The sequence below is a fragment of the Ahaetulla prasina genome, chromosome 2 (assembly GCF_028640845.1).
Source record: "Ahaetulla prasina isolate Xishuangbanna chromosome 2, ASM2864084v1, whole genome shotgun sequence".
In the NCBI taxonomy this organism is placed as follows: domain Eukaryota; kingdom Metazoa; phylum Chordata; class Lepidosauria; order Squamata; family Colubridae; genus Ahaetulla; species Ahaetulla prasina.
The window spans coordinates 158,276,160-158,348,248 of record NC_080540.1 but is presented as its reverse complement, the minus strand read 5'-3'; the positions used below and the strand labels follow the sequence as shown (position 1 = coordinate 158,348,248).

General features: G+C 40.8%; 2 protein-coding genes across 2 annotated transcripts in view; both read right to left on the bottom strand.

The window, feature by feature from the left end:
* The window catches only part of LOC131192199 (keratin, type II cytoskeletal 5-like), a 15,995-nt gene extending 1,980 nt beyond the window's left edge, over positions 1 to 14,015 (bottom strand). The window contains exons 1-7 of the mRNA XM_058171126.1: positions 13,343 to 14,015; positions 12,078 to 12,295; positions 11,586 to 11,646; positions 10,217 to 10,312; positions 8,565 to 8,729; positions 7,145 to 7,270; positions 65 to 285 (exon numbers count right to left, since the gene is read on the bottom strand). Of these exons, the coding sequence (XP_058027109.1) occupies positions 65 to 285; positions 7,145 to 7,270; positions 8,565 to 8,729; positions 10,217 to 10,312; positions 11,586 to 11,646; positions 12,078 to 12,295; positions 13,343 to 13,879 (1,424 nt within the window). The 5' untranslated portion in view covers positions 13,880 to 14,015. The remainder of the gene's footprint in view (positions 1 to 64; positions 286 to 7,144; positions 7,271 to 8,564; positions 8,730 to 10,216; positions 10,313 to 11,585; positions 11,647 to 12,077; positions 12,296 to 13,342) is intronic.
* A 12,151-nt stretch (positions 14,016 to 26,166) lies between these two features.
* Positions 26,167 to 39,182, bottom strand: LOC131192194 (keratin, type II cytoskeletal 6A-like). Its single transcript, XM_058171122.1, has 9 exons — positions 38,538 to 39,182; positions 35,305 to 35,522; positions 33,730 to 33,790; positions 32,650 to 32,745; positions 32,093 to 32,257; positions 31,342 to 31,467; positions 29,984 to 30,204; positions 28,777 to 28,811; positions 26,167 to 27,239 (listed from the first exon to the last, which is right to left on the bottom strand). The coding sequence occupies exons 1-9, from the start codon at positions 39,057 to 39,059 to the stop codon at positions 26,971 to 26,973; spliced, it is 1,713 nt and encodes a 570-aa protein (XP_058027105.1). The 5' UTR covers positions 39,060 to 39,182; the 3' UTR covers positions 26,167 to 26,970.
* Between the last annotated feature and the right edge of the window lie 32,907 nt (positions 39,183 to 72,089).

Sequence of the window (72,089 nt, the reverse complement as noted above, 5' to 3'; positions counted from 1 at the left end):
TAGCTTGTGGACACTTGGCCCATTTAAAACCAGTCCCACTCCTTAAAGGGATCACCAGACAAACCTGCTCTCTTCTCCTTCCAGCAGTTTCCTGTACATGGCAATTTCGATGTCCAGAGCAAGCTTGATGTTCAGCAGTTCTTGGTACTCTTTCAGGAGGCGAGCCAGTTCTTCCTTGTCTTTCGCCAAGGCAACTTCCAAGTCGTGCAGTTTTTGCTTAGCATCTTGGAGAGCCAGTTCACCACGTTCCTCAGCTTCAGCAATGTCAGACTGCAATTTAGCATACTGCAAGGCAACAGAGGTAACAAACAGCTCTAGTTGCCACCGTGAACATCTTTTTAACTCCTTTTGATGAAGCATTTATCATGCTGTGGTTTTATTTCATTTGGGAAGTTTTCCAGGGGCTTCCACCAATAGTTCTGAGTTTTTCTCTCCCCACTAAATAAATGCATCAATATAAACCCACCGTAAATAATGGGATACTTCTGCACTATCACTTGCGTGGTAGCGCTTGGGAGCTAGAGATGTCCAGATCAGAAAAATAATTAATCCATGTTAGTGTTCTGAGTTCACTGTTTTGCTTTGTTTAAAAAAAGAACTGTTAAAACTCAGCCTTTTTTTAGCTATCTAAATACAAGTATATTTTAACATAATTACCTCTAATTCTGTTTTAACATAAATGATCTCAAGATAATATCAATCTCTAGTATTAATTTCCATGATGTCATTCTTTGTTAACTTACATTTCATCAGTGTAGGCTTTTAAAATATAAGTTCCCCAGTGTAAGCTATTTTTCTTTAGGCAGCTTATTTTAGAAATATACTTTCTATACAATATATCTTTCCCTTTTTTTTTTTCAAGTGGACTTTGGATCTAAGAAATGCTTCTGTTCATATTGTATGTTACAATGGAGTCTGCCTTGGTGGCAGAATGCCCAGTATGGAAACACTGTTAAGACCTCAAATCAAACTATTTCCTTGGTCCTGGGAATTTGATGGTTCATTGTAGGTGCTTGGCAACAGTAAAAGAGCCCAGCACTCTGTCTGAATATTACAGTCTTTTTTATTCTCATGTTCCAGCTGTCAGCCCAAATGATCAATCCAATTTTTAAAAATGTATTATTACTTTTTATTTATTTCAATGTATAAGCTGCCAACTCTAATGGATTCTGAATTTCTGTCCAGGCAAGCCCTAAATGTAAGATCCTCTGACACAATTTTTTTTGCTATTCTTTTCTGAAGCACCATCGACATATAATGGAGTTAGAGAGCTAAATCATTTTACACTCCACTTTTTTTTTTCAATTATCATTCCTTTAAAACATGGAACCCTGGTACTATGATTCCTTCTGCTTTTCAATTTGGAGATTGTGAACGAGGATGTTTTCTTTCCCTTATTTCTCCAAGTAGGATGTCGATTTCCTTATACCACCTCTGAGTTGGTGGGGGAGTTGTAAAACACTTTCTTATATCAGTGCCAGATCAAGCACCTCTTCAAAAGGGTTTTTCCAGCCATACTATGGTAGACCAATGTAGTAATTTTCTGCAAATGGACTTATATCTGGGCACAGCTGAAATGTGAACTCTTCTTACTTCTCTTAACAATCTCCTAATGCACTTCAGCAATCTATAGGCATCAGCATGGAAAAGGCATGTCTTAGAAGCTTCTTTAAGCGTCTTGTTGCAAGTCTTAACATGTCTGAATAATCTCAGTTGTCCAGGTCATGATTGTCCCAAATCATTGTCCCAAATCATGACCTGAGCCTCTGTGGCTCAGACTGCTAATGCAGTCTGTTATTAACAGCAGCTGCCTGCAATTATTGCAGGTTCTAGTCCCACTAGGCCCAAGGTTGACTCAGCCTTCCATCCTTTATAAGGTAGGTAAAATGAGGACCCAGATTGTTGGGGGCAATAAGTTGACTTTGTATATAAATATACAAATAGGATGAAGACTATTGCTAACATAGTGTAAGCCGCCCTGAGTCTTCGGAGAAGGGCGGGATATAAATGCAAATAAAAAAAATATATGCTTTTTTTCCCCAAAAGAACCTGGACTTTCTTTGTTTTTCCTTGAAGAGGAAGAGGAGACACGTCTTGTTGAGTCCATTTGGGATGAGTTTGACCCTGTGGCTCCCGAGGACGTGGACAGGTTGTTGGGGAGACTTCACGCCACTACATGTTTACTGGACCCGTGTCCTTCCTGGTTGGTACTGGCCACTCAGGAGGTGACACGAGGCTGGCTCCAGGAGATTATCAACGCTTCTTTGTGGGAAGGGGTTTTCCCTGCCGCCTTGAAAGAGGCGGTGGTGAGACCCCTCCTCAAGAAGCCCTCCCTGGACCCAGCTATTTTGGGTAATTATCGTCCAGTCTCCAACCTTCGCTTTGTTGCGAAGGTTGTAGAGAGTGCTGTGGCGCGACAGCTACCCCAATACCTGGATGAAGCCGTCTATCTAGACCTGTTCCAGTCCGGCTTCCGACCCGGGTACAGCACGGAGACAGCTTTGGTCGCATTGGTGGATGATCTCTGGAGGGCCAGGGACAGGGGTTATTCCTCTGCCCTGGTCCTATTAGATCTCTCAGCGGCTTTTGATACCATCGACCATGGTATCCTGCTGCGCCGGTTGGGGGGATTGGGAGTGGGAGGCACCGTGTATCGGTGGTTCTCCTCCTATCTCTCTGACCGGTCGCAGACGGTGTTGACAGGGGGGCAGAGGTCGACCGCGAGGGACCTCACTTGTGGGGTGCCGCAGGGGTCGATTCTCTTGCCCCTTCTGTTCAACATCTATATGAAGCCGTTGGGGGAGATCATCAGTGGCTTTGGGATGAGATACCAGCTGTACGCTGACGACACCCAGCTGTACTTCTCCACCCCAGGCCACCCCAATGAAGCTGTTGAAGTGCTGTCCCGGTGTGTGGAAGCCGTACGGGTCTGGATGGGGAGAAACAGCCCCAAGCTTAATCCCCCCAAGACGGAGTGGCTGTGGATGCCGGCACCCCGATTCAGTCAGCTGCAGCCGCGGCTGACTGTTGGAGGCGAGTTATTGGCCCCAAAGGATAGGGTGCGCAACTTAGGTGTCCTCCTGGATGAACGGCTGTCGTTTGAAGATCATTTGACGGCCGTCTCCAGGGGGCCTTCCACCAGGTTCGCCTGGTTCGCAGTTGCGCCTTCCTTGATCGGGATGCCTTGTGCACGGTCACTCATGCGCTGCTACCTCTCACTTGGATTATTGTAATGCTCTCTACATGGGGCTCCCCTTGAAGTGCACTCGGAGGCTTCAGTTAGTCCAGAATGCAGCTGCGCGGGTGATAGAGGGAGCTCCGCGTAGCTCCCATATAACACCGCTCCTGCGCAGACTGCACTGGCTACCTGTGGCCTTTCGAGTGCACTTTAAGGTTTTGGTTACTACCTTTAAAGCGCTCCATGGCTTAGGGCCTGGGTACTTACGGGACCGCCTGCTGTTACCACATGCCTCCCACCGAGCCGTACGCTCTCACAGAGAGGGACTTCTCAGGGTGCCGTCCGCCAAGCAATGTCGGCTGGCGGCCCCCAGGGGAAGGTCCTTCTCTGTGGGGGCTCCCACACTCTGGAACGAACTTCCCCCGGGTTTACGCCAAATACCTGACCTTCGGACATTCCGTCGCGAACTGAAGACATATCTTTTTATTCGCGCAGGGCTGGCTTAAATTGATTTTACCAAATTTTTAAATTCTTAGTAATTAATTTTAAATGGGGTTTTTAGCTTATTATATATTTTATTTCTCAGGCCAATTTTTAAAATAAGTTTTTTAACTGCATTTTAAATTTGTATATTGTACCGTCTGTTTTATTCTTGCCTGTACACCGCCCTGAGTCCTTCGGGAGAAGGGCGGTATAGAAATTAAATAAATAAATAAATAAAATAAATAAAGACATTTCACTTCTCATCCAAGAAGCTTCTTCAGTTCTTCAGAACTGAAGAAGCTTCTTGGATGACAAGCAAAACATCTTCAAGGAAAACAAAGTAAGTCCAAGTTCCTCTTGAAAAAAATTATCTTTGGGATAAGGCTTGACTTATTGCTCCCTTCCCAGTCCCAAAGAGTGTCTATGGACCTTGACTGAGGCTGGGGGACAAGCCTCATAAACAAAGACGATTCTGTGTTGACAATCTATGACGAGATTCTTTACCTACATGGTGCATAAAATATTTGTAGCAGAACAGATTATTTTCAGCTAGATGCATCAACACTTGAACTTCCCACTTGCAACATGTTCTCCCATGAACCACTGAAGAGCAGATTAAAATTATTTAGAGGCTAAGAACAAGGAACCATTGGCTCATCCAGTTCAGAATTGCTGACAATGACAATTAGCAGATCTTTAAGATTTGAAGATTTATGAAGATTCTCCAGCCCTGCCTGAAGACTCCTAAGATATTATTCCTGCCAAACCAGTCTTCTACCATGAACTATAGCCCTTTCTTGGTACACAGCCTTTCCTTTTCAACCACTGGTTCCGTGCAGAAAAGATTCTATCCCCAAACCAGTGTAATTCACATTGCAACACCCATTCCATTTTGCTACCCAAGCCAACAATGTCACACCTGGACTTACATAAAGATAATGCAATTCATCTTGTGAATATTGAAGAAAGCTCAGCTACGATGATGCAACAAGATATGTGGTGCTGTTGTTCAGCTCTTACCACGTTGAAAGATGGGAGAAGTGATTTAAAAGGAGTTTGGCAAGTTTCAAGGAAATGTGTTACCTTACTGAGTCAGAACGTTATCTGCCTGAGAAACAGAAATGCTTCAAGATCTTAAATCAAATGATAAAAAAAAACAGGCACTTAAAATGAATAATTTAAAAAATAAGCACCTCGTGTCCTAGAATAAGATTTTACACTAAGAGATTCTTTCCCTTTGTAGAGGTGAATTCAACACTCATATAGTGACCTGGATCTCCCAGGGAGATTGAATTGTAATCCTTCCCTAAACACTCCATACCTGTTTCTTGACATGCTCCATTTCTGAACGCAGTCTCTGGATGTTCCTAGTCAACTCTTGAATCTCCTGCCTGGTGTTGCGCAGACTGTCACCATGCCGTCCCGCTGTGTGCTGCAGAGCTTCAAACTGTTGGGCAGAAAAAGTGTAATTATACATTTTGCTGCATCAGCCCAGTGGATGACAATGGAAACAGAATAGCTCAGGGATGGCAAAGGATGGCCAAACAAACATTCCTAAATTACAATTTCCAGCAGGCCCAGCCAGCATAGTTAATGGTAAAGGATGCTTGAAGCTGTACTTCAGCCACCTCCAAAAATCCATGGCTTTCATACTTTATATTGATTTGACATCAGTTTGATTATCATGATTCCCAGAAAGGGCTTTGTAAAGCGTTGGGAGTACTGAGTCCATACTTAAGAACTTAGGGCCAAAATGCAGAAGTGCTAAATCATTTCACAGGGGCCTCTGTGGCTCAGACTGGTAAGACAGTCTGTTATTAACAGCAGCTGCTTGCGATTACTGCAGGTTCAAGCCCCACCAGGCCCAAGGTTGACTCAGCCTTCCATCCTTTATAAGGTAGGTAAAATGAGGACCCAGATTGTTGGGAGCAATAAAAAAGTTGACTTTGTATATAATATACAAATGGATGAAGACTATTGCTTGACACAGTGTAAGCCGCCCTGAGTCTTCGGAGAAGGGCGGGATATAAATGCAAATAAAAAAAAAATTTCAAGTGACATTGTAATTGGCCGAATCTGGGCTGGTTGAAGAGTCAATACAAATGATGGATAATGTAGGACCATTTTGCCTCAGATAACTGCTTTTTGGCACATTGTTCAGAAAATGAAAAGGCTTAAAAAACCTAAAAACACTCACCTAAACACAACTCATTATTCATGTTCATTTCTAGCCTGTGTCAGCACTGAGATTGGGCATCTTTAGGACTGACTGGTTGCTCCTTGGCCAGATTTTTAGGCCTCATCACTCCCGGCCTTCCTCAGTCTGGCCTTTTCCAGATAAGGAAGGACTGCATTTCCCTAGTTGCAAGGTAAGTATTCTACAACTTTGGAAAATGCCAGACAGGGGAAAGCTGATCTGTCCTGAGAATATCAATCATGGTGTTTGCTGCCAAAATGCTTTCTTCAGAGACTTATCGATAATGCACTTTGGTGAGGGGATTACAAATTCAGATTTAGAAGTCTGCAGAAAAACTAAAGTCCAATTTGCATGGACCGCATGGAGAAAGAGAACAACTGTTTAAATAGTAGTCTCAGCAAATGAGTAGAAGCAGAAAATCCCTACTGCAATGTTCTGTGATTCTGTGGTTTGAATCCTCAGGAGTTCTTGCTTCCTGGAAAAGCATAGGATAAATTAGGGGATTTTATTTCCTTGTCTCAGTGCGATTGCTTACCTGGGAATGATACCAAGCCTCAGCCTCAGCTCGGCTACTGCGAGCAATCTCTTCATACTGGCTCCTTACTTCATCAATAATACCTTCCAAATTCAAGTGGGTATTATTATCCATGCTCACTACTACTGAGGTATCTTGGCCTCCAATCTGGTACTGAGAGAATTCCTATAAAGAATCGAAAAAGCATGAGTTAGGCTGGCAATCTGACTCACTTTTCCCCTATTTCACTACGCGTGAATTATTATTTTTACTCCCCATACCGGGCATGATTTTTTTTTAATTCATAATTTTATTTAGAACCCCCTTCTGGTGTTTCTTCTACAAAAGCTTATTTCATTCTGTAACACAAAAAGCTTTGGCCAAATCTGGGCCTTTCCCTGTATAATTTAAAAAAACAACAACACTTTTTTGATTACAGATTTTTCAGATCTGAGTTGTTTAAATCGCAAATGAGAGTTTTTCAAAATAAAAGGAAGTAAGGTTTTTAAACAAACAGAATCCAGGACAGAATTAGGATTTTCAGTTTAAAATGAATGCCTAAACTTCAGGACGATAAAGACCAATGTGGTAAAGCAGTAAAAAAAAAACAGGCACTTAAAATGAATGATTTAAAAAATAAGCACCTCGTGTCCTAGAATAAGATTTTACACTAAGAGATTCTTTCCCTTTGTAGAGGTGAATTCAACACTCATATAGTGACCTGGATCTCCCAGGGAGATTGAATTGTAATCCTTCCCTAAATACTCCATACCTGTTTCTTGACATGCTCCATTTCTGAACGCAGTCTCTGGATGTTCCTAGTCAACTCTTGAATCTCCTGCCTGGTGTTGCGCAGACTGTCACCATGCCGTCCCGCTGTGTGCTGCAGAGCTTCAAACTGTTGGGCAGAAAAAGTGTAATTATACATTTTGCTGCATCAGCCCAGTGGATGACAATGGAAACAGAATAGCTCAGGGATGGCAAAGGATGGCCAAACAAACATTCCTAAATTACAATTTCCAGCAGGCCCAGCCAGCATAGTTAATGGTAAAGGATGCTTGAAGCTGTACTTCAGCCACCTCCAAAAATCCATGGCTTTCACACTTTATATTGATTTGACATCAGTTTGATTATCATGATTCCCAGAAAGGGCTTTGTAAAGCGTTGGGAGTACTGAGTCCAAACTTAAGAACTTAGGGCCAAGATGCAGAAGTGCTAAATCATTTCACAGGGGCCTCTGTGGCTCAGACTGGTAAGACAGTCTGTTATTAACAGCAGCTGCTTGCAGTTACTGCAGGTTCAAGCCCCACCAGGCCCAAGGTTGACTCAGCCTTCCATCCTTTATAAGGTAGGTAAAATGAGGACCCAGATTGTTGGGAGCAATAAAAAAGTTGACTTTGTATATAATATACAAATGGATGAAGACTATTGCTTGACACAGTGTAAGCCTCCCTGAGTCTTCAGAGAAGGGCGGGATATAAATGCAAATAAAAAAAAATAATTAAGTCACATTGTAATTGGCCGAATCTGGGCTGGTTGAAGAGTCAATACAAATGATGGATAATGTAGGACCATTTTGCCTCAGATAACTGCTTTTTGTCGCATTGTTCAGAAAATGAAAAGGCTTAAAAAACCTAAAAAGATTGATTAAAATAAGGTCCCCACAACTCACTATTCATGTTCATTTCTAGCCTGTGTCAGCACTGAGATTGGGCATCTTTAGGACTGACTGGTTGCTCCTTGGCCAGATTTTTAGGCCTCATCACTCCCGCCCTTCCTCAGTCTGGCCTTTTCCAGATAAGGAAGGACTGCATTTCCCTAGTTGCAAGATAAGTATTCTACAACTTTGGAAAATGCCAGACAGGGGAAAGCTGATCTGTCCTGAGAATATCAATCATGGTGTTTGCTGCCAAAATGCTTTCTTCAGAGACTTATCGATAATGCACTTTGGTGAGGGGATTACAAATTCAGATTTAGAAGTCTGCAGAAAAACTAAAGTCCAATTTGCATGGACCGCATGGAGAAAGAGAACAACTGTTTAAATAGTAGTCTCAGCAAATGAGTAGAAGCTGAAAATCCCTACTGCAATGTTCTGTGATTCTGTGGTTTGAATCCTCAGGAGTTCTTGCTTCCTGGAAAAGCATAGGATAAATTAGGGGATTTTATTTCCTTGTCTCAGTGCGATTGCTTACCTGGGAATGATACCAAGCCTCAGCCTCAGCTCGGCTACTGCGAGCAATCTCTTCATACTGGCTCCTTACTTCATCAATAATACCTTCCAAATTCAAGTGGGTATTATTATCCATGCTCACTACTACTGAGGTATCTTGGCCTCCAATCTGGTACTGAGAGAATTCCTATAAAGAATCGAAAAAGCATGAGTTAGGCTGGCAATCTGACTCACTTTTCCCCTATTTCACTACGCGTGAATTATTATTTTTACTCCCCATACCGGGCATGATTTTTTTTTAATTCATAATTTTATTTAGAACCCCCTTCTGGTGTTTCTTCTACAAAAGCTTATTTCATTCTGTAACACAAAAAGCTTTGGCCAAATCTGGGCCTTTCCCTGTATAATTTAAAAAAAAACAAACACTTTTTTGATTACAGATTTTTCAGATCTGAGTTGTTTAAATCGCAAATGACAGTTTTTCAAAATAAAAGGAAGTAAGGTTTTTAAACAAACGGAATCCAGGACAGAATTAGGATTTTCAGTTTAAAATAAATGCCTAAACTTCAGGACGATAAAGACTAATGTGGTAAAGCAGTAAAAAAAAACACCATGACTGGCAGACGTAATGAGGATTTCAGTAAGCAAAGGTGAAGATAATCACCTCATGACTATCTAGTTTTGATCTTCTGTCCATTTATCTAATGCTTCATCTCCTTCCTTTTAAGCTGTGGGCCTGTATGGTGCTTGTTTATATCACACACTGATCCCTAACAAGGTTAGAGATAGCATGACATTCAAACTCCCTACAGGCTCAGAATGAGAGTTAAGAGGAAGGCTATTGAACCCTGTTTACTGACCTCACTATGGCCCTGTGTGCATTCAAACTCAGGAAGGATAGCTAAAGAGGGGTTAACTGAACTTTGTGGCATCTGGATTTGTTTTTATGTAGCAATAATGATGTATAAAAGGATTATTTAAAGTACAGGTAGTCCACAACTTATGACCACAATTGAGTCCAAAGATTCTGTTGCTAAAGGAGACAGTTAAATGAGTTTTGCCCCACTTTGTGACCTTTCTTGCCACAGTTATTAAGTGAATCATTGCAGCTGTTAAGTTAGTAACACGGTTGTTAAGTGAATCTGCTTCCCCATTGATTTTGCTTGTCAGAAGGTTGCAAAAGGTGATCACATGATGTCAGCATACTGCATCCATCACAAATATGCGTCAGTTGCCAAGCGTCTGAATTTTGATCATGTGACCATGGAGAGGCTGCAACAGTTGTGTGGGAAATGATCATAAATCACTTTTTTCAGTGCTCTTGTTTAACTTTGATCATCACTAAAGGAACTGTTGTAAGTCGACTACCCATAAAAGAGAGCTGGAAGAAGAAATGGTTTTCCTCCATCCTGTGTCTAGGATCTCCAGTCACCTTTGTTTTTAGATGGGTGAAAAAGGAAGAGCAAGTCAGCCATCTCGCCATTCTAAGAACATTTGCTGTTATAATGTGAAGGTTTTTTGCATTTGTAACCAAAATCGCTGAAGGGTGTATCCTGTGAACATGCCCTTTATGAAATAAGATTCTTTCTTGGGAGAAGAGACTCATGGTATACAGAAAGACAAATCTGAATTTACCCTCTTCTTTCTAACCAGTGGAACTGAACCATTCCTTACCACTTCAAAGATTTTTCTCAGGAAGGTAATCTGCTCAGCTAAAGCACCAACTCTTGCTTCCAAGTTACTCTTGGTCAAATAGGAACAATCCACATCCTACCAAAGGATTGAGAAGAATGTCAGTGTAAATCTTCAACAAGTCTCATCGCCAGTTGGATCATACCTGAACTCTTTTTAGCAAGTCTACACAAAGAGCCTTGTATGTTCCTGTTAGGTTGTTTAATTTTAAGTCTTCAGCTCTTTTTGAAAGACCTCATCAGTAACATGTGAAGAAACAATACACTAGAAAATATATATAAGCAGGACAAAATTGCTGTTTCTGTTCTTCATTGAGCAATAGCAAACAGCAAACCTTTTCAGATCAAATCAGGTATTAGCAAGCTTCAACACATGAAACCTTTCATTTTATATAAAAGTAATAGGTTCCATGCAAAGCTTAGTTGAACCGGACAAACATATTTTTTCATCTTTTTGACTAGTGTAAACCTTAATCTAAAAGGATCCATTGTGAATTACAGGGAGAACATGTTTATTCTTCCAACGTATCAGGAGCTATTAAATTTATAAATAGGTGCATAATACTTTTTAATGGTTAAGGAGAAAGGATAATAAATTTTAATTTCAATGTCAAATTATTACTTTTAGCCAACTCTGAGGACCAAAATTAGTTATTCAACATGTCTAATTTTCTGTGCAGCTTGCTAATAACAAAAGCCATATAAAGATTAGGAAAATGTGAGATGATAGAGGATAGAGATTAGATAGATAGATAGATGAAAGAGAGAGAGGGAGAGCGAGAGAGAGAGAAAGAATTACTAAATATATACCATACGCTTTGTGAGAGGAAATCAATTGCAAAACCTACATATTTTTCAGGGCAATCTTGCTAGTGAATATGCATACTATTCTAAACAAGAGCATCAAAATATTATGCATTCACATTTTTGTATAAACGTGATAGAAAAAAATCAATTAATCTTGACAAATGCAACTTGACAAACAAAAAAATCTAGAGATTTGCTCCTTTCTATTCATGGTTTTGTGTCATTTCAAAATACTTTTAATACATTAGGCTCCCTGAAGATGGAAAACAATTGTATTAAGGAGATTCATAATTTGATACCATGCTACTTTTCCATATGCAACGAGATTCAAATATGGAATGTAATCCTATAACTGCATCATGTAGCATTTTTGGCAAAAGCATCAAGAGCAACAAAAAGATAGGCCTACATTGGAAGGACATGCAAATTGTTAGCCCTGATTACTTAGTTCTTAAAAGTTGGAGAAATCTTAAAGAACAATTCAATTCTGCCCTTAGATTACGCCTTCCATATTTGTAGCAAACTGCCAGATGTTTCTCTCTCACCTTTTTCAGCACAACAAAATCATTCTCAGCCGTAGTGCGCCTGTTGATCTCCTCTTCATACCTAGAAGAAAAAGCAAGGTGAGTTTATTGATTTCTTGACCAGGACTTTGATTGCAATCACACATAGACTACAGAAGCCAAGCTAAATACTAAATACAAGAAGTCAAGATAAATACAAAGCTATCATAATAAACACAATGAATAGAATGTGAACAAATTCATCAAAGAAGCATTAAGGAATTAATTTTCCCACCTTATTCATGGAATTTCCTACGCTGATTGTAATGTTATCCCCCAACCTTATATCTATAACATTGGACTGCAATATTTATGTTCTCCAGGGCTTGGAGCAGCACATCCGAAGAGCATTCTTTGTGGAAAAGTTTCTCAAGAATTGTGATCTGCTGCTCATCTAGGGGACAAACTATCACCCGACTGCAAGTGCCAATAGCTGAAAGGGACACAGTGGTCTGTTGTTTCTGAGGTTCTCACTTGTTCTTGTAGTCTTCCACATAATGCTGCATACTTAGGAGCTCTGTTGACAGCTGTGCCTTCTGGCTGCGGATATTTTCAATCTGATTCCTCAAGCTATTCAAGAACTGCTGGAACTGGCCATCCAGATTCATAACTGGGCCAATGCCTTGTGATTGCTGTTGGAGGATTTGCCATTTGGTTTGCAATACCTTGTTTTGTTGCTCCAGAAAGCGAACCTATAAAAGAAATTACTTGAGGGAGTTGCCATCACAATACATTGGGATAACTGTAGGAAAGATTAACAGCAACATTGGACCTTTCCAGCTAAATGAATCTTAACTTGAGAGACAGGAACAAATTCACTATGTTCCCTTTTCTATTTCACTTTTCTTTTCTTTGTAAAATTGAAACTCTGATCATCTGGGAATGAGATGAAGAGCTAAAGGACACAAGCATTTTGAGAACTTCACAAATCTCATTGGACTTCCTTCAGCTGCCAGTAGAAATCAATGAAGGGCTTGTTCTAAATCCTTCAAACTCCATTCTGGCCCAGGCACTCTACAAGAGCCTATGTGGTTACTTGTGCTGAGCAAGAATATTCCAAACAGACTCATCCAAGGAATGCAAATGCTGCCTCTTTTTTAATAGACTACAAATGATGGACACAAATGTTTTGAGTAACAAGGCATCATTGTTTGAAAAGCTTACGATAGTTTTCAGGCTTGCCATTTGCACTGAGCCATTTTTAATCTTTGGCGTCTCCAGTTACAGCTTAGGTTTGGAGGGTTTGGAGGCCAACAACTGATTGAGCCATTACAAAATATCTTTTTAAAAAAGTTGTATGAAAACATTCAAGCATATATAAGACAATCAATTACATTTTGTCTTAAAAATTCCACACATACTAGTTTTTAGAAGTCGCAACCCTTTCTATTATCCTGAAATCATTTTGAAAATCCACCTAATAATGAACACCCTAATCACTTTTTCTAGTTTTCTACTACTTCCCGGACATTTCCTTCTATTCAATGCATCCATTTCCAAGAGTCCAACAAACAGAAGCATTTTAAATAGTCACTAGGAGTCTTTGGAGGTCTCATGATATCAAAGTTTCTTTGAATATTCGATATAATTTCCAAATAAAGGGGGTCAGTATGTGAATTCACATCAGGAACTTTAGATGTTACTAGATTGTTAAACACAAATTGCATCAGGTTTTACCAGCTGACATGCATTCCATGACACCAATCAAAAATGTAGCACTTTCTGTTCTGTTAACCTACCTTGTCAATGAAGGAAGCAAACTGGTTGTTGAGGACTTTGATCTGCTCTTTCTCTTGATTTTTTATGTGCTGTATTTGGGGGTCAATTTCTACCCGGACTGGTTGCAGAAGACTTGGATCCACTTGGACGCTGCCAATACCTCCAGCTCCAGGGCCGCCAAGTCTACCACCTAACCCACCCCCTATTCCTCCGTAACTACCCCCTATTCCTCCATAGCCACCCCCTATTCCTCCATAGCCACCCCCTATTCCATAGCCTCCTCCTATTCCACCATAGCCACCACCTATTCCTCCATAGCCACCACCATATCCCCCGCAGATGCCCCCTCCATAGCCAGATCCATAGGAAATCCTTGTAACTCCACCATAGTTATGGAGACTCCTGCTACCATATTGGCCTCTCATACCGCCACTATATCCTCTGCATGAAGAATAGCTACGCCTGATTCCACCTCCAGTGCCGCCACCAAAAGCAGAGCATGAACTGTAGCCCCTTCTGCTCCCCTTGGAGCCTTGGCAGATGGTCTGGAAAGACATTGCTGTGTTCAGGTCAAAGGAGCAACAGAGAGAATGAAGATGCCTAGTAGCAGCTGGGGCAAAGTTTAAAGTAAAGGAGTAGCTGGAGAGTGCTGTTCCCAAAGAAAGCCAAATTCCTCTGGATACAGAGCTGGGATCAGCCTCTCTTTTATATATTCCAGGGAGGTGTTAGATTTGATTTTGCATGGGCGGGAAAGAGGATATCATTATATTGTGTTCGTGGTTTGGTGTGGTTGACAGATCTTCATCTCCAGTTTACCAAACATTGACTCTACCCATCAGCACAGCCCTTCTTACTAAAAGAAAAAAAGGGAAAACGAAGATGAGGAGGAGGACCAGCAATCGTGCAATATATTTAGTGACTAAGATATCTTAAGCTTGATTATTGTAGCTGATGAGTAGACCTGACACAGAGCAATCGTTTTTATTCTCAATGGTGATGGTATCAGCCTCTCCATCTGCTTTTCAAATTGCAGCGTCCCAGGGCAGGCAGCTGCTGTGCAGACTGTCAAGCAATAGCCCGGCTTTCACAATTCTCAAAGCACGCCTACAATTACAGCCTGAGTATGCTTCGATGTGGAAAATTGCCCATGGCACCCTAAGAGCGGTTTTTCAACTTGCAATTCATGGAGCATCAACATCGCCTCAGCAAATCGTTATTTGAAAACAGCTTTGCCGGATAGGATAGGGAGAGAGTGCAGTGCATTTTTTTAGAGGCAATCCTTACAGTTTTGTACCGGGAGCATCAAAGATCTAGCTTCAATACAATCTGAATCCTAGGTGGGGGAAACTGGCTTGCGAAAGATGAAGATCAGCTGCTGATAAAAAAGGAATTGTGCACATCTGGGTGAGATGGAATGGTAGGTGGAAGGAAACCTAAAAGCAATGGAGACCTGCAAATGCCTACTTTCTTCCAGAGATAGGCAAAGGGGAATGGCAAAGAACTGTCAAGTTAAGCAAAATCAATAACAGGATAACATAGCAAGTGATTACTTGTGATACCAGTTTTCATGCCCAGCTTACAGTGAAATAGCTAAATCTGTTTTTCCCACCACTTCTTTCTTGAAGCAAGCCTTGTATATGAGTGGGCAAGCAGACCTGAGTCAGAAAGTATAAAAGAAAAACCCAAGATAGGAAAGTAGTTTGGAGAGAGTTGGCCAGAAACGGGAAAGGAGTCTGAAAATGGTATAGGCCATGGTGTGCTGAAGCCATCTTGTACCAGCTTGCAAGAGCCAATTGTTAAATTTTCGGGAATTTTGCAAGCCAGTTGAGAACAGAGCTGAGTCATGATGGCTACTGTGTAGTGATACCATGGTGGCAATGGAGTCAGCCATATCAGTGGGGCTTGGAGACGCTGAAGGAGCTCAACAGTGTATTTCCCATTACCCATCTTCCTAGAGGAAGGAAATGCTTTGAACAGCTCTTCCTCTTTACAATCAGTTTGGAAAAGCCAATTGTTACACATCACTGGGTAGAGATGGGGCTGCAAACTTTCAATCAAGATTGCTATTGACCCACAGGGATTATGTACTTATGCTCACAATAATGACATCAACCTGAAGAAACCTATGATGAAATGTATGTACTATTATTATGAAATTAATTCATCAAGAAGATGCTGTCTAAGCTGTACCAGGCTGTTATTGTTTACTTGATATTTATATATTCCCTATATATTAGATGGAGCCATATGATTTTTCCTCTTTTTTTTCCTTCTTCCTTTTTCATTTAAAAAAAAACTTGTAATTAAAACAGGTAGCCAAATAATATATAAATACCCTCATCATCATTTCACCAATCCTGTTTCAAAATCCACCTCAATTTAAACCTGCTTTGGTTTAACCACTATGCACCTGAACATTATTATTGAGGTTTGAGCACTTGTTTTAGCACAGTAATCAACACAACACCAATCATTTTAATATTAAGGGAATTGCCTCTGGAAGTATCTCCTTTACCTGCACAGAAGTACCACTGGCACATCAGAACAGAGTATCTAAAAATATGAGGTAAAGTCTTCTCTGAGTCAAATATGACTCCTGATATTTTATAAGACACACCCTACTGGTTTTCCTGGCTACCAAATAGAAGTGGTTTGCCTTTGCTTTCTTCTGTGATGCTTTTCAACTTCCTAGTCTAGCTAAGTTTTGTTATTTCTTGGTATCTCAACTAAATACGAAGCAATGAGGGACTGCTTAGCTTTTCGAAGTCAGCTAAGATTGCCTAGGTGTTTCTTGACAAAAATAGAATAGTATACCAATGGACATACGTTTTAAAAAAGCAATGGGAAATGTAAGTTTTCTTCTCAGGGAAGAAAAGTGGCATTTAAAAAACATCTGCTGATAACAACCATCTACTTACAATCCCAATCTTATAACATCCCATGTAATAGACAAGAGAGACTACAGGTAGTCCCCTGGTTACGACCACAACTGAGCCCAAAACTTATGTTGCTAAGTGAAACATTTGTTAAGTGAGTTTTGCCCCATTTTATGACTTTTCTTGCCACAGTTGTTAAGTCAGTCATTGCATTTGTTAAGTTAGTAATATGCTTGTTAAGTGAATCCGGATTCCCCATTGACTTTGCTTCTCAGAAGGTCTTAAAAGCTGATCACAAGACCCCAGGACACTGCAACCATCATAAATATGAACCAGTTGCCAAGCATTTGAATTTTGATTATGTGACCATGAGGGTGTATTGCGGCCTGCCAGCGGCCAACGGAGCTGGTGGCAGACTCAGACAGTGAGGAGATTGGGGAGGAACATGGGCCAGTCCTGGAATCTGGGGAAGGCTCTGATGAGTGCTCTGTGTCAGAGGCAGAGATAGGGCCAGGGCCGTCTGAAGTTGTCAGCTGCCTTCGGAGTCGGACATCCGTGGGGCAGAAGAACAGCTGGAGCCCATTTCCAGCCACAGGTGGATGGTGAATGGCCCCTCCCATAGGGAATAAAAAGGAACGAAAGGGGAGGGGAGTTTGCAGGAAACAATTAGTTCACTTAATTGGTTCAGGACTCTCAGAGACTTCTTGCCAAGTTTTGAAGATATTGGCCTCACAGCTCTCCAAGCCAGATAAGGTCTATGACTATAAATTCTCCCTTGAAAGACTTTGCTGGATGTGAATGAAAAGAATTCACAGTAACTTAATAAAAAGGGGTTTTTGTGGGGATAAAGAGTCTGCTTCCTGCCCTTGGGAAGCCTAAGTCAGAATAGGGTGCTGCAATGATTGTAAGTGTGAAAAACGGTCATAAATCACTTTTTTCAGTGCCGTTGCAACTTTGAACGGCCACTAAGTGAACTGTTGTAAGTGGAGGTCTACCTGTATGATAGTCATTGCCTCAATAGTCAATGAACGGCTGGGTTTAGCCTGTAACAAAATAAGGCACACAGGTCCAAAATAACAGGAGTGCTTTGGCTGACATGAGGTAGTAAAGAATACTTTAAATACAAAGAATAGAATAGAATTTTTTATTGGCCAAGTGAGATTAGACACACAAGGAATTTGTCTTGGTGCATATATGCTCTCAGTGTACATAAAGGAAAAGATAAATACAAAGCAAGGTGGGGAAAAACAGGGTCCTGAGTTTGCACTTGAGATGAGAGTGAGGTGAGTCCAGAGAGACGTTATTCGTTCCTATCCTTCAAAAATATCTGCTGGCTCATTTCAACAACTGCAGATAAGTCTTGAGTCTCAGTTTATTGATCCTCGTCCAGCCTATGATCCAGTGGTGGGATTCAATTTTTTTATACTACCTGTTCTGTGGGCGTGGCTTGGTAGGCATGGCTTGGTGGCGTGGCAGGGGAAGGATACTGTAAAATCTCCATTCCCTCCCCACTCCAGGGGAAGATTACTGCAAAATCTCCATTCCCTCCCCACTCCAGGGGAAGATTACTGCAAAATCTCCATTCCCTCCCTACTCCAGGGGAAGATTACTGCAAAATCTCCATTCCCTCCCCACTCCAGGGGAAGATTACTGCAAAATCTCCATTCCCTCCCCACTCCAGGGGAAGATTACTGCAAAATCTCCATTCCCTCCCCACTCCAGGGGAAGATTACTGCAAAATCTCCATTCCCTCCTCACTCCAGGGGAAGATTACTGCAAAATCTCCATTCCCTCCCTACTCCAGGGAAAGATTACTGCAAAATCCCCATTTCCTCCTGATCAGCTGGGACTCAGAAGGCAGAGACTAGATGGGGGCGGGGCCAGTCCAAATTTTTACTACTGGTTCTCCAAACTACTCAAAATTTCCGCTACCAGTTCTCCGGAACTGGTCAGAACCTGCTGAAATGCTCCTCTGCTCTGATCCTGCCTGAGTTCAAATCTAACTCAACTGAGTTAAATAAAAAGAAAGCCCACATTCCTGAGTAAACTCTCCCAACAGTGAAATGATGTCCACAACTTCAGCAGAATAATAAACCATTAAATCGGCCGTCCAAGTTGGACACCTGCCGGATGGGGCCTCCGCATCCCATTTCTTCCAAGAAGACCACAACCAAAAGTTACTGAAAGCTACTTAAAAGTAAAAAGAAAAAAAAAGATGGCATTTACCCAGCCTTTTCCCAATACAATTCATTTCATGAGACAACTAGCAACCACTGGTCTTGTTATAGAGCCAGCCCTTGTATTGGATTGTGTCAGGGAATTGCACAGCAACTGTCCAAATAAAGTCAGAGACGCTGATACGAACTTGCAGTTTTATGTAAATAAATATATTTAACATTTATATTTTATAGCAGAGAAGATAGTTGGGAACACAGAAACATCATGAGGTAAATTGAATAGCATACAAAGAACACAGATGAAAATGGCGGGGGGGGAGGGAAACTCCTGCTTTACACCCACAACAACCAATCATAGCATAGATTGCCTCATGCAGCACTCTCCAACCAATCAACTACAACTGTGTGTTCTGGCCCATCATACATGTTACTGTTCCTGCTTCTAAATTTAATATCCTAACACAGGGGTCTGCAAACTTGGCTCTTTTAAGACTTGGAACTCTGGGAGTTGAAGTCCACAAGTCTTAAAAGAGCCAAGTTTGCAAACCCCTGTCCTAACAGACTGAAAATGAATTTAACCATTTTAGAAGCTTTTTTTTTTCAAGTGAGGAAGGAGGAAGACCGCTTGTAATTATTATTATTTTTTTTAGTCTTGCGGTTTACAGTTTTGTGTTCCTAAATCTAGCTGGCTCTGCAGGACCAATCATCTTGTTGCTTTTGTATCTGTATTAACATGCATGCACAGTTAAAAGGGGCGTGGTTTGAGCCACACGGTTGTGCCTTCCATCTTGTGAATTTTGCAAAAAGAAACCTGCAGATGCTGGTCCACGTTGATTTTGGTGGCTACAGGGCTGTTGGGGAGCAGGTGCACATTGGTGCATATAAGTCCTTATGAAAATCAGAAGTCCAGACAATGTTTTTCCCCTGTCTTGCAGGAAAGCTGGTTACTCTTTTGCCTTTGCTGCCCTAATGATTTATTTTACATGGATGAAAATGAACTTATTTATTTTTTTAAGTTAAGGAATGGATTCAAGATATGTGTTCATTCAATTTTTGAACAATCCATATGGTTTTAAAATGAGATGATGGAGAAATTTATTTCTATGTGGTCTAGATTTAATAATAAAACAATATTGTAGATGCAATCTACATAGACTTCTGCAAAGCTTTTGACTCAGTAGTACACGATAAACTTCTCCTAAAACTAAAATCCTATGGCATTTCAGGACCCCTTCACAAATGGATATCTGCTTTTCTGTCTAACAGACAACAAGTGGTCAAAATTGGCAATGCTCTATCAAATCCTGTTCCTGTCAAGAGTGGCATTCCTCAAGGCAGCGTTCTTGGACCAACACTCTTCATACTATGCATAAATGATCTTTGTGACCATATCTCAAGTAATTGTGTTCTCTTTGCTGACGATGTCAAACTATTTAACACCACAAACAATACATCTACCATTCAAAAAGACCTTGATCATCTAATCGCTTGGTCTAAAACTTGGCAACTCCAAATCTCAACCAGCAAATGCTCAGTCTTACATATTGGAAAAAAGAACCCAAACACTAAGTACATACTAGATGGACATTACCTTACAGATGACCAAAGACCTTGGAGTTTTCATGTCAAATGATCTAAGTGCCAAAGCCCACTGCAACTACATAGCAAAAAAGGCTCTAAGAGTTGTAAACCTAATCTTGCGTAGCTTCTTTTCCAAAAACACTACACTACTAACCAGAGCATATAAAACATTTGCTAGACCAATTCTAGAATACAGCTCGCCTGTTTGGAACCCTCACCACATCTCTGACATCAATACAATTGAACGTGTCCAGAAATATTTTACAAGAAGAGTTCTCCATTCCTCTGAAAACAACAAAATACCTTATCCCACCAGACTTGAAATCCTAGGCTTAGAAAACTTGGAACTCCGTCGCCTTCGACAAGACCTAAGTTTAACTCATAGAATCATCTATTGTAATGTCCTTCCTGTTAAAGACTACTTCAGCTTTAATTGCAATAATACAAGAGCAACCAATAGATTTAAACTTAATGTCAACCGCTTTAATCTAGATTGCAGAAAATATGACTTCTGTAACAGAATCATCAGTGCTTGGAATACTTTACCTGACTCTGTGGTCTCTTCCCATAATCCCAAAAGCTTTAACCAAAAACTTTCTAATATTAACCTCACCCCATTCCTAAGAGGACCATAAGGAGCGTGCGTAAGAGCACAAACATGCCTACCGTTCCTGCCCTATTGTTTTTCTTTTCTTCTTCCTATATATATATGCTTATTCCTCCTAATATTTACTCATATATATGTTTATACACTATATAACCTTTTTTGTATGATAGTTATATATATTGTTGTGACAAAATAAATAAATAAATAAATAAATAAAAATAAATAAATAAATAAATAAGGAAATCTTACATTGATGTTATATGGATTTTTTTCCTTATTCCTAGATTCCTTTTTTTCTCTTCCTTTATGTTCAGCTTATTTTATCACTGCAACATATTTTTTACTATGCTGTCAAATGCACTAATATATTATTTTTGTTTATTAAACCTCACTAATGTTTTTAAGTGATTTGATTGATTAAATTGCTGTTTTTTAAAATAATAGACAAATCAATTCTGTGGTTTTTATTAAAAAGAGGTATGGTTATTATTATTATTATTGTTCAGCCAAATATTTAGACTGGATCTGGTATTTTTATTTGCCTATCGAGTCCTTCCCAACCATCTGGGATAGGCAGATGTCCTTTGATGGTGTTAAAGATATTGTCGCAGTGTGTCACAGCTGTTCCAAATAAAGCTGTCTTTTGCAATTGACTGATGGTGAGAATTAATTATTATAATTAATCATTCTTATGAATGATTACTTGTAGGAGATGACCAGGCTGATCCCGAGGGAGGGGTCAAACACGTCATCATCTCGAATCCTTTCACACCCAGAAGATTTAAGTCCAGCATACCTTGAATTCCATTGCCTCTTATCTACTGCCAAATCTCTTTGACCGTTAGTAGTTCAGTTTCTTGTGGAGAGCTTTAGCGTACAATCAACCTATATATACATTCATCTAAAAAGCCTGGATTTCTAATTTCCTGCTTTTGATCTTATTATTATTATTTTTATTTATTTATTTATTTATTTATTTATTTATTTATTTATTTATTTATTTATTTATTTATTTATTTATTTATTTATTGTTTTGATTTGTATACCGCCCTTCTCTCGAAGGACTCAGGGCGGTTTACAGCCAAATTACATTTACCATTGGTTTTAAATCCTCTAGAATGAGGTTCTCCCTGGGTAGACCTACCAGATATGTCAATTTCACTTAGCAGCAGGATGGACGATAGTACAGGTAGTCCTCGACTTACAACCACAATTGAGCCCAAAATTCCTGTTAAGTGAGCTTTGCACGATTTTACGACTTTCTTGACACAATTGTAAAGTGAATCACTGCAGTTGTTAAGTTAGTAGCATGGTTGTTAAATGAATCTGGCTTCCCCGTTGACTTTGCTTGGCAGAAAGTTACAAAAAGGGATCACATGACCCCGGAACACTGCAGCCACCACAAATATGAGTAAGTTGCCAAGCGTCCACATGACCATGGGGATGTTACAATAGTGGTAAGTGCGAAAAATGGTCATACTGTAAGTCATTTTTTTTCAGTGATGTTGTAACTTCAAATGATCACTAAATGAACTGTTGTAAGCCCAGGACTACTTGTACTAATCGACTAATTCAGGTCAGAGAGCAGGGCTGGTTAACTTGCAGTTAGCACTTGTTAGGGAATCTCTATGCTAGGAGAAAAGCTGCTCAGGTTGCTATAAAGAAGAGGGGGTCAAACTATTCTCCAAACCACCTGAAGGCAGGACAAGAAGCAATGGATGGAAACTAATCGAGGAGAGAAGCAACCTAGAACTAAGAAGAAATTTCCTGACAGTTAGAACAAGTAATCAGTGGAACAACTTGCCTCCAGAAGTTGTGAATGCTCCAACAACTGGAAGTTTTTAGGAAGAGATTGGACAACCATTTGTCTGAAATGGTATAGAGTTTTCTGTCTGAGGAAGGGGTTGGACTAGAAGACCTTCAAGGGCCCTTCCAACTCTGTTATTCTATTATTCATGGAATCCAATTCTACCATTCTGGATTCTCTGCATCCCACAAACTGTTCCAATCAGGCAGCTAGCACATGCATGTGTCTGCATGCACAGATTATGCACCCATTTAATGTCATTGGGAAAAGATAATTCAGGATGAACAGAAGTGAATGTTTGACATGCAAATTCAGCACCTCTCCAAAGCGGCTCTATCTGTCTTTAGACTTCCATATGAGCCTGGGGAAAAATGTGGTTGCTCTATTGAACCAACACAAAGCAAACCTGTGTGCATGTGCTCCATAGGCGTAAATTATTCTTGTCATCCACAAATGTTAATATTGCGTCTGACCCATGAAAAACAAAACTGCAATAGCAATAGTGACACACCCAAATGCAAAGCAAGAACTCCACATAAAAGTATTCTAGGGTTCACGCATAATTTTCCCACGCTTATGCATTAAAACACTAAAGCTTTTAGGATCAGTTCTGATTTGGGGTAATATTTTTTCCTAGCTTTTGAAATGGCATCTCTAAACTCATAAAAGTTCTCAGATAAAAGGCTATTTCATCACCATTTTTGTCCACACACCTCTGTACACAGAATTTACTTTCTAATATTTTTCCAGTTCTATTTTTGCATTCCTTTCATTTTCTAACGGAGGCATATTTCAGGCAGAATGAATTAATTTATGATATTCATCTCAGGTACAATTCAATTTTTCCTCCTTTCTCTTCCCCACTGAATCTAAGGAAGCTATTAGATCTGAAGCAAGACATTCTTACTGGCTAAACATAATAATAATTTTTTAAAAGGACCTGGCCCATTTCACACAAAAATGATTGGGCAGAACAAAAATTGTGTCAGCTTATTGAGCTCAAGCCCTTTGATTCTACAAGCGGTTCTTTTTAAAGAGAAGTTGGAGATCTGGGTTTGTTTATGGTCAGCAATGGCTGACGTGGCCATATGGCCATCTTAATCATTACCTCTTCTATTTCTGCCCATGTGTATGATGGATTGCTGGAAAACAGATGTGTATTCTCTAGCTTTAGCTTTGTGCTAAAGAAACCTACTTGGAGGAGGGGAGCAGGTCTTGTCCCATTTGATGCATTGGACTATTGTATCCAGATGCTGCAGAGATACTTTTAATTTAAAATAAAATAGTTTCTTCACAGTGAATTAAAACCAAGCTATTGATTCGTTGTCAGAAGAGTCTAGATAATTCTATAAAGCAATCAGACAAGCGTTAGGGAAGGAGGCAAGTGCCAAGAGCGTTGTTCTCCTCTTTATTGCCTTAAAGGCATTGTCTGTTTCATCTCAGACCTTCTCTAGCTAAAATTTGCCTGGGTTTTGCAGCCGGTATGTACAGAATTTTGCAAGCAAAAGTGTGTTCCGCAAATTAAAACAGTACTTGATTGCAAATCCTGTTCCTAGGCATATAATTTATCTTTGGTGAGCTTCTGATTTTATCATAGAGCTAGTTAGCATTTGGAAACTAAAAATGGGACAGTGTATATGAGGCCAGTAATGCAATTAAAATAGAGCAAGAAGAAGAAGAAAAGTAATAGCAAGGACGATTAGATCATAGGCTCAACAAACACAATAGTACAGACGTTGGATTTTTTGCTGGTGCCTTCTCACCTATTGTTTTCTGGGGAAGCTTGGTGGTTGAGCCCTTCTATGTAATCTTAAACCATGACCCCATGATCCAGCCCTAGTTATACTATAATATGAGACCTTATTCCTTCTCTACACAATTCAGCCTACACCATTGCTCATCAACTTGAAAAGATGTATTAAAAGTATGCCTGTGCCACTCCCTTAGTATTGGTCTCAGCTTCAGTGTGGATGATCAAGCCCTGATAAGCATGATGCATCTTAGGCTAAGGATGTGCCCCTTCTTCTCTTGTGTGGGTTTTGAGAGGGAGCAGAATGGCTCCATTGCCCCATTTCCCATTTCAGAGTTTTGCTATGGTATTGCTGCTATTTGTTGGTCTGGTTGATTATCAGATCATCTATGCTGTGGGTACCTGCTGTGATAGGAACATAACTCCAGGTTTGCCAAGCTAGTGGACTGGGAGGAATTCCTTGAGGGAAGCAGTACGTCTTTCATTTCTATTTGCGGGTGGTTAAACACTTACTAATATCAAATTGCAAAATGAAAGTGATTATCCTTCATTTAGCCCTCTCAGCAGATGTTGAATCAGATGCAGTATTATCTTCTCACTTCAAGGGGTGGGGGAAACTAGCTACTCACACATTCTCATGCACTTAAATCCACTTGGATCATCCAATGGCAACCTAAGGCATTCTTGAGACACCCCAATATTTCAGCTTTTGGAGAAGAGATGCTCTGTTTTCTGGCAATGTTGTTCAGAGGGAAATCCTTCCCAACCATGACATAAACACAGCTGATTTACCCCACTCCCCTGCCATGGATGAAAAAATAGATCAGGGAGAAGGTGTCACAACATCTGTATCACAAGACATTTGGGATAAAGTGAGAGGAATCCTTACTAATCAAACTCAGCAACCTTACCTTTTGGGATAGTGAGAGATTATCAGCTGATAATGTGATTGTGTAAGAGACATGAAGCATAAAGATCTTTGTTTGTGGCTCAGGGTTGAAATGAGGGATCCTTGGAGTTCTCTGAGCTGATTTATATTCTTGAAAATGTTTCATTACCCAAACTAGGTAACATCATTGGTATATTGATGGTACCACCTAGTTTGGGTAATGAAACATCTACAAAAAAACAACCAAGCTCAGAGAGCACCAAGGACCCTTCATTATGTTCTTGCAGCACACTGTTCTTTATGCACAAAGATGATTTGCATTAATCCCTGGTTTAATTTGGAACAGAATGTGGGGGAATTCATATGTAGTCTTTCTATGGGAAGACTTAATCCTTGTACAAGAAACCCCTTGGTTTCACATGGGAAGCTGCTTCTCTGAAATTGTTTTCCATCAAAATCTAATCACTTTTTTGTCAATTCTGTCAACTTCATATACGTGTAACTTCAGAACATCTGCAGAACAAAGGAAGTACAATCCCTGGGGGAGGATTGTCACCTTCTGAAATAAATACATGCAGCAACTTTAAATGAAACATCATGAATACTGAATTTTGGCCTCATACCACAAGTGTTACTACTGTGGCTTCAGTACTATATGGCAGTCTGTCTTCTCAGTACTCTATAAAGATGGAGGGTGGGGTTGTTTCAATTTTCATAGATTATGGAGACTATTAGGTTTAGAGTGTAAGGAAGACAAATATAATAAGAGTGGATTGTCCATACCTAACATGATTGCCCAAGATTATAAATTAGTATCCTACTTTTAAAGTAGTCCTTAAAATCAAGTTAAAAATTTGGAGTTAGTTTAAGATTCTGAACATTTTCAATGCTTAAAATATTATTAAAATTTGAATTATTATAACCATGTCAATTACTTTTAGGGACATCTATACTATGAAGGTGCAGTGATTTTCAGCAAGTTCATTTGCTGTGGACACACCTGAGAGACTCATAGAAAATGCCAGAAGCTCTGAGGAGTTTGCCTCCATTTCGGCTACATTTTCCAAGGTTCCCACTATATGGGGCTGAGGTCTCTATTTCTGCAGTAGAGTTTTCATGACACAAGGCCAGGGTATAAAAAACAGAACACACCGACACACTCTTTACTGAGGCTTTATTGAGATGCAGATAGTTATACACCCATGAAAGAGAATAAACTCAAAAACTAAACTGAGCAAAGTAGTTTTCAGTGCCACAAAGAAAGAAAGAAAAGGAAAGAAGGAAGGAAGGAAGGAAGGAAAATGGGGCATAATTCAGACAAAGTTAAATCTGTGAAGATCCCACTTTTTTTTTTCTTAAATGGACATGCTCACAATAAGTGCTTAATTTTGTTTTCACTGAAATGATAAGGCCCTAAAATAGCACTTAACCCTGGCTACGTGGAACCTACACTTTGTGCACGATAATCAAAAACTTTTCCATCCTATCTAAACCTGTTCCAGGCCTTCCTCAGTTGACCATGGAGAAAAAGACCAAGAAAAAAATCCCAGAGTTTTGGAAATAGGGAAATGATTCTCCCTGCTGAGGCAACACAGAATCTGTACTCCTATCACTCAACAATGTGTGTATTGATCAACATAAGCACGCATACTTGACATAAACTTCTATGAAGTGAAACTACGTTTGTACTTTTAGCTTATGCAAACATAGCCTGAACGTGTTTTACATTTGTTATTATGACTGAGTCATTCTGATTGATATATGGGCTTGAAATATAATAATGAGTCAAGGACAAAGAATGCAAGATCTAGATATATTCTGAGAAAACAGACACAGTGGTTGTAAGAGACAAAGTTCTTTTCTCTGAAAGATGCCAAGGTTGGGTTGGGTATGCTTGGTGAAGATCATCAGAAGAATGTTTCTTTGATCCAGCAGTGGGCTGTCATTGCATGTGTGACTTGTTACTTCCTGCCTGTACTCATGAAGGAGGAAGAGGAGGAGGAGGTGGTAGTTTTTTTCACAATGGCACTTCCGCAGTTAGAGGAATATCCTCCTCCATACCCTCCTCCTCCTACAGAGCAGACTCCTCCACCACCTATGCTGCATACACCTCTCCCACTTCCAGAACTGAAGCCACCGAAACCACCAGAGGCTCCTCCAAAGCATGATCCTCCTCCGTAGTTACCACCCATTCCTCCGCCAGACGAAGTCATGGAAGAGCCTATCACAGCTGGAAGAAAAAAGAACCAAGATTATTACAAGTTTCATTAAAGCAAACACTTCCCAGTGGTGGTTACAATGAAAACAACCATGATGTTGACTATGACTGGAAACAGCAAGGAAATCTGATTTGTCCTAGACATTCTTTCCCAGGAACTTGATATAAAACTTGACGTCTATGCATGAAGCTCAACTGACACTTTTTGTTATGTTAAAAAAAGGGGGGGAGGGAAAACCTCAATCCTGTATCTTGATGTCAGTTTTAATGTTTTTAAAATTCACACATAGACATAAAGTTATCAATTGGTGCATTCAGTTTTTATTTGATTGCATATATTTCTGTAGCGGTTTTTGAAATTTGCTACATAGCCCTTTTTGTTTCTTCTCCAGAGGGATTTTTGGGGGGGGATTGAAGCTTTTTTATTGATATGGGAAATTTGTTTTTTCTGGTTTTGGTGGCGGTTTGTGGTATGTAAAGATCAATGACTCTATTGACTTCAAGTAGGAAAACTCTATAGTGGTCTTCTGCAGTGATGCAGGTTGAGAACAGATTTTGCCAGTCAAGAGATGAGAGGTCGTAGTTTATAAGGTCATAGTTGGCTTTTTTCAAACAGAAAATATGACTTCAGTAACAGAGTTGTTAATGCTTGGAATACGCTACCTGACTCTGTGGTCTCTTCCCCAAATCCCCAAAGCTTCAACCAAAAACTGTCTACTATTGACCTCACCCAGTGGTGGGATTCAAATAATTTAACAACCGGTTCTCTGCCCTAATGATTTCTTCCAACAACCAGTTCACCAAACTGCTCAGAAAGTTAACAACAGGTTCTCCCGAAGTGGTGCGAACTGGCTGAATCCCACCACTGACCTCACCCCATTCCTAAGAGGTCTGTAAGGGGCGTGCATAAGAGCACAAGCGTGCCTACCGTTCCTGTCCTATTGTTTCCTTTCGTTATATCCAATTAATATAGTTATTACATATTCATACTTATATATATGCTTATATATTGTATAGTTATTTCATGCTTATGCTTATATATACTGTGTGACAAAATAAATAAAAATAAATAAAAATAAATAAACAGCCGTGTTGTAAACATTGTGTGTGTGTGTGAGGGAGAGAGAGAGATTCAGCACCATGACCATAAACATGTATGTTGTAGATGGCTATATAAACAAATAAATAAAACGTTGCATTTGCAGCAAAGGTCATTGTTAGAATTAGAATCTGCCCACGAGATGTTGATCACTTCACTATTGCTCCTCTTCATTATTGGCCATGTAGTATGCTAGTGGTTGTATTTCATAAATACATGAAGGGCAATTAATTTACCACTCCTGCACTATTGCAAAGTTCTGTAGTTGAATTATTACATTAACTTTGCATTAGATTCCCCTGAAGACTAGACTTATGATGGGTTTTAGATGAATATGACAATCGTATGATGCTCAACAAAAATCAGCTTTGCCGCCATACATATTCTGGATTTTTCTTTTAGTTATGAAAAGTAAATTATGAGTAGAAACATAAAACTAGTTTTACTTACAGACGCTCACAGCACTTTGGCACTCTCCAGACATTCTGTGAAGGAAAAGTGGTATTTATAATGTGTTAGTAATAGTTATGTTCAATTGGGTAATCATATAAAATGCTAAAAAAAATCAATATGTAATCAGTATAAAGAAATCCCTTTAAACTTTGCTAGTACAGTCTGCTATAGAACTACAATGAATGTACTGCAATCTCCTTGCTTGGTCAGTAAGTTTATAAATTTTAGGAAATAATTCAAGACTATTATTTCAGTCCTTCCAGTTCAGATAAGCATGATATTTATCTCGTGTTACTCTGTCATGACTCTGAGTGATTGATAAAAACATTTAGGCCAGGGGTCTGCAAACTTGGCTCTTTTAAAACTTGTGGACTTCAACTCCCAGAGTTTTGCTGGCTTTTCTGACTGTGGAACTCTGGGAGTTGAAATCCACAAGTCTTAAAAGAGCCAAGTTTGCAGACCCCTGATCTAGTGGATCATCTCTCCATGCCACTATGCTTAAATAAATCCTTTTCTGAGTTGGGACATCTACATTTGTAGTATGTATTCCCTGTAGGTCAATGTTTCTCAGCCTCAGAAGCTTTCTGATATGTGGACTTCGATTCTCAGAATTCTGGGAGTTGAAATCTAGACATCTTAAGGTTGCTGAGGTTGAAAAACATAGCTTTAGGTTTAGTCTGTTTTTTCGACACATTCATCTTGAAGTGTTCAAAGGGCTGAACTCAGCCAGATTTTTCACAAGAAGAGGACTCAATAAATCTTTCTCTGGGTCTAGCATTGCCACTCTGGCATTGATTTCTGAGTGGCATACTGGATCCACCCTCCAGAAGTTAACAAATGGAGCCAGGATAAAAAAGGAACATGTACTAGATTTTGTCATAATTTTTTGTCATTAGCAATAGCAACATCACTTAGACTTATATACCGTTCCATGGTGCTTCACAGCACTCTCTGAGTGATTTAAAAATGTCAACATATTGACCCTAACAATTTGGGTCTTCACGGTACCAGCCTCGGAAGGATGGAAGGCTGAATCAACCCTGAGCCAGTCAGCATCGAACTCTTGGCTATGGGCAGAGTTAGCCAGCAATAGTGCATTCTAACCACTATTCCTATATTGTCTCCTACATTGTGCCACTACTATTCCTATGTTGTCCCTTCATGGAGATTTGGGATACTTGTCCATCTATTACATTTCACCCACCTGCTCTCTTCTCCTTCCAGCAATTTCCTGTAGGTAGCAATTTCAATATCAAGCGCCAACTTAACATTCATCAGCTCCTGGTACTCCTTCAAGAGACGGGCCATCTCTTCCTTAGACTTCTGCAAAGCTTCCTCTAGGTCAGAGAGCTTTTCTCTGGCATCCTTGAGTGCCAGTTCACCACGCTCCTCAGCTTCTGCAATAGAAGCCTGCAGCTTCTCACACTGAAAGATAAAGGAAACTTCTGTAGAATAGAGAAGATAGCAAAAGTATTTCTTCCTGGGTCCATTTATTTATTTGTACCCTGCCTTTATTATTTGTACAAATAACTCAAGGTGGCAAACATATCTAATACACCTTCCTCCTCCTGTTCTCCCCACAATGTCCTGTGAAGTGAGTTGGGCTGAGAAAGAGTGACTGGCCCAAGGTCACCCAGCTGGCTTTAATGGTTAAGGTGGGACTTGAACTTATGGTCCCCAACTTTCCAGCCTGGTGCCTTAGTTGTCCATCAACTACCAACATAAATACAATTATAATTGTGTCCCTACTCCTCTCTGCCATTTTCTTACAGGCCTGCAGGACACTGGCACCATCAGAAAATATATCATAGTAGAACTCCATATGAGAGTACCTCTATAGGAGAGTATATCTCCAGGCTTATAGGAGAAAACAAATGCTAAAATAGGAGACAATGCTTCTAAGGGTCTCTTTTACTATTACCCAAAGGACATCAGTGCCTCCCACTGATAACTCAATTATCAAAGTTATCATGCACTAGGAAACTTATACTGTAGTTTATGGAAAATAAGAACACTGAGGTTGTATCTTCTTGCTTGACACATTTTTTTATTTTATATTCTGCTTACACTGTTGCAATTAAAGCATCATCAATACTAGCTCAGTCTAACCAAATGATGTTTTTACACATTAAGGTAAAGGTAAAGGTTCCCCTCGCACATATGTGCTAGCCGTTCCTAACTCTAGGGGGCACGGCTCATCTCCGTTTCAAAGCCAAAGAGCCAGCGCTGTCCAAAGACATCTCCGTGGTCATGTGGCTGGCATGACTAAACGCCAAAGGTACACTGTTACCTTCCCACCAAAGGTGGTCCCTATTTTTCTACTTGCATTTTTTATGTGCTTTCGAACTGCTAGGGTGGCATAAGCTGGGACAAGCAACGGGAGCTCACCCCATTATGTGGCACTAGGAATTCGAACCGCTGAACTGCCAACCTTTCGACAAGCTCGATCGACAAGCTTAGCATCTTACCCACTGAGCCACCACATACCCTTTTACACATTAGGAAATTCTAAAGAAACTTCCCCTTCCTCTAGTTAGTCCTACAAAAATCTTCTGGACTTACCTGTTTCTTCACATTTTCTATTTCAGCCCTCATCCTCTGAATTGTCCGGTTCAGCTCAGCGATCTCAGTCTTGGTATCACGTACACTGTCACCATGTCTCCCAGCTGACACCTGCAGTTCTTCATACTAGCATTCCACACAAAAAAAGAGAAGGCCAAAGATTACACCTGAAAATCTTTGGTAGCAAGGCCCAACAAATTAAGGTTTTCCAAAATGCTGTGATCTTTACAAAGCTGTCTCCAGAACAGATGTGTTTATAGCAATTGCACTTTTTCAAACAAGGTCTTGTCTACAATACAACTTTCTGAAGTACTGCAGATGGATCATTGGCCAATTTGACCAAAAGACCTCTTGGCATTTTAGTCCTTGGCAGCAGAGAGGCATAGGTTCAATGCAGAGCTCCTACAAATAGGAGCTTGTCTCTGAAACTCTGGAAGATGCCTTCAGCCCGATGAACCCATTGACTGATTGAGTAATTATATGTCATCCAGTTGGTGACAGCTCTTAGCAACCCCTTAGGCTTTCCCCAGGAGGATGTTTCAGGTCTTTGATAAACCCATGGGCTAATTCAGTATAAGGCAGCTTTTAATGTCCACCCGCTGTTTATTGTGTTTCCTAAGAGTGCACAATTCAGTGGTCAAAGCACTCCAAGAGAACTTATTCAGATTTATTGCACATCACATACCTGTGTCCCAGTTGAGGATTATTCTATATTAGAAAAGCCTGAAAAGAACAACCCTTGAAAGCTCACCTTGCCCTGATACCAAGATTCTGCTTCTGCCCGGCTCTTCTGGGCAATGTCCTCATATTGAGCTTTAACCTCAGCAATGATGCTATTCAAGTCCAAGTTTCGGTTGTTGTCCATTTGAAGGACAACGGAGGTATCAGAAACAGTTTGCTGCATTTGGTTCAGTTCCTGCAAAGGGAATCCAGTCATCTTAATTAATCCAACCTGAACATATTAATTTTCTCCCAATGTATTTGTTGTTGTTGTTTTTGTTATAACTTGCGTTTATTGTGTCACTTCTAGGTGGTATACACAATGCTTTCTTTTCCCCACAGTAGCAATTCTGTCATGTGTGTCAAATGTCAACTAGCTGGCGTCCATGCATAAGGTCAAGACAGAGCTCATCTCCTCCCAGGTTCTATTCCAGCATCTTAACCACTACATCAAACCCATGTTCATATTTGAACTCTGGAAAGTGTGTGTGAGAGTGTGTGTGTGTGTGTCAAAACAAGGGTTCTATGCTGTGCTAATACAAGTAACGTGCCATGTTACTTGTATTAGCGGTCAGCATATTTACTTACAGCTTCATGCAGACACCTCAGGAAATTGATTTCATCTGTAAGGGCATCCAGTTTTGCCTGCAGTTCCACTTTGTTCATGTAAGCAGCATCTACATCCTGGGGGCGGGGGATGGGGGGCGGGAAACAGACAGAAGATGGTTCAGTCTTCTGCACAGCTGATATTGAAGAGGATGAAAATCATCTTGGTTTAAAGAAGGAATGTTATTTCTTCTAAAAATGGCAGTTTCAGAATTAAACCACAACACAAGGAGCCAGGAATGTCGTTCTGTTTCATAGAAATTATATCTGTAATGGATAAATGGGAATGGTAGCAAAAGACTCCCATTCTCTGTTTTTTTATTATTATTATTATTATTTTCGTGTCTTCCTTCAAAGTGCAATTTTCAGTCTGGCATGAAAGCATCTAAGCCTCTTAACCAAACATCAAAAGCAGATATACGTCTTATCAATATCAACTAATAGCGTCTTACTTCTCTTCCGTACTTATTAACCTGCTGTGGACATTTTCAGCTTCCTAGATAGTATAGTTACTCTTGGTCAGTGCTATTTTATATTAATCTCTAAAATAGTGAACCCGGTGCTCAAGCAAATCTTTTACAAGCAGCAGCATAGAAGTCGATATTATAGGAAACAGATATCATCAGGCACAAGAAATCAGGAACCAGGGTTGTCCAAATTAGTACAAGTTTATTCCACGCTATCCCTAAACAAAAATCTGAGCTACTAACGGTCAAGGCAAATTGGCGGCAGATAAGAGTCAAAGGAATTCATGGAAGGCTGGACTTAGGTCTCTTCTGGGTGTGAAAGGACTCCAAACTGATGACAAGCTTGATCCCCTCCCTTGGGCTCAGCCTGGTTATCTCCTTCAGGTACCATTTTAGAACTTTTTTCCCTCAACGCATAAAGAAGGAGTAGGATTTACTGCAAACAGTGTTGAAGTCAAGCATAATTTAATGGGAAGGGCACTGAGGGAATATCCTAAAACTTTCAACAAGCTGAGCCTATGGCTACAATCAACGGCTCCTCAACTCAAACCAATTTTCCTTTTCATCCCTTCACCATTACAGTTGAAGCCCTTACCTTTTTCAAGATCACAAAATCATTCTCTGCTGCAGTTCGCTTGTTAATCTCTTCTTCATATCTGACAAAGAGAAAGAAAGGTTACATTTCTCCTTTTGGGTGTCTAATGTATCATCCATTCATCCATACTTTCCAAACTATTCCAAATTCTTTAAGAATCTTTAAAAGGTAAAAGTTTCCCAGTCCAGTCATATCCGACTCTAGGACATAGTGCTATCTCTGTTTCTTGGCCGAAGGAGCCAGTGTTGTCCGGAGACATTTTCCATAGTCATGTGATCACACAGCTATATGCCAAAGGCACATGAACATTGTTGCCTTCCCACTAAAACGGTATCTATTAATCTACTCTCATTTGCATGTTTTCGAACTGCTAAGTGGGCAGGAGTTGAGCCAAGAACAGGAGTTCATCCCATTGCGCGGAGCTCAAGCCTTGAAGCTGGGTTGTCAGCTTTCCAGTCGACAAACTCAGCATCTTTAACCACTGAGCCATTGCACCCCCTTGCAATAATCTTTACTTTGGAGTTAATCCAAATCCAGTGTAAACATTGGCGGACTGTGTGATGAACCATAATAATAATCTGATTGACCAACCATAATAATGTAATATTTAACCAAGAAATCAAAAACGCTTATTTTTCCATATTTGTGATCCCCTATTTTACTTCTCTTTTTTTAGATATGGAAAGTGGAATAGGATTAGCCATGACGTCTAAAATGTCCTAACAATCAAAATGCTTTTAAAAAAAATTCATCTAGATTAGCGTTTCTCCAGTTTATGCTGCCTGAAGAATTTGGAAATCTGAAGTCTACACATTTCAAAGTTGCCAAGGTTGAGAAACACTGTTCTAGATGTGGAGGAACATAGGTTTTTCAAGCTTAGGCTCTTTGTACAGCATTACTTTGTAATTCAAGATGACACCTATGTTTTGAGCAATATGAAGCAAAAGATGCTATACTAAAAAATTTCTGGAATTCGACCATATTATATTCATCTAAATTATAAGCGTTTTAAAGGAGCAAGCCTTCCCCAACCCTATATACATTCCCTAAAAATTGGACAGTGCGCAGCAGCCAAGATGAAAAATGTCTCATGAAACAGATTATTGGTAAAATTCGGTGAATGTAGCCCACACTGAGGGAAGAAAGGAAAGAGAGAGATGACCTAAGGCAGGGGTCTCCAACCTTGGTCCCTTTAAGACTTGTGGACTTCAACTTCCAGCTTTGCTGGCTGAGGGACTCTGGGAGTTGAAGTCCACAAGTCGTAAAGGGACCAAGATTGGAGATCCCTGACCTCAGGTATGTCTTTCTATTCACAGGCATAAATTTCCAATACATGTGGTAGATAATTAAGCATGTGCTTTGAAAAGAAGGAGAAAACATGATTGTCATTTTTAGGGAAATGGGTCTTCTTGTAAAGAAAAACACACACCCCGTCTTGAAATGTCATTAGATTGTTCCAGATTCTTCATGAGACACAAGAAGAAGTACTGGACATTTATCTAATGAAACCCAATTTTCATGAATTTATATGAAAGAATATCAAGAACTATTAATTTGGATTAATTGTTCCCTTACTTGTTTTTGAAATCCTCCACAAGATCTTGGAAGTTTTTCAGTTCTGAGTCAAGTCCTCGCCTCTCGTTCAGAAGACCATCCAGCTGCCTCCTTAGATTGTTGATATAAGCTTCAAAGAATTGGTCCAGATTTTTTTGACCGCCAGTGCCATGGCCCTGTTCTTGCAAGAGTTTCCACTTGGTCTCCAGTACTTTATTTTGTTGCTCTAGAAAACGAACCTAAAAAGAGAATGGAGCAGAGAGCAGAAAAGCAGAGCAAAAGGTTTATTTAGCCATATTCTAATAGGTTGCATGTAGCAGGGATATCTCTGTATTTTTAAGCACTTGATTCCAAGATATAATAATAATAACAACAGAGTTGGAAGGGACCTTGGAGGACTTCTAGTCCAACCCCCTGCCCAGGCAGGAAACCCTACACCATCTCAGACAGATGGTTATCCAATATTTTCTTAAAAATTTCCAGTGTTGGAGCATTCACAACTTCTGCAGGAAAGTCGTTCCACTTATTAATTGTTCTGTCATATTATCTTATTTCTTTGCCTTCTAGAATTACTCAGAGTGGATTGTTTAGAAATGTTCTTTCTACAAATTCTTACTATTACTGAGTGTCAGAATTATTATTTTTTATTTGAATTTATATCCCGCCCTTCTCCGAAGACTCAGGGCGGCTTACATTGTGTTAAGCAATAGTCTTCATCCATTTGTATATTATATACAAAGTCAACTTATTGCCCCCAACAATCTGGGTCCTCATTTTACCTACCTTATAAAGGATGGAAGGCTGAGTCAACCTTAGGCCTGGTGGGACTTGAACTTGCAGTAATTGCAAGCAGCTGTGTTAATAACAGACAGACGTAGTCTGCTGAGCCACCAGAGGCCCTAGTGGCCCTGAGCCACCAGAATTCAGTCTTCTTCACTGTCTCTCCAGAACACAGACCTTTATTTACTGATAGACTCCAAGTCTCATCAGTCAGTGATTGACACCGAGGCAGCAGTGAACAGAATTTTAAACCAGATGGATAAATATTCCTCAACCCAAAGGAAAATGTTAGAATTCCGGATGGATTTCTCATTATAGTGAAGACACGTCATACAGGGCAATGTGCTATTTTATTCACTGCCACTGCAAATGTGTATTTTGAACTATTAGCTATATTAAAACAAAGAATATTGAGGAGACTACATCAGTAACAGTTCTTAAGTATGGAATGTGATAGACTTGTCTCATTTTACATCAATGAAACCTTAGAAGAAATATACTAACTTACTGTACTCCACTACAAGAAGTCTACCAATATCTGCCTCCAACACCAGCAAATCCTCAACTAAAAAATTTGCATATATCTTCACATCTGAGCCTGATTCACCTCAGTGTAATCCTTGGGGCAGTCTTCTTGACTAAACTATAGAAGATGCCCAAATGAAGAAGATTCCTTTCCAACTTGGTAAGATTAAACATTTTATTGCAGGTAAGCAATGCAGTAACTAATGAAAAAGTACTTTGCATACTTAGAGTTTATAATCTAAGGTTTTTTTTTCTTTTTGCCTTTTGAATTAAAGAACATGTGGTAAGTCAACTAACGGTCTGGGGGACTGTGTGTTACATGTACATATCAGTACTATCTAGCCTGGAAATCACATCACCAAGTTCTGTTAATGATAAAAATTAATATTAAGACTTATGGACAAAGTATTTATTTATTTATTTATTTATTTTGTCACACAGTATATATAAGCATAAGCATGAAATAACTATACAATATATAAGCATATATATAAGTATGTATGTAATAACTATATTAACTATATTAATAAATTATATTATATAATAAACATATTAATTTATTTATTTATTTATTTATTATATTATTTATAAAATAAATATATTAATTGGATATAACGAAAGGAAAGTAGCTAAAGTATTGGGCACAACACAGCAATTATCATACCAAAAGTAATTTAAAATCATGCTACATGTTGTCAGCAACCATGGCCTTAAAATACTTTCTGCAGCAGAAAGAAATGTGTCTTTCTTTTTTATACTAGTGAGATTATTCTCTTTTCCTGAAATTGCCTGTCTGATGATAACAACCGCATCTCTAAAATAAGTTTTCAGACCACTAAGCCTCCAAATAAGTCAAACCACAGGAACCACGAAGCCTTACATCTTCCATAGAACACTCACAATGACTGCTAATCCAGATCTACCACAAAGGCACAATCATTGCATCTACTAGCACTAATTTCAGTGCTCTCACCAAACCATTTTGGATGTTTTATTTTTTTCTGTATTTTCCCGTACATGGCTCACAATCGGGGTCACCCCTCATATTTAGAATTACGGGCCTTACTTCCTATTCTTCCATAGGATCCTCGCAGTTGGCTGAGAGATAAGAGTACTGAAATTGCAAATAAAAGTCATCGGAAAGAACAATCAGGTGTACTGTCACTACTGTGAATGAACCGTTAATGAGTATGCTTAGTGATTTGCAGCCTAGCTAAGGGTTACGTATATATCTAGTACACATCCTGTAACTGAAGTCCAATACTATCTACTTTTCTGCCCTTTGACATAATGATTACTGGACAACTAAAATTCCTGATTCTTATTGGCCTGTCTTTTCTTTATTGATGTCTTATTGACTATATGTTAATTCTGACAGCATAAGAAAATAGCATGAAATGCAAAGTAATAGCATATCAATAGCATACATTTCAGCTAGACTGATAGTCAACTTTCTCCCCAGCATCCTGGTATGTAGTAGTATTATTTTACCTTTAGGCTTAGAGCAATCTTTGGGAATTAGAGCAATATTTGGGAATTTCTAGCACTTCACCAAATTACAGTTCCCAGAATACTTTGAGAGAATGAACCATGACAGTTACAGATTTAATCACAGTAGACATGCCCAGCAAATATGGGTTTTTCTCTCCTTCATTTCTGTTCTTATTCTCTTACATTTCTAAAAAAAAAAGCTATCTATTATCCCCTCAAGAACCACATTTTATCATTTCTCCCCAAAGTATATATACTATAGAAAACTAGGAGTTGAGATTTAGCGACAATATAATTCATTGTAAAGCTTTTAAAACCACTCCATATATCTTGAAGTTTACTGTTTTTAAAGCAATTCATAAATCCCATCTACTGTAAGTTTTTAAGTACTATGCTAAAGAAAGTAAGGAAAGGTTTAGAAAAATAAGAAAAAAAATTTTTTTTTGCAACTGTCTCACCTTGTCAATGAAGGAGGCAAACTTGTTGTTAAGGGTCTTGATCTGCTCTCTCTCTTCTACCCTCACTTTCTGGATCTCTGGATCTATCTCCAAGTTGAGGGGCTGCAGGAGATGCTGGTTGATAGTCACCTCCTTGATGCCTCCCGGTGGGCAACCTTGAAAGCCACCAAAGCCACCACCAGCTCCAAAACCGGCTCCAAAGCCACCACCAGCTCCAAAACCGGCTCCAAAGCCACCACCAGCTCCAAAGCTTCCACCCCCTTGGCCACAACCCCCACCAAAACCTGCACCGAAGCCACTGCCAACTCCGCCATAGGAGATTCTCTTGTTGCCCCCTTGATTAAGATTATAGAGGCTCCTGCTCCCAAAAGCAGGCCCTCCGCCTCCACTACGGACAGAACACCCACGGTTTGTGGAAACGCTGTTGAAACTCATTCTCTGTCCACCTGAGAAGCAAGCTGAGCTGGAGCTGAATCCCTTGTTCCCTCCTGACACGCTTATCCCAAAAGACTGACGAGACATGATGATTAGGGGATAGTTGGCTGGTGGCAGTGACTTTTTCAAGAAAGGTGTTCCCAGTTCGGAGTACAACTGAGCCCCTATCCCAGCAAGGCGAGAATCTTCCTTTTTATCTGTTCAGAGAGTTGGCTTGGGTGAGAGGGGAGTGGAAAATCTTTTTTTTTTTTTATTGTATTCCTGGGCTTAGGTGTGCTTCGAACCCTCCCTCTTGCACAGTGCCAGAAACTGACCTTCCCTGAAACACACCCCAAAGGAGCTAAAGTGTCTGACTGTGAACTCTAGGCAACCCCAGATTATCTGCATCACTCTTCTGTCAATGGAGGTTAGATGCTGCTATGACTACTGTCTGTATTGGTAGGGCTTGGCAAGTTTCTTTGACATTCTTTAGCCCTGCAGGAAAAAATAATGCCTTAAGACATATTCTAATCCCTCTCTTTTTCTTAAACCTGATGGCAGATTATTCTTTTCAGCAAGTTCCAGAAAATTTTTTTAAAAAAATCCACACCCAAGGAGTGTACCACTCATTCCTGGATTTTTTTTCTTCTTGAAATAAAAGGAAGAAATCCTTCAAGAATCTGTCTGATTTCTCAGTAGGAGAAAAAAAAAATTTCTCAGCACCATTTTTCTAAAAAAAAAAAAAATGTAGTTAAAGATAGCCTGTATATCTGCTGTCCTTCCAGCAAGGAGCTCAAGGTAGCATACCTGATTCTTGATTATTCCAAATTCATCATAATACACTTTCTCAACTACAGAATCATAATATCGAGCAGTTTCTATTCCAACTCCTTACCAAAATGGAAACTTTGTTCTATCAGCATCTCTGCTAAGTGCTATTGCCGTAACTTGAAAATCTCGGGGGTGGGGGGAACTGTCTTTCCATTCATATTACTTTTTCAGTATAAATTATACAAACTAAAATATATAAAAATGAACACATCGGCCTTATTATTACTATTATTTCTTCAATAACAAAATACATGGCATTCTGCATAAGTCATGTCCTTATCCCAAGTTGGTTACAATCCCAAATTTAATGCACAGTTTGAGTTTTATGAAAAATAAATAAGAATAAGAAACCACGTGATCTGACAACTACTGAAAAATAATGCAAAGGTTTTGTGTGAAGAACTTTAGGCTCCATGTGTGAGAAAGAAGGAAATTATCTATAATGAGGGAAAAGGCCCTTCAACTCCGAGGTGACCCACACCATGGGAGGAACAGTGATTAGAAAAGTCCCCTTGATGCCACATTAACTCCCTTTGTTACAAGCCATTTTTTTTCTTCCTCATCAGCCCTCAAGGGAGCCAGAAAACTAAAATCCTCACCTACCCTGTTCCCCACCTATCCCCTCATCTAAATCATTGATGAAGTTATTAAAGAGTCCTGGGCTTAAGACAGAGCCTTGGGTATCCCATTGCATACTTCCTTCCATGTACATTAGATGCAGTTCCATAGAGGACTACACATTGAGTGTGATTGGTCAGCCAGTTACGACTCCATCTGATGGTGATGCTGTCTAACCCACTTTTTTTATTTTATTTTAGAAAGTAGTAGGTTTTGGTCTACTTTATCAAATGCCTTACTGAAGTCCAGGTAAATTACATCCACAGCATTTCTCTGGTCCACTAATTTTGTCACTTGGTCAAAGAATGCAATAAGATTTGTACGGCATGATCTGTTTTTGACAAATACACGTTGGCTTTTGTGGTTATGATTTTATTTGCTTCTAGGTGTTCACATATTCATTGCTTGATGATCTTTTCCAGAATCTTTCCAGGTATTGATGGCAGGCTGATAGGTCTGTAGTTTCCTGAGTCCATTTTCTCTTTTTCGTTTTTTGAAGATAGGAACTACATCCACCCTTTTCCATCCCTCTGGTAGTTCCCTGGTGCTCCAGGATCTGGAGTTGGAACACGATTCCAACTATTTATGATTTATTTTTAAATCAAATTTATATAGCCTATGTGTAACTGTAACTAAACAATTCAACTTCCAGCCTTGTCCATCCAGGACTCCAGCCAGCTCCCCCAACCCAAATCTCTCCCCACCCACCCAACTGACCCACCCTTCTTTTCCTTTATTGGTTCTCAGGAGTCAGGTGACTCCCCGTGGGCATCTAAGACTGATTCATTCTTCAAAGAGCCGGCTATTCTCCACTATACTTGCCTGGTAGGCTTGTGTCAAGTCAAGTGAAGAACTGCACCCAGACCTTTATGGTTCAATCCCAGCAGAGTTGACATTCCAGTTGCGGCACAGGATTCACAAAGACACCATGTGCATTTTTGCCATATTTTTATCTAGATATTCACAGATCCATGGAGAAGTGAGCACCCGTCTTCACCTGGCAATAATCCTGCGGGGAATAATTCTTTTTTCTTCTTCTCATAATAACTGAGAATCACATCTCAGCATATCTTTTTGTATCTCTCCCCCTCCCCCCCCCCCAAGTTTTAGTACTTGATCATAGAAAAGTGTGAAGAAACCCCAGGATCTGATTTCAAGATGGTTAGATTCTGTTTCCTATAATAGAAATGTAAGAAATGTTGAAATATGCTTTTTGCAATCGGAACTGCACTCCTCTTAGGAGAGATGAGAGCTTTTAACCTTCTGAATTTTTAACTTTGACTTTTTATTTTTACTTGTAAGTTGTAACTTGTTCTTAAATCTGTTTTTAATCTATGTTTTTATTCCTGCATTTATATGGTTTTATTATGATGTTGTAAACTGTCCAACTTAGGTGACCTGGGCAGTATAGAATTTTAATAAATAAATACAGTTAGTAAGTATAATGTATTTGAATTTTAGGAGGAAAATTTGGGCGGGAAAATGCACGTTGCTGATTGGCTGATGCCTCAGCCAAAATACTATTTAAAGAGAGTTTTTTGCCTGTTGGCTTTTGCTGGGATCACAATAAACCAAAGAGCTGTTGTCACTTGTATCATCTCCTGCCTCTTCATTGCCCGAACTTAACATTGGCGACGAGGATGGGATATTGAAGGCAGTGAGACTAGGAAAAGAGCTGAAGGAGCAACGTAATTTCAAACCCAGCCAGTATCAAGAGCGGATACATAGCGATGTCTAGCTATACGCCACCAGTGCCATTCGACCCAGCCAAGGAAAAATGGGGGTCGTACATGGCTCGTTTCAAGTGTTTCCTTGAAGCTAACAAACTGCAAGGAGTATCGGATAATGGGAAGCGCGCTTACTTCCTGAGCCACTGTGGGCCAGAAGTCTTCGATACCGCTGAATCGCTGTCGGAACCAACACCGGTACAGTCGGTGCCATGGCAAATGCTACAGATGACGCTACGAGCACACTACGCGCCGGTGCCATCGAAGTTTGTACAACGATACGAGTTGAGGCAAAGAGTTCAGCGAGAGGGCAAATCGATAAGCGTGTACATGGCCGCATTAAGGAAAGCCGCAAACCACTGTGAGTATAGAGACTTGGAGGACTCTTTATTAGGACAACTCATTTGTGGGGTCAGGAACATCCGACTACAGAGGCGGCTGCTATCGAAAAGCAACCTAACCCTGGCGATAGCCCTGGATGAGGCCAGGGCACACGAGATGTCCACCAAAGCGGCGGAAACCTTACAAAAGCCAAACACGCCGAATGCCGCGGCAAAAGCAACGCCAGTCCACAGCGAAGAAATCCAGGCCGAATCGGACGGTGAGGAAGAGGAAGAGGTTTTCCACACCGGGAGGCCGGAGAGAGGCGACCGGGACGAGTGCATGAGTTGCGGAGTCCAACAACAACGACAGAAATGCAGGTTCAAAGACGCGATTTGTCGGCGGTGTGAAAAGAAAGGACACATAGCTCAGGCCTGTCGAGCCTCCCAACCTTCCCGCCAAAGATTCAAACCGGCCAATCAACAGGGCGCTGGTTCAGCGAAGCGGCCAGGGATTGGCCAGTTCAAAAAAGGCGCGAAGTCGAATCACACCACTGTGCGAGCGGGCCACGCATCGACATGACTAGAAAAGAAAATATTCACTAAGACCTACATCGAAGGAGTGCAGTGTAAAATGGAGGTGGATACCGGCTCATCAATCACAATTATGTCCTGGGACACGGTTGCACGGGACTTGCCAGAAGTCGTGAAACGACAGCTGCAACCCCAAAAGCTGAGAGTGCAAGACTACCAGGGAAACCGGATCCCCGTTAAAGGAGCCACAACGGTCAGAGTAAGATATGGACAATTCAAGAAAACCCTGCCGATCACCATCGTTGTCGGAAACCTGCCCAGTTTACTGGGACTGGACTGGTTTCGAGCCCTAGGAATGGGCATAACCGGGAGCCACAACAATGGAGTCAACATGAAGGACAAATTGTTGAAGGAATTCGAGGACTTTTTCAAGACAGCCTGGGCAAATACGTGGGGACCCCCATTTCATTCAATTTGGACCCCCAGGTGGCTCCCATTAGATTAAAAGCTAGGAGGGTCCCATTCGCCCTCAAACCCAAGATTGACAGGGAACTAGATAAATTAGTAATCCAGGGAATACTAGTTCCCGTCGACCATGCAAAATGGGAGACACCAATAGTGACCCCAGTCAAACCAGACGGATCAGTCCGGATTTGCGCTGACTATAAGGCAACGCATAACAAAGCATTGCAAAAGAGTGCTTACCCCATTCCCGTAGTGCAACATTTGTTGCACTCGTTAGGGCAGGGACAGGTCTTTGCCAAACTCGATCTGGCTCAAGCCTACCAACAATTACTGGTTGACAACGGAACGGCCGAAGCGCAGACGATTGTCACACATCGGGGCGCTTTTAAATGCACTCGACTTCAGTTCGGAGTTAGTGTAGCCCCCGGGTTATTCCAAAACCTAATGGAACGACTCCTACAGGGTCTACCGGGAGTAGTTCCATATTTCGACGATGTACTGGTATCAGCAGAAAACTTGGAAGAATTAGGGGTCAAATTGCGGAAGGTTTTGGGCATTTTCAGGTCTGCGGGGCTTAAGGTTAAACTCAACAAATGCCAGATAGGAGTTGAATCTGTAGAATTCTTGGGTTACCGGATAGATAAGGAAGGCATCCACCCAACTGAGAGCAAAGTGCGAGCCATTAGAAAGGCTCCAACCCCAAAAAACAAAACAGAATTACAAGCATTTTTGGGGCTTGTAAACTTCTATGCGGTATTTTTAAAAAATAAGGCAACGGTAGCCGAACCGCTACATAAACTGCTAGCGAAAAAATCTGTTTGGACTTGGGGCAGGGTTGAGGCTAAGGCATTTGAAGGCGTTAAGAATCTCTTGTCCAGCGATAGCCTTCTAATTCAGTACAATGGGACGTTGCCACTAGTACTAGTTTGTGATGCATCACCCTACGGGGTAGGGGCTGTCCTCAGCCACAGGTTACACGGTTCAGAAGCTCCTATCGCATATTTTTCCCGCACGATGTCCACAGCGGAAAGGAACTATAGCCAACTGGACCGGGAAGCCCTGGCTATAGTTTCTGGGATTAAAAAATTCCACGAGTACCTGTTTGGGCGGCAATTTGAAATAATCACAGACCACAGACCTTTATTGGGACTCTTGGCGGGGGACCGTCCAACACCAGTTGCATTATCACCCAGGCTGACACGTTGGACTATTTTCCTGGCAGCATATTCGTACAAACTGTCTCACCAACCGGGCAAGGACTTGGGACATGTGGACACTTTAAGTAGATGCCCGTTGCCAGAGACTATTGAAGACCCGACCCCAGGGACACCCGTCTTGTTAATTGACTTTTTGGACTCTGGCCCAGTCACATCTATGGAAGTGACTAGGGCATCTTACAAAGACATTGCCGTAAGAACTGTGATCGGTTGGGTGCAGAGGGGATGGCCCGCTGCACCGGGGGATCGTTTCAAAGAGTTTACAAAAAAGCGTTCGGAACTGTCGGTACAAGGGGGTTGTCTGTTATGGGGGGATAGAGTGGTTATTCCGGACAAATTACGAGGGCATGTGTTGGAACTATTGAATGTGGGCCACCCGGGGATTGTGAGGATGAAAAGCCTAGCGAGAAGTTACATGTGGTGGCCACAAATGAATAAAGACATTAGCGACCAGGTAGGGAAATGCCAAGCATGTCAAGAATCAAGGCCACTACCCCCAACAGCCCCCATAAGGGATTGGGAGAAACCCCAGGGTCCTTGGTCCAGGATCCACATAGATTTTGCCGGGCCGTTCCATGGGCAAACCTTCTTAATTGTGGTAGATGCCTACTCGAAGTGGTTAGAAATTTTACTCATGAAAACCACAACAGCGGAAGCTGTAATCACAGTCTTGAGGCATCTATTTGTGACACACGGGTTGCCCGACACTCTAGTGTCCGATAACAGCCCACAGTTCACGGCCACCCAGTTTGAGGGGTACTTGGCAGAAGGGGACATCTGACATGTCCTCTCGGCACCTTTCCACCCGGTGACGAACGGACTTGCAGAACGTTTCGTACGCAGTGCCAAGGAAGTGCTATCTAGAATTAGCCCAGGAGATTGGCAATCCAAAATTGATACCTTCCTGGCAGTCCAACATAGAACCCCCTGTGTGACCACCGGCCGCAGCCCAGCGGAGTTATTAATGGGTAGAAGACTCCGGTGCCCCCTAGATCGGTTAAACCCAACATACGCCCCTGATGGGTACCAAAGCATAAAGGGAAGAACCAGAACAATGACAACAGGTGACCCTGTATGGGCACATAACTATAGTGAGGGCCCAGCGTGGCTAAAGGGAACAATTGTAGGGGTGACGGGCCCAAAGTCATACATAGTGGACATGGGGGACGGCCGAGTGTGGAGACGCCACATAGATCAATTACGAAAAAGAATACAAAACAATCCAGAAACCAAACAGCCAGACCCTGACTACACAATAGTTGAACCAACAGCTAACTCAACCCCGAGGCGATCGGAGGACTTAGCTGAGTCTGAAGAAGTCCAGCGACGCCAACTGGCTCCTCCGGAGGACAGCAGGGACGACTCTGCCAATAATCCAGGGCCGGATGGCTCTGAGGAGGAGCTGGGAGGAACAAACAGTCCCTCCGACCAGCTCGACTCACTCCCAGGGAATGAATTGCGCAGGTCAGAAAGAGTTAGGAGACGCCCTGTCTACCTGCATGACTAATAACATGCAAATGTTATGCAAAAACTATGTAAATATGGTAAAAAGTGTTCTGGGAGGGGAGGAGTGTAATGTATTTGAATTTTAGGAGGGAAATTTGGGCGGGAAAATGCACGTTGCTGATTGGCTGATGCCTCAGCCAAAATACTATTTAAAGAGGGGGTTTTGCCTGTTGGCTTTTGCTGGGATCACAATAAACCAAAGAGCTGTTGTCACTTGTATCGTCTCCTGCTTCTTCATTGCCCGAACTTAACAGTAAGACCTTAAAAGATTTTATTAATATATACAAAATGCACATTGGAGTTTCTGCTCTTAAAATATAGTAGCTAAAATACTTACAATAAACAGAAGGAAAAAAATAAAATTAATATTCTCTCATAACATTACTAAAAAGGTAAAGAGCAGGAAAAAAGCAATAAACATGAATGAGGTGGCAACAAAGGTTTAGTTAAAAAGGAAGGTTTTCAATTGTCACAACACATGCAGGGTATTCTCGTGTCCCTCGAACTGAACAAAGCCTTGCTAACCATTTTTACGTTGTCTTTGTCTCATCCATACAGCAGAGAGAAAATTGTTTGGCTGTTTATGTTTTAAAACCAATTAGGTCTAGTAGTTAAAGCCCCAGGTTAGAAAGCCAGAGACCATGAGTTCAAGTCCCACCTTAGCCATGAAAACCAGCTGGGTGATTTTGGGCCAGTTTCTCTCCCAGCCCAACCCACAGGGTTGTGGGCACACACTGTGCTCTTCTGTCAATAGGCACTTCCTTTCACTTCCTTTCATGTGCATTTTAGCTTGGGCTGCAAGAGAGACCAAATATCTGTCTGCCCCAGAAACATTTGCCAAAGTAATGGCGGATGGGTAGCCTCCAAAGCACTTCTCATATTTTATGCAGGCTTCATAAATCTACATCTACACCTATACGTACAGTATGCCTACAGGTTTAATGGTATTTTTAAAAAACAAGAGTCCTGCTTTCTTTAGGATGAGTTTTAGCACTCTTGTGAAATACAGAACTGGAATTCTGATTAGACTTTTCTCCAACTTTCTCCTACATCTTTCCTTTGCCTCTATGGTTTCTTGGTGAGGCAATTATGGGATGAAGATTTAATGCTCTTTCAAAACACTGCCAGACCTATTTCTAGAATAACCCAAGGAACAGGTCACAGATGCAGAGTCCTTCTGCATCTCTGACTTTTCACTCAGGCAGCTTGAAAGGTAGTGTCAAGCTGTTTGGTATTTGTCAAAATCAAAATGTGATTTTTTTTTTCCAAGCACAATTTTCACGGCGTCTATTTAGCATTTATTTCCCATTAGCTTACTGAAGAAAAAACTGAGCATAGGATTGCAAGAATTCCACCAAAAAAAAACAATGTATCTTGAAACAACACCAAAATAGAAATTTCTTTATTTTCTTTTTAATTGCCTTCCATTGAACTAGAAAACTGGCATGCTTTTTGCTAATAAAAAGGAGGTTCCAGCTGGTTGTTTACCAATCAGTCTGAATCTTTATCTATGCAAGTATGAACCATTACAGGCAACTAGACATAAACAGAAACCTTCACTTGCCAAAAGCATATTAAGGGGAGCTGCAGGTAATTGTATTTCCCATCAGCAAGTGTCTTTGAGAAGAGAAACAATGCCAGAAGAATCCATCCACTGTGCAACTTACACTACATTAAAACTTTCAGGACAGCCCCAATCATTGTCTTAGTTAACAAAGTAGAAAGGATTCAGCAAGTGGCACAATGCCAGTACCCAATACGCTTAACTCCAGAATTCTTCAACATCTTTATCAATATCTTGGATGATTGGATAGATGGGGAACTCATCAAATTTGCAGATGACATCAAACTGGCAGGAATAGCCAACACTTCAGAAGGTAGGCTTAAGATACAGAAGGATCTTGACAAACTTGGAACTTTGGGCACTATCTAACAAAATGAAATTCAATGATGAAAAAAGTAAGGTTCTACACTTAATAATAATAATAATAATAATAATAATAATATTTTAATTTGTATACCGCCCTTCTCCCGAAGGACTCAGGGCGGTGAACAGGCAGATAAAATATAAATACACACAATAATTTAAAAACAACCCTTAAAAAACTAATTTAAATGCCCAAAACGTTAAAAAACATACTCCCCTGTAAAATAACATACTTTTAAAAACCCCATCCAATAAAAATAAAAATCAGGCTAGTCCAGCCATATGAAATAAATAAGTTTTAAGTTCGCGGCGAAAGGTCCTAAGGTCAGGTAATTGTCGAAGTCCGAGGGAAGTTCGTTCCACAGGGAGCTCCCACAGAGAAGGCCTCCCCTGGGGCCGCCAGTCGACACTGTTTGGCTGACGGCACCCTGAGGAGTCCCTCTGTGGGAGCGCACGGACGATGGGAGATAGAAGCCGGCAGTAGGCGGTCCCGTAGATAGCCCGGTCCTAAGCCATGGAGCGCTTTAAAGGTGGTAACCAATACCTTGAAGCGCACCCGGAAACAACAGGTAGCCAGTGCAGTCTGCGCAGGATAGGTGTTATGTGGGAGCCCGAGACGCTCCTCAATAACCCGCCAGCCGCTTCTGAACTAGCTGAAGTCTCCGGTGCTCTTCAAGGAGCCCATGTAGAGAGCATTGCAGTAGTCCAGGCGAGAGGTAACAAGGGCATGAGTGACTGTGCATAAGGCATCCCGGTCCAGGAAGGGCGCAACTGGCGGATCAGGCGAACCTGATAAAATGCTCTCCTGGAGACGGTCGCCAAATGGTCTTCAAAGGACAACCGCCATCCAGGAGCACGCCCAAGTGCACCTTCTCCATCGGGGCCAATGATTCACCCCGACAGACAGCCGCATCTGCAGCTGACTGTACCGAGGTGCCGGCATCCACAGCCACTCCGTCTTGGAGGGATTAAGTTTGAGCCTGTTCCTCCCCATCCAGACCCGTACGGCTTTCAGACACCGGGACAACACTTCGACAGCTTCACTGGGGTGGCCGGGTGGAAAAGTACAGCTGGGTGTCATCAGCGTACAGTTGGTATCTCACCCCAAAGCCACTGATGATCTCACCCAGCGGCTTCATATAGATGGTGAACAGGAGGGTGAGAGAATCGACCCCGCGGCACCCCACACATGAGGCACCTTGAGTCGATCTCTGCCCCTGTCAACACTGCCTGCGTCCGATCAGAGAGGTAGGAGGAGAACCACCGATAAATGGTGCCTCCCACTCCCAACCCCTCCAACCGGCGCAGCAGGATACCATGGTCGATGGTATCAAAAGCCGCTGAGAGGTCTAATAGGACCAGGGCAGAGGAGTAACCCCTATCCCTGGCCCTCCAGAGATCATCCACCAGCGCGACCAAAGCTGTCTCCGTACTGTATCCGGGCCGGAAGCCGGACTGGAACGGGTCTAGATAGACAGCTTCATCCAGGTACTGGGGTAGCTGACATGCCACCACACTCTCTACAACCTTCGCCGTAAAGCGAAGATTGGAGACTGGCCGGTAGTTCCCTAAAACAGCTGGGTCCAGGGAAGGCTTCTTGAGGAGGGGTCTCACCACAGCCTCTTTCAAGGCTGCGGGAAAGACCCCCTCCCGCAGAGAAGCATTTGTAATCCCCTGGAGCCAGCCTCGTGTCACCTCCTGAGTAGCCAGTACTAACCAGGAGGGGCACGGATCCAGTAAACATGTGGTGGCGTTCAGCCTGCCCAGCAACCTGTCCATGTCCTCGGGAGTCACAGGATCAAAGTCATCCCAAACCACCTCAACAAGACGGGCCTCGAACCTCGCCTGGATCTACCCAATTTTGATCCAATCCGTCCAAGCTGAACGATTTTGTCATATAGATAACCGTTAAACTCCTCGGCACGCCTGTAGGGTCCTCCCGCCTCCTGTTGGAGGAGCGAGCGGTCACCCAAACAGGGCGGCCGGGCGGTTATCTGCCGACGCAATGAGGGAGGAACGAGAACGCCGAACCCTCATTGCCACTAGGTAGGTCCTACTATAGGACCTAACTAGTGTCCGTCAGCCTCAGAGCGGCTGGATCTCCAGGCACTCTCTAGGCGTCTTCTCCGGCGCTTCATCTCCCTCAGCTCCTCGGAGAACCAAGGGGCTGGTTGAGACCGACGCCGGGTCAGAGGCCGCAAAGGCACGACACGGGCCAAAGCTCCAGCCGCGCCCGTTCCCAGGCCGCAACTAGCTCTTCAGTTGAGTCGTGGGACAGGTGTTCGAAACGCCCAAGCTCCGCCAGGAACCTCTCCGGGTCCATCAGGCGCCTGGGACGGAACCAACGCATTGGTTCCGCCTCCCGCGATGGTGGGTAGCGGTCAGAAAGTCTAGACGAAGGAGAAATGATCTGACCATGACAAAGGTTCCACAACTAAATCATTTAAAACCAGATCATTAAACCACTGGCCAGAGATAAAAATCAGGTCTAGGGTACCTCCCCCGACGTGGGTAGGGCCGTCAATTAACTGAATCAGGTCCATGGCCGTCATGGAAGCCATGAACTCCTGGGCTGTCGAGGATGCTCGGCTGATGGCAAATTGAAATCCCCCATGACCAGCAGTCTGGGGGTCTCAACTGCCAACCCGGCCAGCAACTCCAACAGCTCAGGCAGGGCTGTAGTCACGCAGCAAGGAGCCAGGTACGTGATCAACAAGCCCACCTGAGTTCTACGACCCCACTTCACGAAGAGGATTCACACCCAGCTATCTGAGGCACAGTGGTCTCCCTCGCCCAGACTCTCCTTGATGATAACCGCCACCCTCCACCCCTACCCTGGGCCTCGGCTGATGGAATGCTCGGAAGCCTGGTGGGCACATCTCCACTAGGGGAACCCCCTTCGTGCCCAACCAGGTCTCCGTAACGCCCATAACGTCCGCGGTCCCTTCCTGAATAAGATCTGAAATCAGGGGCTTTATTAATCATGGACCTGGCATTACATAACATCAGCCGGAGGCCCAGGTCCCGATTATCCTGGCCACTGGTCACGGGAAATTTCTGGGGCCGGAGCACGCAATCAGAAACAGCGAGGCGAGCCCCCAAACCTGATGTGGCCCCCTTCCGTCATATCTGCCTCTCCCACTTACCGTAGTAATAGCTCGACCCTGACAAACTGGAACGACACCCCTCGCCATAACCCCAGGACCTATTAAGTTACCGCGAACACATGGTGGACCTAGCCCTTCCCTGACGGGCCCATCCACCCCCCAGAACCAAACCCGTCAGTTTCCCTCCCCCCCTTAAAATTCCCCTTAAAACTCCCTGGTAAAAAACGATTAAAACAGTTCATTAAAAATCCCTAAGCCTCCTAGATTTCAGATGCCAACTCTCGGGTTCCAAAACCCGTCCTCGAGATGTGCCTCGATAGTGTGGAGGGCCAGACCTGCGAGAGAGGGAATCTCGAGGGCAAGAAGGTCCGCAGTTGAAAATCTTCGATCAATAAAAATACAGTACAGTCAGCAGTCCATCCAAGCCGGTCAAGATGGCAAAATGTCATTGCAGCAAGACTAGACTCCCTGGCTGGCGAGATGGACCATGGACTTCCAGGATTCCGTGGGGCGTTATTCTACCCCAAACCCAAACGGCCCCACTTTCCCAGGTCCAGATGACAAGCCATTCTCCTCCAAGTCAGTCCGTACGGCCTTGGTGTTACAATCAATCTAGGCCTTGATGTCAGAAAAAGGGGGGTCTAAAAGAAGGTCAGCCTCGCCTCCAACTCCTCCCTCAGCGGGCCGAACCCTCCAGATGACACATCTGACCCCCTGCGCTACCACTCAGCGACCGATCTTCTCCTGTCTCCTCGCCTCTGGCAAATGATGGAGAAAAGTTCTCAAAAGTTCTCAAACGTTGATAGAAAGTCCTCGCCCCTGGGAGTAGGGAGGCCGCCCGCCGCTGCCACCGCCGGGCGGAGCCCGAGGGCCAGGCGCAACCACCGCTGCCATCACCCCAGCCATGGCCCACCAGAGGACAGAGGAAACAGAGAAACGCCAAGAGCCGAGGGAGGAAGTCCGCCAGGCCCCTCCGCATCGATGAAAAAGTCTTAGCCCCTGGGGAAGGCCGCCGCCGCCAGACCCGAAAGTCATACAGCCACCGCCCCGGCCGCGGCCGCCATCCCAAGCAGGCCAAGGGAGACACAGAGGGAGCCGCCGAGGGAGCCATAAAGGGAACCACAGAGCCCCCGCCGCCTCCGAGCCACCACAGGGCCGCCGAGCCCACCGCCAAACGACTGCAGGCCCAGGCCGGCCGTGGAGGCATCGAGGACGCCGCTGAAGCCGCCAAGCCTCCGAGCCCACCAGCTGTTCCGAGGCTCCGAGGAGCCGCTGAGGAGCCGCCAAGCAGCTGAGCCCCCACCGAGCGGCCACCGCCCCCAAGCCGGCCGTGGAGACGCCGCCCAAACAGGCCGAGGAAGCCGAGGAAGCCGGAGCCGAAGCCGCCGAGACCGCCGAGCCTATCAGCTGTTCCGAGGCTCCGGTCCCGGTCAGCCCCAGCCCAAACGCCGCTTCAGATGTTCACCCGGCAGGGTCCGGGACCGAGAGGGCCCAAAAACAGCCCCTCTCGGTCCCAGACCCCCGGAAAGCCACCAACCGCACCGCCGAAAATCCTCAACGCGCCATCTTGGCGCATGCGCAGAAACTGAGTAGAAACTGAGAAACTTAGACCAAAAAAACCAAAATGAACAGGTACAGTATATGTGGTACCTTGCTCAATAGTAGTAACTGTGAGAGGGATCTTGGAGTCTTAGTGGACAACCATTTAAATATGAGCCAGCAGTGTGCAGCAGCTGCCAAAAAAGCCAACACAGTTCTAGGATGCATAAACAGAGGGATAGAATCAAGATCACGTGAAGTGTTAATACCACTTTATAATGCCTTGGTAAGGCCACACTTGGAATATTGCATTACGTTTTGGTCACCACAATGTAAAAACGATGTGGAGACTCTAGAAAGAGTGCAGAGAAGAGCAACAAAGATGATTAGGGGACTGGAGGCTAAAACATATGAAGAACGGTTGCAGGAACTCGGTATGCCTAGTTTAATGAAAAGAAGGACTAGGGGAGACATGATAGCAGTGTTCCAATATCTCAGGGGCTGCCACAAAGAAGAGGGAGTCAAACTATTCTCCAAAGCAGCTGAGGGTAGGTCAAGAAGCAATGGGTGGAAACTAATCAAGGAGAGAAGCAACTTAGAACGAAGGAGAAATTTCCTGACAGAACAATTAATCAGTGGAACAACTTGCCTCCAGAAATTGTGAATGCTCCAACACTGGAAGTTTTTTAGAAGATATTGGATAACCATTTGTCTGAAGTGGTTAGGGTTTCCTGCTAAGCAGGGGGTTGGACTACAAGACCTCCAAGGTCCCTTCCAACTCTGGTATTCTATTCTATTCTAATACAATTTATTCTGATTTGAAGACTAGAAGGGACCATGTTAACAAAGACTCCAACTATACCCATAGAAATAAAGTGACATATCTTATTAGTGAACAATGTGATATCTATTAACTAGATCCCCCAAATGTTGCACATCAATAAATAAAGGCATGACATTTCAAATCCAAAGGTTATCTCATGAGTTTGTAAAAATAATCTCATGATATTTGGCAATTGTCTGAGAATTTGCCCAAGAATTTCAAAATTTTACATTATTTCACTGAACTATCACTAGCTTCCATTGTTTTCCCAAGTGACCTTGCTGGACATTAGAAAGCATCTCACTAGATTGTGAAGATTTTATGTGAAACTTAAGATTATCAAAAACTTTTTAATATAAATTTATTAAGAATTTTGATTACATTAGTAAAAAAGAATACAAACTAAACTTTAGAAAAGGAATAGGAAAAAAACTATAAAAAGTACAGGAAAGGAGAAAAAGAAAAAGGAAGAATACATTATAGAAAAAGAAAAATAGATAAAGAAGTTACTTCCAACTTTCATTACAAATAGAGACACATTTAGTAACTCTTCACCCTCTATAAGGCTACAAACAAAGAACACTTGGTCGCAATGTCCTTTCCTTAATCTAGCCAAAAATCTAGCTTTTTAAAGTGCAGTATAGCTTATATAGAACTTTCAATACTGTATTTTTTCAAACTTTTAATAGGGTATCTTTTTCAGACTTGATAACTGCTGTGGCAGCTGGCTCATCAGTATCAATTGAAGATGGTGGGAACGGCTTCAGAAGGACAGCACACGGTGTGGTGACAGCCACTTGAACAGCGTGTGCACAGCGGTGTAGAAAGCAAAGGGAAGACTATTACACTATATATTTCCCAGGAAAATCATGATAATGGCGGCAAAACCTAATTTAATAAAAGTAGGATTGCCAACATGATCGTCAACGTCCGATGATGGGTATGGCACAGGAAGAAGTGCTATATATGTAATTCAGTAAAGACAGGAAACTCTCGTGTTCTTTGAAATGGAAATTTTGAAAATAAATAAATAAAAACCATTCATGGGAAGCTGAATTCACTATTCTTAAACGGCACAGCCCACACGGCACTGCGGATCCATTAGTCTGACTCAGTCTGAGTCATTCTGAGTGCTTCAGTGTAAAATCCCTAGCTGCCCCAAACCAACTTTATTATCCTCCTGATTAATTCTTGCTTCTGCTTTCCAATTGTTTTAACCTCACAAAATGTACAGCTTCCCTCTTAACCAGACTCTTGTTCTATTCCATATAGCCCTCTTCTTCCATGGTGATTGTTGTTGTTAGTTGCGAAGTCATGTCCTACCCATTGTGACCCCATGGACAATGTTCCTCCAGGCCTTCCTGTCCTTTACCATCCTCTGGAGTCCATTTAAGCTCATGCCCACTGCTTCAGTGACTCCATTCAGCCACCTCATTCTCTGTCGTCCCCTTCTTCTTTTGCCCTCAATCTTTCCCAGCATTAGGCTCTTCTCCAGTGAGTCCTTCCTTCTCATTAGGTGGCCAAAGTATTTCAATTTCATCTTCAGGATCTGGCCTTCTAAAGAGCAAGTCAGGGTTGATCTCCTCTAGGACTGACTTGTTTGTTTGCCTTGCAGTCTAAGGGACTCGCAGGAGTCTATGGTGGTAGACGTTCCCAAAATGTGTTGGACTGAAGTTCCCATCATCAGAAATCACTAGAATTTGAGTCCAATGCATTAGACAGTCACAGTAGGTGAACCTAACCACCGGGACACTTGCATAAGACAAGGGTTGTACACGCTCAAATAATTAGATTGCTTAACCAGGTTTTATACTGACACAATGCATAGCTAGCTACCAAAACAAGATGCAGAAAGATAGTAACACTGTTTAATCAAAAGTGATTTTAAAGTGAAAACAGGCACACCTGAGAGATTCTTATTATCTATGAAGATATGCAAGGAATAAATTGTGATTTTGATCTTCCATTCAAGGTAATGTTCTTTGAATTTGAATCATTGAAACAGTTGATCAGCACTCCTAAACCTTTTGAAAGGCTGTCACCTTTTAAAATTTCTTTTATTCAAAGCAAATGGCCAAATTGCTTTTTCTTCCTGCGTCTGTTGCAAGAGTTTCACCCTACTTTTTTTTCTCTGTACAGATACATCCACCTTCATACCTGCGGCCTCAAAACATCAAACTCTGCCCATTTTCGGAGAAATATTGAAATGTTCGCTATTGGAGAAGAATTGCAAGAATGCAGGCAACACTAATAATTATTTAAGCAAATAGAATTTTCTCTCCCTTTTTCATAAAAGAACACTTTCAATGCTAAGTTAGTCAATGAGAGCAAGAGGAACAACTCTCGGAGTTTTCCTTGGTTTTTTAAATTTTTCATTCATTTTTCACTTAAAAATAAATTAATTAAAAGACTAGAGGAAATAACAGGATTTGAAATTGTAAAGAAGGTTAAGTACTTAGGGGTTTATATTACATCGTCAAATGTGAAATTGTATAAGAATAACTATGAGGTTTTATGGCAAAAAGTTCAGAAGGAGTTGATTGTTTGGAAAAAATTGCAATTATCTTTGCTGGGGAGAATTGCTGCTATTAAAATGAATGTTTTACCTAGATTTTTATTCCTCTTTCAGATGATACCAATAATTAAGAAAGATAAGAATCTTGAGGAATGGCAGAAGGAATTAACAAATTTATATGGGAAGGTAAAAAGCTAGGTTAAAATGAAAATAATTCAAGATTCTCGGAAAGGGAGGTTTAAAAATGCCTAATTTTAAATTATATTATGAAGCAGCTGCTCTCTCTGCAATAAGTGATTGGTTTAATTTAACAGAGGACAGAATTTTGAATATAGAAGGTTATGATTTGCTATATGGATGGCATGCATATTTAATTTATGACAAAAAGGTGGATAAGGCCTTTAAAAATCATGTGCTAAGAAATGCCCTTCATGTGTTTGGAAAAATACTCTTATAAACTAAATTATAAGGTTCCTATATGGGCAAGTCCTAGACATACAATAGAAAATATAAACATAGAACAGAATCAGGAAATGATTACATATAAAGATCTTTTGTATACTGAAAGAGGTAATTTGCAGTTAAAATCTCTGCAAGTATTAAGAGAGGAAGGGAAAAATTATACTTGGTTTCAATATGAGCAACTACGTGCTAGATGGAAGGAAGATCAGAAAATTGGTATAGAGCAGAACGAGGGAAATTTGGTAAAGCAAATTAGAAATCAGTCTCAGGAGCATATAAAGAGATTGTATAATGTGTTACTTGAAATAGATTCTGAAAGGGACTTGGTAAAGGACTGTATGATAAAGTGGGCACAAAATTTTCAGGAGCCAATATTATTGGAAACTTGGGAAAAAATTTGGGTTAGAAATGTTAAATTCACGCAGGCACAGAATCTGAGGGAAAATTTTTATAAAATGTTTTATAGATGGCATCTAGATCCTAAAAAATTATCGTGTATGTATCCAGATATGCAAGCAAAATGTTGGAGATGTAATTGTGATGATGCTACATATTTTCACATTTGGTGGACTTGTAAGGACATAAAGGCCTTTTGGATAAAAATTTGGTGGATTTTACAAAATGTTTTGAAAAAGAAGATAAAGTTCCTGCCGCAATTTTTCTTGTTGGGAATTATTACGGATTGTACAGTAATTGAGACTAAATTGATTTTAAACCTAATAACAGCAGCAAGATTACTAATAGGACAATACTGGAAGAAAAAAGAAGTACCTACAATAGAAGAATGGATATTGAAGGTTGCCAATTTGGCTGAGATGGCGAAGATATCAGCCTTTTTGAAAGACAATACGCAAGAAAGATACTTAAAGGAATGGAAAAAATGGATTGACTATATTCAACGTAGATATCAGATTAAGAGTTATCAGAATGTTTTTGAATGATTATGATGTATTATTCTTGATTGTTTTTTGGGGAAGTTAGGAATTGATGATTGTAGGGGTATAATTAAGTTGGGATGAAAAATTTTTAGCATATGTTTGTTTTATTTTTAACTATACCTTGTGCCCGTTCCGGGAAGTCGGGGAGGGGGGTTGTGAAGGAGGAGGGAGGGGGAGGGGAGAAGGGGGAAAAAAAATTTTGTAAAACTTTTTGAATAAAAAAAAAAAATTAATTAATACGGTATTGTCATCCATCTCTTTTTTTTCATTATTTTTCAAAATATCTATTGTAGTTCTGTTCAGTTAGTAGCGGGAATCAATGGGAAAGGTTAAGCTTTTCCAACATATTAAATAAAAATATAAAAAAAGGAACTTACAAGCTGTCATATTTATAGTATGATCTTCTCAATCTTCTACTTCCAAAGATTCAATAAACAAGGATATTTACATCTCCATTTTATTGCAAACATAGAACAATATTTTTCTCTTCGCTTTTTGGGTTTGGAGTAGGGAAGCCTTGGAATCAATAATGGGCCTCTGGTGGCGCAAGAGGCTAATGCAGCCTATTATTAACAGCAACTGCTTGCAATATTGCAGGTTCAAGTCCCACCAGGCCCAAGGTTGACTCAGCCTTCCATCCTTTATAAGGTAGGTAAAATGAGGACCCAGATTGTTGGGGGGCAATAAGTTGACTTTGTATATAATATACAAATGGATGAAGACTATTGCTTGACATAGTGTAAGCCGCCCTGAGTCTTCGGAGAAGGGCGGGATATAAATGCAAAAAAAAAAAAAAATGTGAAACTGAAATATTGAGAGCACTTTCATCAAATGGCTATCACTGGTACACTTACTTTGCTGCCAGCATTAGCTGACTTACTTTGTTAACAGCATGAGTTAATGCTGTTATCATTAACTAATGGTGAACAAAGACCTCAGACCTTGAGAGTTGAAGAGTCACTCTGGCAACAACTGCTAGCAGATCTCTATGACTGGTCAAGAAATCCTCCAGGAAAGGCTCCCAGTGTTTGCAGGCATTCCAAGAGGAATGATTATAGAGCAGGAGGTCTCCAACCTTGTCAACTTTAAGCCTGGCGGACTTCAACTCCCAGAATTCCCCAGCCAGCAAAGCTGAAAGTTGAAGTCCGCCAGGCTTAAAGTTGACAAGGTTGGAGACCCCTGTCATAGAGTGCTTTCAAAGTTACTTTCAAGGATGGCCCTTCACACTCAAAGTCAGAGGATTCTGATGCAAACAATCACCTGCTTGAGAGTGATGGAGCTGAAATGGGGGTGTGGGAGACTGGGGGTAGGAGGAAATTGTTGTCTGGCCGCTGTTATTACAAGTGAGAAACAACAATCCTGAAATGGGTGGAAGCTTCTTCAGTCTTCAAGAATTCTGCGTGGGAATGGAACATATGTAAGGGCAAGGCATTGAAAAAGAGGACTCTGCAGAGAATGTTAAAATTTGCTAGTAAGCATACAGAAATGTTAAATACGCATGCATTTGTAGAAAAGGCAGGGATGGTCTTTGAAGCAGCTGCATAGGCTCTGAAGAAAAGGGCTTCATACCTAAGCTCAGACTCGAAGTGCTGCCCTGAGTCCCAGTGGCAGCCCTTCAAACTAGCTCAAACAAGAAGCACCATTACACCCAACGAGATCAAGAAGATTTAAACCAAAAGGCCTAGTCTGACTGGAAAAAAATAGCATTTGAATCAGGGGTGAAATGTAAATTTTTTTACTACCGGTTCTGTGGGCATGGCTTGTTGGGAGGGGGGGTAATGTGACTGGGTGGGTGTGGCCAACTTTTTTTTTTTTTTACTTTTAAAAGCATTGTTTCTACAACCTCTTCAGCTGAAGAGCTTGTAAAAAATGCTTTTAAAAGCCTGTGATGATCAGGTAATTCAGCTGGGATCGCCAGAGGAAAAGAAGCTTTTAAAGAGTTCTGACAATCCCAGCTGAGTTGCCTGATCACCAAAACCTTTTAAAAACAAATGTCGAAGAGGTTGTAGAAAAAATGCTTTTAAAGGGTTCCGACGATCCCAGCTTAGCCATATAATCATCAGAGGCTTTTTTTTTTACTTTTAAAAGAATTTTTTTGGCAGAAGAAAAAATGCTTTTAAAAGTTAAAAAAAAAACCTCAGATGATCGTGCGGCTCAGCTGGGGCGGGGGGGTGGGGGGGCAGGGATTTTTGCTACCGGTTCTCCGAACCACCCGCCACCATTGCTACCAGATCAGGCGATCCGGTCTGAACCGGGAGCATTTCACCCCTGATTTGAATCCTTGCTAAATATTAACTGCAAGGCGCTCCCTGAGAGGGCACGGTCTATTGAGTCTTCAGGATCAGTCTGATTCATGGTGAGAAGAAAATAAAGAAGTCCCTTTCCTGAGATCTCAGAAGAAAAATATGGCTTCAGATAAGAGGAGCTTCAGTCATTAAAAAGTGGTGTTTTTTTCCTTCTAGGAAATCTGTGGGAAGTGGATTTTTAAGAACAAATGAGGATTCATATTCCCAAAGTTATGACAGAGGGTTGGCTAGTCATGAACCAGAACATTTACATTCTGGGAATCCATGAGTTTTCAGAAGAAGCTTTGTTTTGGTGTTTTGTTTTGGTGGTGGTGTTGTTTTGCATTGTTACTTGTTTGAAAATGTTTTAACAATTTTATAAGAGACTGGGAATTGGGTAGCATACACATTTAATAAAGTAAATTAACCGTGGAACACACTGATTGATTCAATAACACAAGAGATTATACTTCAAAATAAAGTTTCTAGCATTTGTGAATATTAATTGTTTCTTTTTCTTAATAATTGTATAAAATATTTAATTACAATAGTAAACAATACAAACTAAAAAATGGAAAAAAGTAGAAAGCGTGAATAAAAGGTGCAAGAAAAGAAAAGAGAAAGGGGGGGAACCCTGAGATAGTGACTTCCCACGCTCATTATAACAAGTTTAAACAATTTCACTATCTTTTCACCTCCCCTTAATTAACAGGTACAAAACTCTTCATCCGTAACTCAACTTTTAACTTTAGCCAGATCCAATTAGTAATGTCTTCTCCAATCGAGGGATCAGCAAAAAGTCCAAATAGAGCTCTAAAATAATACATTAACAAAAGTAAACCTCATCATTTCATATCTCAACTCTTAACTGTAAGCAAATCCATATTTATAAGGCATAAAGTGGTCTCAATGTTCTAGTATAAGCAAATGCTGAACGACAATGTTTCCTTTAAAGAGAATAAGCTTGAAAAGACCTCTCATTTTAAGTGAAAAGACAATTAGATTCTTCTATGTCAATTTAGATGCTGTTAGATTAGGATACATAAAGTGACTGTACTGTAGGGAAAAAAGCTTTACCACCAAATCAACGTGTTAATGCACATTTTTCCAGGCCAGATGTTAGCAAGTCCAAAAAGAATTACCCAAAATATTAGGTCCCATTTTAACTCTGATTGAAAAAGCCAACTTTACATAAAGTAATCTTGCTCTGTGACCCTTTCGGATAATTGTTGCTCCTTTCCTCAAATCTCTTCAAAATTTTAAAAAGCCTTTTTTGTAAGTACAGTAAGAAGAAATTATTCCAATTACTCTCTGGAATTGGCATTCTTATTTTTTTTTAATTTTTAAAATCTATTTTTTTTTCTGGTACATATAGTGACAAATTCTTATTCAGATTCTCAGCTAACTGAGATTTTGTTGCAAATCCTTTTCTATAACAGTTTCATTTGGGTACAATTTATTTTCTTAAATTAAGGATTGAAGGCATTCACTTAACTATGTTTCTGTTGTTCTAATTCTCTTCTACCATTACTTCCTTAAAAATGTATTTTATATTTTGGGGAAAAATTAGTGATGAAAAATTAACTGAATGAAGAAAAATATCATTTACTCAACTTTTAGGGTGTAGTTGCATATTATTTTTCCAAACATTACATAAATATCAGTAAATAGTATCTAGGTGTATATAAAATGATTCAGACATGATATTTACAGAGATTATCTTCTTGTAGAAAAAGGCATGTAAAAACATAGAAAGTGCAATGTGTGGGAAATGTACTGTTTATTTTGTCACTGAATGTGTTGAGCTATAGTTGTCAGCTTCCATGAATCTGGTAATGGAATACTTTTGCAATATATTATTATGAAGTAAATGCATTTGCAGTATTTATACATTACAGTGGCCTTATTATTTTTTCTGAACTAACTGAAAAAAATCTAAGTGCAAATAATCAGTCTCCAGGCAGAGAGAGTAAACAAACTATGCAATTTAGAATTTTCCTAGTAACTTGCTCTGCCTTTCAGAATAACAGAACGGAATAACAGAGTTGGAAGGGACCTTGGAGGTCTTCTAGTCCAACCCTGCTGCTTAGGCAGGAAACTCTATACCATTTCAGACAAATGGTTATTCAACCTCTTCTTTTAAACTTAGTAAAGCTATTCTCCAAACCACCTGAAGGCAGGACAAGAAGCAATGGATGGAAACTAATCAAGGAGAGAAGCAACCTAGAATAGGGCTGTCAAACTCCCGCCCCATGGACCAGATGCGTCATGCGCTGGCCACGCGCATGCCCGGTTTAGCGAAGGGGGGGAAAGTCCCAATATGTCACATGAAGCCACCATGACGCTGTGAGTTGACACCCCTGGCCTAGAACTAAGAAGAAATTTCCTGACAGACAAATGGCTGTCCAATCTCTTCTTAAAAACATTCAGTGTTGGAGCATTCACAACTTCTGGAGGCAAGTTGTTCCACTGCTTAATTGTTCTGTCAGGAAAATTCTCCTTAGTTCTAGGTTGCTTCTCTCCTTGATTAATTTTCATCCATTGCTTCTTGTCCTGTCTTCAGGTGTTTTGGAGAATAGCTTGACTCCCTCTTCTTTGTGGCAGCCCCTGAGTAATTGGGAAATTGTTATCATGTCACCCCAGTCCTTCTTTTCATCAAACTAGATATATCCAATTCCAGAAACCATTCTTTATGTTTTAGCATCCAGTCCCCAAATCATCTTTGTTGCTCTTCTCTGCACTCCTAGAGTCTCTTTTTTACATCGTGGCAACCAAAACTGGATGCAGTATTCCATGTGTGGCCTTACCAAAGCATTATAAAATGGTATCCCTCTGTTAATGCAGCCTAGAACTGTGTTGCCTTTTTTGGCAGCTGCAGCACACTGCTGGTTCATATTTAAGTGATTTCTTCTTAGTTCTAGGCCAGGGATGTCAACTCACGGCGTCATGTGGGCGTGGCTTGGTGGGCGTGGCTTGGTGGGTGTGGCATAGGAAGGATACTCTAAAATCTCCATTCCCACCCCACTCCAGGGGAAGGATACTGCAAAATCCCCATTTCCACCCCATTCCAGGGGAAGGATACTGCAAAATCTCCATTCCCACGCCACTCAAGGGGAAGGATACTGCAAAATCCCCATTTCCTCCCGATATGCTGGGACTTGGGAGGCAGCGAATAGATGGGGGCGGGGCCAATCAGAATTTTTACTAGCAGTTCTCCGAACTACTCAAAATTTCCGCTACCGGTTCTCCAGAACTGATCAGAACCTGCTGAAACCCACCTCTGATCTGTCATATCCCAACTCCTTAACTTATTTCCCAATAAAGTTGAGATTGGCCTTTTTTTTTCTTTGAGTCATACATGTGGCTTCTTCTGTGACTGAATAATAGCTTCTTGTACTTTTTGGGGGAGGGGGTGACAACAACAGCCAAATACACTAAAGTGAAATATAGCATGAATAGCAACTAGTTGCTGTTAGTACATATTTGATTGTGGATATGTAAAGATTTTTACTGTCTGTTACCCTTAACTTTAATGTCAGCTAATATTAAAGGCCTTTAAAAGGTGACATCCCTTACATTTATCTAAAATCTATTTATTATTAAATTTGCTTGCCAGCCATCTTGCAACAAGGCAACTTTTATGTTACGTGCATTTGTAAAATGCCTCCATTCCTTAATTGGATATCATGTAGCTTGATTGTTCAGTTCAGCTTGCCTTTGATGTTGTGACGCCTTTATTTTGTGTTTTCTTATCTGCTAAAACTTTTAACCATGGACTGGTCCTTCAATTTATACAATTTTCATGTCATAATAGATTTATGACTGTGTAAACAGAAAGAATAAAATGGTCCCAAGAACAATTGCACCCAAAAAGCCACATCTTTTGCCAAATACACACCCAATTCTGCCATTCCAGCCACTGGAGAAAGTAATCCACTTTTTGCTAGGCTTGCTATACTTTTCCAGGCCAAAAAAAGGCAATGTCACTCTCTGTCTACTTACTTAAGTCATCGTCTGAAAGAAAAATGAATAAATCTGGTATATTCTAATTGGGTAATTTAAGAATAACCTTTGGGAGTTCCCAGGGAGGTTATGCATAAGTTTTTTTCATTCATCTCCCCTATAATTTCATAGGCTGTTATCCAATATATTCTTGTGGTAATTGTTTAATTGTTAGGCATGGCAATTTTCACTGTATGACTCTATTACCCAGTTTTGAATCAGTGTAACAGAAGCAGTAATGGGAAGGGAGAGGATTTCTAAAGTTACTCAGAAAAAGATACTTTGGGGGCATTTTAGGAGACAAAATTGAAGAGGATTAAACTATACTGACTCAGCAGATTTCAATCCAGTTTCCTATTCACAAATTCTGTGACCTGTTAGTAAAGATTTGGAAGCAGGCCAAATGTTCAATCAAGAACTTCACAAACACAGTTTGCGCTTCACTGCAAAATGAAAAATAAAAAGTTAGAACTTGAAATAAGCCAAGGAAAATCAAGCATACTGCTCCTAGCAATGCAGCTTTGCCTACTGTGGAAATAGGATGCTATTTTTAGCCTTCTTTATTTCTTTGTGTAGAAACATTGACCTTTCCCTCAGAGTATCAAATGTATTTGGTCACTTTGCTCTTTCTTCATAGGCCTAGGATATTATATGGACATATTTCCAGAATGAGTTTTTCAGCAGAAAACACACAACATCCTCTGGATGGCTCAACAGGCTAATGCAGTCTGTTATTAACAGCAGTTGCTTGCAATTATTGCAAGTTCAAGTCCCACCAGGCCCAAGGTTGACTCAGCCTTCCATCCTTTATAAGGTAGGTAAAATGAGGACCCAGATTGTTGGGGGCAATAAGTTGACTTTGTATATAAATATACAAATGGATGAAGACTATTGCTTGACATAGTGTAAGCTGCCCTGAGTCTTCGGAGAAGGGCGGGATATAAATGCAAATAAAAAAAAACATCCTCATTAATATCACTATGTGTTTATCCATGCTAGGACACTGGCTGGCTGGGAATTTTGAGAATCAAAGTCCAATATATAAATTGGGTTTCCACATCATGCTGAGCTATCGTTTCTTGAATAATCGGTGATGATATGTTTCCTCTGTTCACGCTACCCTCTAATAGCTGACTCCACACATTGTTAGGAGAAGGCAGGCAGAGCTGGGGATAGAGGCAAGAGAGGAATCAGTTTGGAGTCATTACATTCCCACATATGGTCCCTCTTTAATTCTGTTAACTGTTACTAGCGCCAGGTTAGTGCCGGCATTCGTTGACATTTATTTATTTTATTTATTTATTTTGTCAATCATATATAAGATAACAGGTAAAAGTATAAACATAATTTGGATACATGAAAAGAGTAAGTAAAACAGAATATTAGGACAGGGACGGTAGGCACGCTGGTACACTTATGCACGCGCCTTATCGACCTCTTAGGAATGGGGTGAGGTCAACAGTAGACAGTTTAAGCTTAAAATTTTGGGGATTTGGGGAAGAAACTACAGAGTCAGGTAGTGCATTCCAGGCATTAACCACTCTGTTACTGAAGTCATATTTTCTGCAATTGAGTTTGGAGCGGTTTACCTTGAGTTTGTATCTATTGTGTGCTCGTGTATTGTTGTGGTTGAAACTGAAGTAGTCATTGACAGGTAGGACATTGTGGTAGATAATTTTATGTACTATGCTTAGGTCAAACTGAATTCAGAGTAGTTCTAAGTTGTCTAAGCCCAAAATTTGGAGTCTGGTGGCATAAGGTATTTTATTGCAGGTAGAGGAATGGAGGACTCTTCTCGTAAAATATCTCCGGACTCTCTCAATTGTATTTATGTCCGATATGCAGTGTGGGTTCCAGGCAGGTGAGCTGTATTCCAGAATTGGTCTGGCAAATGTATGCTCTAGTTAGTAGCAGATTCTTGTGTATAGTGGATGGATTCTTGTGTATAGTCATAAGCAATAAATCAGCTTAACAGGAATTTAACTGAGTCTTCACTCCTGACAGCTATTAGTAAACCAATGACTTTTTTGTCTTAACATAATGTACAGCCATTTAGAAAGCAGAAATCTTGATTCTTTGTTACATTAATATCCTACCACAGTTCATTTAACACAATTATGGAATACATAGCACACAAGTACAATGAACTTTGTCAAATGTTCAATTCAAACTAAGTCTGAATTGGAGAGCAATAGAACCTGCTTTCACCCTTTTTAACCAAAAAATTATTAGGTTTTTCAAGCTAAATTTGAAAAACAAAAATATAATAAAAATATGTTCATTTTTTTAGGTTTATAGTGGAAAAACAACAACAAAGCTGTCACATTTTCAGATCACAACTAAATTACACCACCCACACATACCACATAATTATTAAGAAACACAAAAAATGCCTAATTGTATTTTCTAAATAAGTATGTATTCTTTATCAGCAGCATTGAAATAAAACAGAGATTAATCTTCACAGTCATATTTTAAATTGAGATCACATAAATCATAAACTGAACACATGTTTAAAGAAACTGCTTATCAAGTCTGTATGTCTGCTCAAGAAGAATAATGTAATGCAGCAATCGTAGTAATATCCTAAATTTATTTGTGTGAGAATAACATTACTCATTACGCAGATTATGTTTATTTGCCTAGCGTTGTTGGTTTATCTGATAAGGGTGGTTGAGAAATGTATATACTCTAAAATTTGTTCCATCTGACCCATTCACTCTATCTCATTATCTTTTTAATCAAACCAAACTGTCCTTATATTGTTTTCACAATATCCATACTTCACTTTGTTCTTTAAGATGCATACACCTGTTTATCACATTCAGTCCTCTCAAACATGGTATACAAATAAGCAGAATATCTGTGTGTGTTAAAAACTTCTGGACTATGTAGTGCAGTTAAGTTTTAGAAAATATACATTTGTGTGTGTGTGTGTGTGTGTGTGTGTGTGTGTGTGTGTGTTTTCGTAGGTTTTCATGGGTATAGGTATGTAGGTCTTGGAGTCTTAGGGTCTTTTCCCGTGTAAGGTTGAGAGTATCTTGGCAACGTTTCGACAAGGTCTCACTCATCTTCAGGCTGGTGCTTACGGCTTCGTGCTTGTGGGAGCAAAGCGTGGTTGGAGCTGCTGTCTCTCTATAAATACTGATGGGGAGGTGGGGAGTGTTGCTGTAAGTGGGCACACAACTAGGACCACACCCACACAGGATGCTACAAAACAGCCAACTAATCTGCAAACACCCACTCCACCTACCAATCAAGATGCAACCACACAGCCAGCCAACCACTTACAGCAACACTCCCCACCTCCCCACCAGTATTTATAGAGAGACGGCAGCTCCGATCACGCTTTGCTCACACAAGCACAAAGCCTTAAGCACCAGCCTGAAGATGATGAGTGAGACCTCATCGAAACGTCGCCAAGATACTCTCAACCTTACATGGGAAAAGACCCGAATACGCCAAGACCTACATATATATGTGTGTGTGTGTGTGTGTGTGTGTGTGTGTGTGTGTGTGTGTGTTTGTGTGTGTGTAGGTCTTTGGTTGTTCGGGTTTTCTCCCGCGTAAAATTGGAAGTGTCTTGGCGACGTTTCGACGAAGTCTCATTCGTCATCTTCAGGCTGGTGCTTAAGGCACGAAGCACGAAGCTGAAGCCTGAAGATGACGAATGAGACTTCTTCGAAACGTCGCCAAGACACTTCCAATTTTACGCGGGAGAAAACCTGAATAACCAAAGACCTACATATGTATGTATGTATGTATATATAGATAGATAGATAGATAGATATAGAGATAGAGATAGAGATAGAGATAGAGATAGAGATAGAGATATATAGTCTATTACATTAAAAAAATCCAAAATTATATACAGCATCCATGTAGTCCTTGACTTACAACAGTTCACTTAGTAACAATTCAAAGTTACAATGTCACTGAAAAAAAAGGACTTATGACTATTTTTTCACATTTACAACCATTGCAGCATCCCCATGGTCATGTGATCAAAATTCAGGTGCTTGGCAACTGGCTCATATTTATGACAGTTGCAGTGTCCCAGGATCCTGTGAACACCTTTTGTGATCTTTTGACAAATGAAGTCAATGATAAAGTACTAGTTTAACAACTGCATGATTCATTTAACAACCGTGGCAAGAAAGGTCATAAAATGAGGCAAAATTCACTTAACAACTGTCTCACTTAGCAACAGAAATTTGGGGGCTCAAATGTGGTCATAAGTTGAGGACTACCTGTATGAAGCTGTGAAAATAAAATGTGTAAAATTTTCTTCAATCAGATGCAAAAATCAGTACAAAAGTTAGGCTGAACAAAATTTCCATTAGATTACCCCCCAAAAAAGCAAAATTAGAACTGACAAATATAACAAAACATTGAGCATAAATCTACATGATTACAATTCAAAAGCAAAAACATTAATATTTCTTAACATATCAAACCATTTTCTAATATGTGGAGAAGCAATTTTTTATCAATCCGAATTAAAATATTTTGTGATAGTAGGAGGCCAATTTATTTTATATTTTGATTTATTATTTTCATGCAATAGTGGTGATTCAAAGCTTCTGTATCAAACTGGCCCTTTTCTGGCTTAGTTAGGATTACATCCTACTTTTTCTCAACAGATTCTGAATAATTTGAAATAATAAGCTCCGTCAGCTCAATTTGACAGGTGGACGATGATGTAAAATCTGTCCATCTATCCATCCAGTTAACAAAATTTATAATCTCTTTCAATTGGGCAGCAAAGAACAGAGGAAAACATAGTACATAAGCCAAACATATAAGAAGAAGAAGAATGCAAGCAAAGGATCTTTCCTGCATGTTGTCCTAAATTTAAATACCTCACTGATGCATTTAATGTAGGGGTGTGTGTAGAAATTTGCCATGTTGGTGGACAAAGTCTCAACTATTTTACCTTGGGAGTCATCAGATTTTAAGCCTATCAAGGAAAGAAGGGGGATTGATGTCGTCATGGTAGCCACTCCAGATTTCTCTTCTGAGTTTAAGAATGACTACTACAAGGTGCGTGTGGCAACACACCTTCCTGCTGGCCCTGATGCAGAAAACCAATTTCTATAAAGATGCTTAAGAACTTGACTTTTTCTGATGTTTGAAATACACAAATCCTAGCTTGTGGTTATCACTGTGTGAGTGCCAGGGTTTCTTTATCAGCAAATATGGGATATAATCATATATCTCAATAAATAAAATTGGTTCACTACATAATATCATTCTTATCAAAACAGTTTTTTCCCAAAGGCCATCACTCTGCTAAACAATTAATTCCCTCAACACTGTCAAACTATTTACTAAATCTGCACTACTATTAATCTTCTCATCGTTCCCATCACCAATCTCTTTCCACTTATGACTGTAACTTTGTTGCTGGCAATCCTTATGATTTATATTGATATATTGACCATCATTTGTGTTGTAAATGTTGTACCTTGATGAACATATCTTTTCTTTTATGTACACTGAGAGCATATGCACCAAGACAAATTCCTTGTGTGTCCAATCACACTTGGCCAATAAAAATTCTATTCTATTCTATTCTATTCTATTCTATTCTATTCTATTCTATTCTATTCTATTCTATTCTATTAGCCACTCTGTTGGAGCTACACACTAAAAAGCCAACTTCCTTGCTCAAATAAAGTTCATTTGTTTCCTGTCAGGCTTCTTCTGTGTTTTTCTTGTAATTTTTTAAAATTAGAGTCCTACTTCTGAACATATTTGGTGGTGTGCGTCTGTGTATAATTTTATTATTTTTTAAGAATATAAAAATGACCACAAACTAAATTAAGAAAGACAAAGATAAAATAAGGAAAATTAAAAAGAAGTTCAAGAAAAGAAAAAGAAAGAAAAGAAAAGAAGTAGTTTCCAGCTTTGATTCCTTTACTCCTCTCTCAAACCACCTGTCTTCCCTATCCAATTTGAGAACATTATTGTCCTCAATTCTGGTCCTGTGGTGTGGTGCAAATCCTTACACAAGAACATGGCCCAGCACAGGAGAAGCAACAACACAGGACCAGAATCAGTAGTATACCTTCATTTTTTTTAAAAAAGGACACTCTTTTGGAGACAACGATGTTGACATTTTGGACAAGGAATATAGAATATGGTTTGAGGGAGGAGTGAAGGAATCATTTATGCCAAAATGGAAACTCCTTCCACTTTGGCCTCAGACACAACCTGTCCACCATTTTATAAATAGGCAAGACTAAGTAATCTAAATAAACAATAATAGAAGGACACCCCTCATACAATTGTTGTAGCATTCCCATGGTCATGTGATCGACGTTTGGGCACTTCGCAACCAGCATGTATTTACGACAGTTGCAGTGTCCCAGAGTCTGATCGCCATTTGTGACCTTCCCAGCCAGCTTCCCACAAGCAAAGCCAATGGGGGAAGCTGGATTTGCTTAATGACCATGTGATTCGCTAAACACCTACAATGAATTGCTTAATAACCCTGGATTAACAGCAGCTAGAATTGTGTTTGCACAATAGTGGAAAAACGAAGCGATCCCCACAGATAAAAACATAATAAAAAAAAATTAGAATGTGCAGAAATTGATAGATCAACACTTAAAATTAAGAAGAAGGAAGAAATTGAATACTTTTTAACATGTAATTCGTTTTTTTCAATGGTTAACTAGCAGAAAGGAAAGTTAGAAATTTAAACACATGAGAGAATGATCAATTACATAAGGAAGGTTCACTAAAATGGATAAGCAAATACTATGATGTGATCATTATTAATCTCATGAATATTGTTGTTATTATTACTATTACTATTTCTCAAAATTAACTGTGCCCAGACAACACACTGTTTATGTAGACATTGAATTTTTATATTTAATAAAAGAAAAGGAAAAAAAAAACCTGGCAAAAAAGTTGTAATATGAAGCACGAGTCACTTAACTGCCTTGCTTAGCAACCAAAATTCTAGTCCCAATTGTGGTCATGAGTCAAGGACTACCTGTATATCTGGTGACAAATGTGTGGGAAGGCTCTGGAAACCTTATCTCGCCCAGGTAGTGTGTGACCTTTGATAGCCACTTACGCATTTATCGTGGTGTGGGATGAAGCCACTGAGAAATGGCTACCACGCAGGGGTGAAATGCTCCCAGTTCGGACCGGATTGCGCAATCCAGTAGCGATGGAGGCGGGTAGTTCAGAGAACCAGTAGCAAAAGTCCCTGCCCCCCCCCGCTGCCCATGCCTCGCTGTTCCTCTTCTCTGTCCCTGAAGCACTCGGTGGTGATATAGCTGCAAACAGCCTTAAATGACTGCTACGGCGCTTCAAAGGGCCGCACTACAGCTGATCAGCGCTGTAGGCAGCTAGTAGATTGGTGCCTCTATTTTTAAAGAAGGTAGACCGGTGCCTCCCAAAAAAAGGCAATTGGTAGACCGGTGCCTCTATTTTTAAAGAAGGTAGACTGGTATGCTCCCAAGTTTTATATACTTTATTATTTTTATTATTTATTATTATTGGCTATGCCCATTCAGTCACCTGACCACCAAGCCACGCCCACCAATTAAGCTACGCCCACAGAACCAGTAGGGAAAATTTTTAGATTTCACCCCTACTCCCACACCATGATAAATGGAAGGCATCTTAACTGAACCTCCAGCACAGGAGATTTTTTGTGAAATATCTTGAAGCATAGTAATTCTGCAGGGGAAAAGAATCTGTGCTAGCAAATTTGATTCATAGAGAGATTTGCATATCAGATCCAACAGGCAGCTGTTTTCCACAAAATGATATGGCATACATTTATATTTTTTTTCCTTGCTTTGCAGAAAGGCTAAAATCAATTCATGTATGCATGGATGATTGTCATCTCCTTTAAAGCCCCACAGCCATTTTTAATTAGGAGGAAGCATGCAAAATTCATCAGCAAGGCTTATCAGATTCCCATAAACTACAATCTATCAGTCTATAACCTAACTTTGGGGCTTATATTCTTTATACCTAGTTGCCCTGATATGTACAATCCAAGCAATGGTGACTTTAGGTAACAAAAAAGCTGCCTTTTTTTTTCAAAAAATTCTACTTTCTTCTCTCAAACTACAAGTCTCTGAAATACATCCCAATATATACTCACATTTTGTGGCTTTATTCTTCCTCTGGAACTTTACAGGACATTAAGAACTATCAAAACATATATGATGAATTGGTTGATGTCAACCTTCTTCAACTGGTTTGTGGTAGAATTCATTGAAGACAGAGAAATGGAGAATTGACTGGTGAGTAAGAAAAAAAAAAACACTGGATTCTTTAAAGATATAGAAA

What these genes read in the sequence shown, in the direction of transcription:
- LOC131192194 (XM_058171122.1), bottom strand. Translation starts at nt 39,059, where the DNA reads ATGTCTCGTCAGTCTTTTGGGATAAGCGTGTCAGGAGGGAACAAGGGA. An exon ending in TTGCCTCCTTCATTGACAAG is followed by an intron (nt 35,523 to 38,537) that starts GTGAGACAGTTG and finishes TTCTCTTTTTAG; the next exon opens with GTTCGTTTTCTAGAGCAACA. An exon ending in TAGAAAATGTGAAGAAACAG is followed by an intron (nt 30,205 to 31,341) that starts GTAAGTCCAGAA and finishes TTTATCTTTCAG; the next exon opens with TGTGAGAAGCTGCAGGCTTC.